General features: G+C 36.3%; 1 protein-coding gene across 1 annotated transcript; it reads right to left on the bottom strand.

Moving 5' to 3' along the window:
• Nucleotides 1–2,330: 2,330 nt before the first annotated feature.
• STXBP4 (syntaxin binding protein 4) lies at nt 2,331–53,667 on the bottom strand. The gene is given in 26 exon segments (XM_030461848.1): nt 2,331–2,926; nt 14,688–14,745; nt 28,201–28,334; nt 29,455–29,504; nt 29,995–30,111; nt 32,232–32,408; nt 36,424–36,489; nt 36,896–36,982; nt 37,221–37,333; nt 38,678–38,774; nt 39,275–39,357; nt 41,595–41,661; nt 42,443–42,623; nt 42,993–43,099; nt 45,185–45,263; nt 45,265–45,306; nt 45,436–45,544; nt 45,547–45,564; nt 46,109–46,159; nt 46,162–46,179; nt 46,182–46,189; nt 48,820–48,894; nt 49,166–49,235; nt 49,911–50,006; nt 50,197–50,270; nt 53,600–53,667. Coding segments are annotated over 26 exon segments (2,157 nt in total). The 3' UTR covers nt 2,331–2,814.
• Between the last annotated feature and the right edge of the window lie 4,658 nt (nt 53,668–58,325).

Here is a 58,325-nt window from a genome sequence, read left to right as displayed (position 1 = left end):
GAATGTGATGTTTTACACTTACTGAAATATTTGCAGGATTTGAAGGACAGAGTGGTTTAAGTATTCAGGTAAAGATTAACACCAGTGTGTATCAAAACAGCATTTCTCACAATGTCAGCTTTACATGCAAAATAAATCAAGGTACAGGGATCATTTATGGCCCCACGGCCATTCCCTTATAAAACTGCATTGCATTATTTTAAAGGATATAAAATGCATTTTCATTTCTTTTGCACTATTTCTTTTATTCTGGAATAAAAATGAAATATTGCTTACAGCTCTTTACAAATGATTTTAAGTTATTCTAGAACCACTTTCTCAATTTACACAGTTCAGCTTAATCAAAATAATTTCACAAACTTAAACAGAAAGGAAGAGACGAGATAGAGAGAAATAACCAAGGAAACAAGTATGCAAGTGTACAAAAATAGATTAGAACATTTGGAGATTATAGGTACAAAAATGTAGGCTCAATAATGGAGACTTTGAATGAGTGGATTATCTGAAGAGGTAAGAAAAAGCTAGATAGAAGCAGAGAGCTATTTCTAACATCTTTCATTTCTAGGCAAATGTATAAGAGAGAGGGAGAAACAGTCTCCAAGTTTCTGAAATGCTCTCAGCTGTGGGTGGAGGCAGTAAGCAGAGCAGGAAGAAGGCCAACATTTTGTCTCCAGCTCTTCCCTTCCCATGGGCATCCCCTGCTCAGAGCCCCAGATCCCCACCCTCTCCCCAGCCCTTTGTGCAGAGCTGTGCCCCTCCAGCTGAGCCAACAGGACAGCTTTAAACTGCTCTTAGGTCTCTGGAAATTCTCTGCTCCTGCAGCCTGCCTGATCCAGAGTCTCTGTCCCTAAATAGCTTCTCCTGTTTGAAGCACCCAGCTTGGTGTCACCGAGACATAAATCAAGACTGCAAGGGTCAAGTGGAGATTCAAACCTCTCTTGAAGAGAATTGGAAATCTGGAATCTCTGTGCAGTCTGGATAGCATGGAAGTATGAACTGAAAGCTCCTGTTGTGAAACATCCAAATGACTACGAGGGCTACAGGAAATACTGCAAGGGATTCAGAACATCCTCTACATCTATGCCATTTTCAGAAAAGGGATTTAAATAAAACTGTGTCTGACCCTGAAACTGAAGCACATGCTCTGTCCTTTCAGATGGTGTTCTCAAAGAACATAAAGGAAGCTGTGAAACATGTAGGAGCCATAGGAGCAAAATATGGCTAAAGCATTTGTGTGCTATTGCTATGAGAACTTTTCTTAGAAAGTTACAGTGGGTCTGCTGAGAAAGCTCTTCTTCCTAATCCACATCACCTGTGTAGATTCATGGATAATTTGGTTCTGACCTAGTTAAAACTACAAACCAATTTTTTTCCTATTTGCTTATTCAATACATCCTGACATCTACTCCCAGGCAAAGCCTGCAGAAAACTCTTTTGTGAGCTGCACTTTGTTTCTCCAGGAAGAACACTTAGTGAAGTACTCTGCAGCTGACAGTCCAAATGCAGCAGACTGCTCAGACTGCTGCAGGGCTATTCAAAGAGACCTGGATTAAAAAAAAAAAAAAGAAAAAAGAATTAAAAAAAAAAAAAAAAAAAAAAAAAAAAATATATATTATTTTTGATCCAAAAGGATCAAGAGCTACAGTGTGCCTGACCTTCCTCACACTGTTACAATCCTGCTCTCCTCCCTGAGCTGAAGGACAGAGAAAGGGTTTTCCTTTAATATATTCATCAGTGCTTCTGCAGAATTTCAGGTCTTTCATTATTTCATTCACTAGGCAACATCTACTCTGTGTATTCTACACATAGACACACATATGAAGACTCTCCAGAAAAAAATAAATCATAGAATCCTGTATTTGACACAGCTGAATCATGCTGTGCTGTGAATAATGAGATTGAAAATATCCTGAGCTACTGAGGTACAGTGAAACCTGTTCATAGCTTCCACTGGCACTCTCCATCATATTCTTTATCCTCTTTAAATCATCACAAAAATGAATTTGTTCTACTTAAAGACCGACTATGAGGAGGTGACTGATTTCTGCTGATCCTGGAGGTGGTTTCACAGGTTTCATTGTACTTGAAACTTCACAGCTTCCACTGAAATATTTGATGCTTATACATATCAGTTTAGTAAAAAAGTAGAATTATTTTCATTCTTGCCTCATATTGTTGGCTGAATATGTTGTCCTCTATAAAAACTGTTTCTTTTTACTTGACAACAGACTCATTTTTCTCAAAGCCCAATCACAACTCTTAAGAAGCATTTTTTAAAAAAAGTCATCAGGGTTCTAATACTCGTAATAAATTGTTACATTTCTGTTAGCAAAACTTATTTGCAAATTTCTTCCACAAAAAATAAAAATTTTCAGTTGTTAAAGAAAAGATATCTACATTATACTCACCAGCACTGGTTAAAAGAAGGAAAAGCCTCACCTTGCATTCTTCCATCAACAACTACCTGGAATCTACCATGGGAAATGACAAACAATGGCCCAATCTTAGCTCTCATGGTGGTCAAAGCTGTGAAAAATTCACTCCAGGTCAGTGAAGTTATGCCAGTAGAGAAGTCAGGATAGGTCTGATCCCTGCACTGAAACAGAGTAAGAACTGAAGGGAGCCTTGTGCAACACCTGCATCTTTTGCAGCATCTATAAACCTACCTAAGACTGGCAGAACTTCCTCAGACCTGAAGGGGAGAAACATCATCAGGTACTATGACATGGACTAGAAAGTCTATAGATTTAAAAGGGTGCATCTTCTCACTACTGTACAGAAACTGGGCAAAATACTTTCTGCCAACAAATATCCTCAGCTCTTGGACCCAGGAAGATCTCTGATTCCATCTTCTTCATCCTCAGAGCAAAGCAAGCTGAGTGCACTTGTTACAGGGTGGATCCATGATGTTGTCTGTGTCACGTGGCTAAAAAGAAACAAAAAATGCTATTAGGAGCCCAAAAGAAGTTTGGCAACCTCAAAACAAGAAATAGCAGATGGAGGCTGGAGCTGCAATATAATTACACCACTTTTCAAATACAGAAATATTATAGCTAACTATTGAGATGTTGGAAACAAAATGTGGAGTCTTCTGGGAGATAAAACCTGGACTGAAGGTTTCAAGAGGCTCCTGATACAAACTGGTGACATCTCCTGTTAATGGAGCTGCAGACTACCAACCCAGCAGTGGTGTACATCCCAGACTAGCAAAATCTTACAAAACTCCATCAAGCTAATGAGGAATTAACATTTCCATCACACCAGTTAAAAGCTGAGGCAGTGGTCAAGAGGAGTCACAGAATAGAAATATGGTCAGTTTGTTAGAACATGAACTAATAGTCTAGCATCATCAAGCCATTCCTCTTCTTCCAGTAAAAGGCTGGTGAATAAATCAAAAAATGATCTTGACATGTTCTCAAGACCAAATTCTAGATGCACTTCCATGGCTGTTAAACATGCAATAAAAGGGAATGGGTACTATTTTTTAAGGCTTAAACCTTAGATTTGAATTGCAGCCTAAGCTGCTTTATAATTTTTTATAAGATTCTATATGAATGGAAAGAACCTGATCAAGGCTTGGTAAGGACAGGTACATGGAATAAATTTCCTGTTTGTGGGTGAGAATGCTGCACAGCTCCTGAATGGTGGCACACATGCTGGCCATACTGTGTGTGGGCAAGACACAGCCTCTTCTGCCTTCTGGGATAATGTGTTCTTGGTAAAGGAAACAGCTTCTTTTCACTTAAAAAAAAATCTTGCTAATAAATTCACAGTTTTTACAGTCAAGTCAGTGCAAAGATGAGTTTTGAAATGTAAGTTCATTGCAAGAACTAGTTGGAAAATACTGTACATCTAATATACACCATAAAAGACAAAGAGCTCTTCTCACAGCTCCTAACATGCAGTGTGCATACAGGCCATGCCTCAACTCACCTTTCAGGTCCACTGCTTTAATTAAATTAAAACCCCCACATTTTGTCCTTCTGTCTTTAAGAATGTTCTCTTGAACACCTGATAATGGAAACTGCTGTGTTTCTGTAGGAATATAAATCTGTGTTCCAGTGCACTCAGTTATGGGCATGGGGATCATGTTTCAAGTCAGCTCTATGCCAGGATCCTGCCTTCTGTTCACACCTTTCATTTGAATGCACTGAACTCAGAACAGGTTGGATACGATGACAACAACACCACAGTTCATCAAGAGAGAAATATGAAGGCCAATGCAAATCACATCTTGATCTTAACTAGATTAACCTCTCTCTGAACAGGTAGTTTGTGAATTTAGCTACCACTTCACTGGACCTGAAGTGCCTGGGTAAGGACCAATGAACTGGATTCCATCCATTCCAGCCCTGCCAGTCAAAATAGTATTGTAGGCAATAAATCTTGAAGTGTTTATGTTGCCTGTTCTTATCAAATCATTACTGATTTTAAATAAGAACAAAATTAATTTAAAATTTCCTTTTTTCCCATTTGACTTGCCCATGCCTTGACCTGCTGGGTACCTGAATTCTCAGCTCTGTTTTCTCATGAGCATGCAGGATCAATCCTGTGAAATGGGAGAAACTGCACAGGAGTAGAAGAGTTATGTGGCAAAGCATCCATGGGTCTTTGATGTAACCAATTAAAAAAATTCTTTGTTAAGTGTTTATTCTTTAGAAGATTTTCCTCCTACATAACTTTAGGAGGAGGCAAATGAAGCATGTCCATCTTTGTGCTAACTGCTGCAAGAACTTCTGACCTTTAATTGTGAAGAACTGTGACACTGAAATCAGGATTACAATTTTCTGTATTCAATGGCATAATATTGCTTAACCACCAGTGGAAAAGGAGAGAATTTGTTTTCATCCATTTTCAAAATATATGGAGCCAAATTTTCTCTGCTGTAAATGCTTCTGATTTCAACTCAGTTCTTTTAAACCTTTCAGACTTAAACCCACAAACACTTCCAGTAAGACAGCTTTTTAAAAACTCTTTGCCAAAATCCTTACTTGGAAAAGGACTTTTAAAAATAAACATTAGGTTCAGATACCAGGTCTCCCATTGGAGACAGCCTCACACAATATGCACAGATTATTTAGGCACAGAACAAATGTATAAACCCCTCTCCTATTTATTTTTAGCTCTCCAAAAGTGGTGTGGCTAAAGAGCTTTGACATAATCAGTCCGAAGAGATAATCCCAGATTTACTGGTCTGCAGAACATTCTTGTATTAGAGATACATCCTCTCTGATTTGTGTGCCAGCAATAAAAGTGAGAGGGAATTCAAATCTACCTCTAGGTTTTATTTAACTGGTGAAACTGTTTAGAATATTAAAAGCATGTTTGGAAAGCCAGAATTACAAATTCTAAATGTAAAACATTTTCCATTCACAAGTGTTCCTGTTGAAAAGATTAATTTCACATTTTCAGAGCAATTAGCAATATTTAAAGATTTTTAGATTTTCAAACAAGTCACTGCCATCCGAGGGTAGCCAAAGTTATTGTTAGAAAACTGAAACATTTGATATGGAAATATGTCAGTAGCTTATTCTGTTTAACATTAGTAAATTGCTGAACAAATTTTGGAAATTGGAAAAATAAAACGTGAACACAGGGGTTTTTTTGGCAAGAAATAGTAGCATTTTATTTAAAATACCATTATAATTACCCTCCTTATGGGTCTTACTTCCTGGCATGGAAAATCATCTCTTTTAAAACGAGAATTTAATACAATCTTTTAAGAAAAGAGTAATTCAAAGAAAAACTAATGGAAAAAATTTGTGCTTTGTTAGATTTTGAGCAGTATCAAGACATGCTTTTCACCTTGAATTCTCCAGCTAGGGCTGAATTCAGGACCATACCAGGGAATCATGCAGAGTCTCATAGACAATCCAGCTGCTGTGGGTCACTATGCAGGATGCTGAGCTACAAAGTAGTCATGTGTCTTCTTTGAAGTAGGTTTTTTTTTTTTTTTTCCCCATTTTGACATGGGATGCCATTCACAACACCTACTGAATTCTTCCAGTGCACCAGGGTTACTTAGCTTTAAAAGGAGCAGCCTTGTGCAAGACCCATTGTTAGAGATCTATTCAGCAGACAAGATGCAGCCTTAAAAATGAATCAGCCAAACACTCCTAGTGCCCATTATTCATGGCCAAATAGATGTATCTGAACTGGAAAGACAAATTCTGGCCTTGTGTGAACCCTGTGCTGCTCCACCAAATAGAGCAGTAGTGAAGATGAACATGAAAGCAGAACTCAGTTCACATGGAATTACACAAAACTGAAGTTTTATTTTCCTCCATAAATGAGCTTAGGATCTTAGGATGGTTTTGTTTGAGTCCAAACATTATCCAAAGTCCAATGTTAACCCAGCACTGCCACGTCCACCACTAAACCATGTCCCTCAGCAGCACATCTCCAGGGCTTTTAAGTCCTTCTGGGGATGCTGATTCCACTGCTGCCCCAGGCAGCTTGTGCCAGGGCCTGACAACCCTTTGGGTGAGGAAACCTAAGCCTCGCTTAAGCAAACCCAGTAGCCTAATCCATTTAATCCAAAGCAGCAATTTAGCTAAACTTTTAACCTTTCTTATCTTACATTTTGATTCCCAAAACTTCACTAGCCCTTTAGAATTCACTAATGCTCAGCTACAGAGTCCACTGCTCCATGGAGCTTTTATCTATGTGTGGATGACTGATAATTTTTGCAAACCAGTGTAGCACTGCTGACAACCAGGCAGCTGCACACTCTGAAAGCTTTAACCTTTAGTACTTTCACTGGTGTTATTGAAAACGTTAAAAAAGAAGAAGAAGAAGAAGAAAAAAGTGCCCTGCTAGCTGTAGATGCAATGAGTTGGAAGGAGACACACTCTATACTACCCAGAAACACTCTGTAGTGTGCTTTTTAAGTTTTCAGCCTTACATGCATATCCCAGTGGGAAGTTCTGGAGTCACTGAGGAAAGAGTCCTCTATGCCATCTGCCAGATGAGTGGCTCTATGGGGGACTTTGCCTTCCTTTGTTTCACACGAGTATGCAGCCCCCATGCAGTGGTGGTTTGGAGGCTAATGAGGGCCAGAGCAACAGGAAAATGGAGAACAATACCACTGAATGAGGATCCTGAAACTTAATCCTTCATCTAGAGGTTATATCATCTTCCTTGCTTGCTACTTCACAGAATCTGTCTCTGTAGCTCTCTGCTGGACTACACACAGCTTTGCAAAATTTGTTTTAATTACTGCCTTTGTCTTTTGTTCCTGGGCCTTTCTGTTCCCTTTGTACTTGGAACAGCCTTTTGCTTTGCAAGGATCCTTTTTCTCTTTAAAATCCACTGTCCTAAATCTTGCACCTTTGAGAAGGTTCCCAGCTCTTCCACCTCTTATCTCACTCATACTTCTTGAACTTGTGTTCCTGGGCCATGATCAACGTTTCTTAAGCAACTTCAGAAACACTGGATAAGAAAACACACCATCAGAAAGAGACCCTGAACAAAAATGGAGCTGTCCTAGTTTGCACCAAGCACCTTGGAGATCCTATCTTGGTAGGGTCACACAAAATTACCCTTCCTCATGCCAGCAGGTGGCAATGGAGCATCTCAGGGAACACCAGAGAGCTCTTCCTCCTGAAGCCATTTAACAACTTGTGATCATAAGGTGATGATAATCACAAAGCTTTCAGTTCCAGTCTGCTCCCATGATTGTGGCATTGAGAGAAATACTGTACAATGAGACTTCGTACACAGAATGGTCTAAATCCTGGAAATAACCTCATTCTGTTGCACACAAACCATTTGTAAATCACTTTACAGCCTGCTCAAGCAGAGCAAATATCATGTGCAGTTACTGGTGCTGCACCTGACATGTTTTGTGATGCATTCCTGATTTTATTTAGGACTGCATGATTCTGGGGAGCAGAACTGTTTCTCAGCTTTCAACAGCCAGTGCTTTTGACAACACTTTGCTGGGGTCCCTTACGAATTTAAACTTGTTCCTAATTCTTTGTTATTTCAACACCAATGCTATAACTATGTTATGCTATTTGGAAGAGGAAAAGCTGGTAGGATGTGCAGGGAATAACTTATTCCTAACTGTGACTAAAGCATTTTAATTTTGTGGACAACCAGACCCTTTTTTCAAGGCAACATTTCAAAAGCAACACAGAGGAGACACTGGGCAGGTCTTGGGAGATGGCACTGACCTTGACTTTTACCAGCCCCGCTAAATTGAGAGCACTTGTTACCTCATGGAACTGTGTCCTAAGGCAACATAAATGATTCTTGTGTTTCTCTCAGGGATTGCAGATTTTGCTTAAGTATTAATTAAAAGGTTGAGAGATAAAAAGTGAAACCCCAGAAGAGAGTCTTGCTATTTATTCCTTGATTAAACTGATTAAACACTTGTCTACCAAGACAAATCTATGAGCAGTTCCAGAAAGCATTTATCACTAGGAAGATTGATATAGCCAAATAGTGTGCAACATAATTAAGAATTGTCAGCAATAAACAAATGGCCCACTATAAGATGAAAACAATGGTATGATCTGAGGCCAGGCTGAATAAGACCAAAGGTTTGATTGACAGGTTATGCAAACTTTTCACAGTTTTTAAGCACTACCTGAGGTGTGTCTCACCTCAGCATCAGCCAACTGCTATTACTCTAGAAGTGCTGAGTTAATATGCACAGTTACTCAGAATCCTGTCTCTGCAAGCAAACATCATAAAAATTCTTGTGCAGTTTACTTGCAAATTCATCAGAACATCAGCATCAGCAGGTTTAGTTTTGTGCAGGACTGCACAGCCTGGTTGCTCACTAAGCCAAGATCACACTTTTTTTCAGCTGCAGCCCAGGGTATGCTACTGGCTTCTGTTTAAACTAAGTGTGCACTACAATAAATCCAAGCCTAAATGAAGGCTTGGGCTGCAGATGAAACACTTACTAAAAAAACTCCTCACTGTGCATAGTTCTGCTTCTGATGGCTCTCCTAAACCCCAGAGAGATTTCAGGAGAACTGATGGTGTAGAGCGGTGCACGTGGCTTATTCCACGGATACCAAATCCTGCCCTAACAAAGGGAAATTTAGCTGGAGTCTAAAACACTTCCAGTCCTACCTATAGAAGTAACTAGAAAGGTGAGAATTAGATGTTTGATCACTTTGGTGTAAGAGTCAAATCACTGAGCAGGGGTAACAAAAATCACCACACTGATTCCAGTGGGATTTGTAGGTCTTGAGAAAAAAAAATTATTTCAGCTTAATGTAATTTCTCATAGAAGTGATTTTAACAGCTGCCTTATGTGAACATGGACAGTATCTGTGGAGGCTGAAAGACTGTTTCTCCATTTTGCTTCTTGATATTAAAAAACAACCTCTCAGGAAAAAAACTTGCCCAACCAAAAGCAGCTTAAGATCTTAACATTCTTGTATTACAAGCTCATGTTATAAAATCCAGTTCCAACTTTGTTAGTTTTACATCTGAGGTCATTTTCCTCATAGTCATGCAAATGTTTTCAGTGAAAAATCAGAGAAACTAAATTCCCTTCGTTTAAAATATCTGGCAATAAAACATTTCTAATCCTTAGAAATTACCTTGTGTTTTCACCTTAGACCAGCTACCTGTAAGTCTTCATGAATTTTTAAGTTAGCAAAATGTCTTGCACTAAATCATTGCTTTCTCCATTCAGCAGTGACTGTTAGGAGAGAACAACCAGGGAGCAGAGTTTTCAGGAGCCTGTTCCTTCAGGATGTATTTATTCCTAGGGACCTACCTGAGACACAGCAGATTGTGTTAAAGGGATTAACACTTTGAAAATCAAAGTTCTCTGCAATGTTTTAAGTTGGCTATCCAGAAATCAAAAAGGAAAGGGTTAGGATTACCCAAATCTATAAAGTTACACTTGGAGGTGTTTGAACTGGTGCTGAGCAGTAGGATGCAGGAAGCTTTGGATCATTATATATTAGAAAGTAGTAATAACAGCACTTGGCTAGTGCTGAGCATGTTTTATTTAATTATCTCCAACTGCTTGTAACTATGCAACTATTCTTTCCTCTATTTAGAGCCAGAAGGACTTGAGGATGACAGTAGAAGAAACATTTTCAAAAGAAACCTCTATTTTTGAGTGACATGTAAAATAGGAAAGGTCCAGTTTGAAGACCTGTAAAGTAACTGCATCTTTGCTTGAGCTCAAGGAAAACAGAGAGCACTCCATGCCTCAAAATACCCACTCCTACTCACAAAACATCAAAGTTATTAAGATGGGGACACCTACAATGATATTTTTGATAACTGGTGATTTTAGTGCAGCTAACTTGCCTTCCTACTGCTATGCAGGGACTTGGGACCAGAGGTGGATTCAGTCTGGGGGGTATTTCAGCTGCATGTTCAGTACAGCAGATCACACTTTTAATTAGTTTGTGCCTATGGGCTCACTGATACAAACATAATAATTTCCAGATAAGCTATGATTTTAATTTTGTTGAACTTGATTTCTTCTAGAAAAGGACATTCCAACCACTACTCAGAAAGCCTGCAGATAACCAGTATATTGCTATGTCCTAGAACATACTGGAATGGACACCTTGGTACACTGGGTTTTGGGTCTTCCCTTCATAATGCAGAAGAAACACAGAGAGTAAACTTACCAAAGGAACAGCTTCATTTTTTCAGCTTTGCATGCACTAAGTAAAATCAAAAGTGATTTATTATCTGTTTATGATGATACCTTTAGCTGTAGTGCTATAAGCCACTGATCTTTATACTACAGAAGTTCATCTAGCACACATGCTTTGCTATTCTTAAATCAGTCATAAAATCATAAAGAGTTTCTGTGAATGCCCAGCTTTCAGTAAAATTAATGATGGCTCCTTCCCAAACAAAACCAAACAGAACAGTCATATAAAATATATAAGTATATATACAAAAAGACCCAAAATATTAAAATATTTGGGATGTTTTAAATTAATTTTTATGAAAGAAATGTAAGATAAATGTTCTTGAGGACAATAAGTTAGTGTGCAATAGTTGGAACCTAATCTTGTTAAAAAGCTACAAGCACAGTGTTTGCAGGGAAAATTTGCAGCTGGTCCTTACAAACCATATACATATGCAAGGAGTGGGCAGAAGTGGGAGGGAGAATAGCAAGGCCATACCTAAATTTAGGTGGCAGTCTCATGATACAGAGCTGCCATATGTTAAAGGTGAACACAGTAGGAGGATGGAAGAGATTAACTATAATGAGTTTTCTGGGGAAAAAAAAAAAAAGTGTCTCAGCTACACATTTTTATACTGTTCCTGTGTGATTCTTAACCACCAGTGCACATTCATTTATTTCCATCTAGGATAATTCACTGGGAGAGTAAAGTTATGCATAGACTCTTCCACTTCTTTAAAAATCAAACCCAGAAGATCCTAATTCACAAAACCCATTCAATTATAGAAGAAAATATCTTCCTCTTTGCAGTGCTGTGACCTCTGTGAGGACTTTAATGAGACAGTGTCACAGTGGTTGTAACACTTTGTAAATTCCTTCAGTGCTATACTGAACTACACTGATGGACAAATAGCCACACCAAGCTGTAAAAGTGAACAAGAGGAACCTTCTCTTCCCTACAAAACTTTTCCCATCATAATTTCTCCCAGCTAAGCAGTAAGTTCATAGCTACACACCTGGATATACATGATACGTTATGAGGACTCATTATCCCCTTTGTAGTTTGGGGATTTAGAGGTAAAATTTCTATTTTTGGACAGGATTTTCTATTAGAAAATCAGCAATTGAATTTCTTATGAGACAAGAACAGCCTTAATCATCTGATAAATAAAGTTAATATCTAACTTCTTTGCCTAGTTATGTGGGATCTTTTCAGTACACTGGCCCTTCAAGTTGAAGACAGACAATGGAAAAATTGGAGAGGATCCACTGGGGGGTCACCAGGATGATTAGAGGGTTGGAGAACTTGGCACATAAAGAAATGTTGAAGGAATTGGGTTTGTGCGTTCTAGAGAAGAGAAAACTTGAGGGGGAGGTGGATATCTAAGTCAAAGTCTACTTAAAAGGCAGTTATAAAGAAAATGGAGGTTCTCTTCTCACCCATGTATGCAACAGACAGGAAGCAATGGGAACAAAGTCTACAGAGACTGAAATGATTTCCTGAATAAAAGAGGTGATTTCCAAAATTGTCTTAAGGTGAGGATTCATGGACAAAATACAACTTTCCCTGGTAGGTAGAACGAGCTGCTCAGCCCTTTAGCAATAAAGCCATGTAAATGTTTTATTCATGTTAGTTATTCACATAAGTGGGTTTCACTTTAGTGGGTAACACAAGCCAGCTGGTTTTCTTCTTTTAAACTCTGATTTCTCATGCATTTCATATTGCTACACCCCCTTCAGAGATATTTATGGAAATTTCACAGCAAGCTGTCTCAAGCTTATGTGCTATTAAGATTCCATTCTGGGGTGTTTACTGCATTAGATTTATAACTTAGAGATTTATGGACAGCTAATTGATGGCCCAATAAAGCACACTGGAACTGAAGGGAACTACTAATTAAAATAATAGTTTGATTGTCCTTGGCATATTGTAAAACTGCTGTGGATTTAAAGAGAGCCATTGCAGCTTCAATAGAGCCTCAGAGCCTAACTGCACAATAAAAAACCTGACAATTCACATAAAAAATAAGTTTAGTTGTGTTACACTGCAGGAATTTTGTTTTTCTATCAGTTTGGATACCTGTAAGCAGGCTAGCATTGAAATACTCAAGCTGCTCATGACTTTAGCTCTTCCAAACACCAGAGAATGAAAGGATTCAAATTCACAGCCAAAGGGAACAAGAAGGTTACAGTATTAATACCAGGGCTGTAAAGTATCAACTATTCTGCTAATCCCCATTTAAACAATTAGATTAAATCCTACCGAAAAGGATCATCTGATAAGATGCACCTCAAACTAAGTTCCTCTTAGAAAAGGATATTTTCTGTGTTGGGTAGAATTTTCATCTTGAAACCTCTACTGTGAAATCTACAAAGTAGATTTGCTCCTTGTTCTAAATAGTTAACTTTCTCAGACTGATTTCATACACATTACAAAGTGTAGAAAGAGGTTTGACTTTTCAAGCCTGCAAAAAGCCTGGCTTATGCTCTGCAATGGCACTTGGAAACAGTAATGAAAAATAATTAAGGAAATAGTCAAAATTAAATATGAATTATCACAATGTCTTGCTGCAATGCTCAGTGAATTTTATTCTAATGAACTGCATGAAGAGCTCTTAGCACCATTTCAGTGTGGTGGCTCCATTCAGAAGAGCAGAAGTTTTTTAGTCGTGGTCATGAGGGGTGATTTCATACCTTTATCTGAATGGAAAGGGACAGATTCTCCTTTTCTGCCACAAAGTCTGACATGCAGAACTCCGTAGGACACCTTACAGAAGGCACCAGTGATGGAAAACCTGGGGCACTAACACTGCAATGCTAGGAGCTCTTTAAGAAGAGGAAAGAACATTAATGAATCTTTATCAATCAAAGATGACATATGCAAAAGTTCCTGAAAAAGCTTGTTCATGTGAACTCCTCAGTTCAAATCTGCTGTCTCAGCAAGTGGAGATAACATGTAAAACATCTGATGTTTTCTGCAAATTAGGCTTCTACCACCCAGAGTAGCTGACATTCTGCTGCTGGTAATATGCATCTTACTGTCACATCTGCAGTAGTTCAGCATACAAGTGTAGGACTTAAAAGAGATTGCACATAGTCAGCAAATCTGGCTCTCTGCTGAGTCATCAAGACAAGCACTTGTAGGAGAAGCACAGTAAGGAAGCCAGAAAAAAAAATAGGAGGGGAGGGGTTGAAGTATGAGGGATTTCTTCTGCAGGTAATTTTTATTTGCTATTATTGCTAGATAATACTATCTTCGAGTCAGTTTCCAATTCTGCTGGTATAAACCTAGAGTATTGCAAGGTTTTACCCAGAAGAGAACCCAGCATCTCCCTTACACCTTTCCAGCTGTCCCAAAATGGTTCCCTCTATCAACTGATGGAGACAAGGGAACAGGGCTCTGTTTTAATAGTTGCTCTTGCATTATATAAATAAAATGTACATTATTTTATGAAAGTGGCTTTTAATTCACTTTCATTTCCTAGGTTATTTTTCTACATTTTAAAAAAATTAAATACAACTTACATAGTAAACTACAGCTGTTTGAAAAGAAAGCTGTTCTTACTAGATCTGGAATTCAGGATCACCTACAGTGTGTTTGGAAATGTCTGCAGAAAAAACACAACATATTTGCTTTAATACATCTGGCTCAAGGCACCAAGGGAATCAAGGAAAAAAAAGAAAAAAAAAAGTCCTGCTTTTTGTTGCTAGCTAATGCATAACCTTCACTGTTATGTACCTGACTTTCTAATAAGTATTTGGGATAAAAGTAATTTTCTCTCACTGCAAAGATTTATTCCTGTCTTTTAGGAGACTGTGGAAGTTCACCTGCAAAACAGCATCTTCCTGGCACCTATAAGAATTAAACATTATGCAAATTTCAGGAGGGAGAAGAATGAGCTATTAATTAAACAATGATTCATGACATATATGGGATACAGATGGATCACCTGTTTTCATCAGTTGTCTCAGTCATTTAGAGGAATAATAATATACCTATTATATGAACTAATTTGCACTATATAAACAAATATCTGACCTATTTTCATCCAGAACTACTTACTTGATAAAGTATTTGATCCCATCTGCTGTATAAGCTTCTTCCCATCCATAAGGCAGACCTAAGATAAAACAAAGAAATAAGATGTCTCTCAAGGCTTAGGTGACACTAAGAACATACACTCCATACACCATTCATACAGTTTTGAACAGTGTAAGTTAGAATGCTGTAACTTCAAATAATGCCACAAAAAGATTATAAATGAATTCTTGCTATTTTTTGCAATAGATAATAACATAAACAATACAATTTATAAATACTTGATGTGCTACAAAGCTACAGACCATTTGATGATACTTCTATTACTGACATGTGTGTTATTTTACTTTTTTTTTTTTCAAACGAAATGTGCTTAGAACTTGAGAAGTGTTGGAGAAAGAACCATCAGTCACTGTGCAAAAATGCTCCAGGTGTATGCTTTTCTGCTACTGTACTGTAATGTAGTAAAGGCAAGCACAAGGTCCTTCCTTTTTTGGGACTAAATACATACAAAATTAAAATTGTATTAACAATTGCACTGCAAGTGCTCTAGCTTGAAAGTCATCTTGAAATGCTAGCATCTTAGGAGTTAAATTAAGTTTGTTGAAGTCACAGTATAACTCAAAAGCCCAGCTCATTAGAACCATCTGTGAGCCTGCTTTAGATCTAAAATTTTTATATGAGAAATGTGCTGGACTGCACGCACCACATGTCCTTTGAAAGCTGCTTCATCCCAAGGCATGCCCTAAGCACACACACATACTTTTTTTTTAGTATTTCTCTCTTAAATTTCTCACTTTTTTTTCTCACATCATCACACCTTTATCTTCAGTGTGGTTCTTAAAAATCTGGAAAGGAGTAACTTTAATTCTCAAAGATAAACTGAGTTTATTACAGCCACCAAATTATGACTTGGCACAGTGAAGCAGAGACAAACCTTGGGGAAGGAATTATGGAATTATGGAATTAGAGCTGCAGGCACCAAGTGAAGAGCAACATGTGAGTCTACTGACACTCCAGAATCCAGGAGCTTGGAAACTCCTCACTGCAGGCCAGCACCACTACTGCTGGGTACAGCTTGACAAGCAAAAACACACTGGAATTATTATTATTTTTTTTTTTTTCACTTTTACCCTGTATTAATCACTTAGCTGAGGCTTCTTCCATTTTCAGTTCAGCACAGATCAATCTGTTCCTACAGATGCCACCTACTACCTTTGAGAGAGAATAACCCACAACTACTTCCCTTTAAATACCAGGGAGTTGCCTTGTAGGCAAATAGGTTTTCAGGCTGACTCCTCTGGAGGAAGGAAGAAAGGAATGTTTTTAGTTACAAATGTTAGATGTGATCTTCCTTCCTCTCCCATAAATGATGGGAGCTTTACTCAACAAAAATATTTTCTAATGATTTAAATCTGGCCTGGACTTTCCCCATTCCTGCATGTAACTTGCACACCTAAAATGTGACAATGGATTTACTTAATTATGAATTAAATCCTCAGCATCTGCCCTTGTCCATCCCTTACATCACCTGGTACATTCAGCAGTGATAATTACACTTTTTTTCACTAGTCATTTGACTACATTTTTTTTTCTTTTTTCCATCTAAATTAAGAATGGCACATCAGTTGCAATTAAAAAATGATGCTCTGTATTGGTTTTTTTTAACCAGGAAAGACTATGGTTTCTAAAAAGCACTAAAAAAAGTTGTCACCTATAAATGAGACTCTGGAGATGTTTCCACAACGTTGTTTTCCTTTTTTGACTTTATATGCATTAAGTTGTATATCCCATCCAGTCTTTATATGTTCCTGTAGGTTTTTAAATGCCTTTATTTTCCACATTTTTACTCTTTCTCCACTAGGTTTTTGCTGCTGTTCCCTTTACTCCTTTCCTTCACTGCTGGATTTGTACTTCTATTTCTTAGTATTTCCCAGGGTAGCCAGGAGGCTCTCATGTTCTGCATCACATTTCCCTAGACACCTCCTTCACTCTTTCAAGCTGACTTTCTCCATGAATCATTCATAGGTTGATCTACTTCCTAGTGCTCTATTTTTTCACACCCTCCAGGGTTGGATTTGGTGCCTCTTCAAGGAGTTGCTTTGAAAGGCTGCTAAGCTTTCACCTGGAGTAAATGAGAGGTGAAGGAGCTCAGTCAGTCAGAAACACAGGCTGAAAGATAGAGGATTTACCCTCTATAAAATCCTGCAGTCTTTCTTTCCTACATATTTATAATTTATTCTGTGAATTGCTATGGACTTTGATGAAATTCATAAATAATATATCCTGTCTGCAGCTGTCTGCCTATACCATCTTAAAAAAATTAGTTTTACAATATTTGAAAACTATTTCTTTGCAGTAGAAACTACAGGGCTTCTTCCTATTCAAATATTTGCTATTATTTATAGGTAAAACTGCAAAAGCAATTATACGTGCAAAAGAAATTGATAGAGTTCAAAGGGGCCTTTGCCCAAATGGAATAAATAATCTCCTGAGAGTGTGCGTGTTAGCCAAAACACATCAATATTTTGTTCTGAGTACATGCATTCCATTAGGGTTAATGCAAAGGAGATTCCTCTGCAAGTTTGGCAATTTGACACAGTAAAACCAAAAATTTCTGGTGAAATATCCAGTCTTGTTGAGTTCAGTGGGATGCAGGCATAAAATGGTCCTCTGGTTTTATACCGTGTTAGTAATAATCACTGTATTTTACTACTTATTTGTGAATTAACTATAAAAACTCGGGTTTTACAACAGCTTTCAGACATGATTACCACTCCTGGCATTTGCTGTGTGCCACTTTATTCTTTAAACCATTTCAAGTGCTCTTCCCACAAACAAATGTGTTCCATTTAATAAATAATCTGCTAAGGGGACGTTCCATTCCTTTCTTTCACATACCAAATTCCATCAAAAAAACCCAAACTGTTCTTTTTCTTTTGTTGTTGATGCTTTAATAGAACAAAGCTGGAGCAAATAGTTTTCAAGTGGAGACATCTTGGAAATACTAGCAACTGAAATTCATGCTAATTTGGAGTATTGTTGGCAGACTTGTTTGTCTCCCTTCAGTCTTGTTCCTAGAAACCATGCTTCAGGAGAAAGACTTTTCTTCCTTTGTGCATTCAGGACATGGTACAAGATGATTGTGTTTTCCTGTTTCCTGTTAATTGTAAGATAGTGACCCATCTATGCTGGCAAACTCATTAATCTCTTCTGAAAACAATTCAGCTGTATGAATTTACAATTTAGAATGAGAGTTCTAAATCAATTTGCTTCTCAGACTGAAGGGCTGTGTCATCAACTTGAAGATCTTTTTGGTAATTTTGAAGTGACAAATTGTTATAAATATTTTTCCTCTGATACTTGTCAGTGAATCACTTGGTACAGTTAATTAGAAACAGTATGAATACAACAGAAATTGTAACATATGAACAGTGACCAATCAACTGACTAATTTCAGGAAGTAAGAATGACTTCCAAGCAGTACAAGTGATCAGATATTACTGCAGATCTATTGCTCTCCTCCCTAACAAATAAAAAAATCCAAATTTAGAACAAACTCTATCCAGCATGTTGACTTCAGATCTTCAGAACTTGAGAGCTACAGTAACCCCAGCAATGAGGTTGCTGCTGTCTTCAAAATGGATAAACTTCCTGAAACGTGGCTTGCACAATTTACCTATTCAGAAACTGAATTTTGGAAGTACCAAATAAAAAAAAAATAAAACTACATATTTTTCAAATAAAGACTGATGTTCTCCTTTCCAATACAGTCATCCAGTACTAAAGGACGCAAGCAATTAAAAATGAGAAGCAGAGTGTAGCTGATGATCATGTCTATCCATGCAGGAGGTTAGCAGTGGAAGTACAATGTAGGCACAGCACACATAGCAAGGGTGACCAAATACTTCTGTTTAAGTGATGGCAATTGAATGTATACAATCAATTATAGAGAAAAGGCACCAGAGCCTGCTGTACATACTTCATAATATTATTACTGTAAAACATCCTTATTTTTAAAGGGAATGGAAAGAGTACAGCAAAACAAGCCCTGAGCTGTCTGCTTTACCAAACAGAAGCTGTTCTTTCTAAGGCACACTGGAGAAAATACAGGTTTTTGTAAGACCAGGGAAACATATTTAGTTTATGCCTATGAACCTCAAACTGCTGAAGACAGGAAATGCATTATTTACTATAAAATCAGAGAAACGGTCTGAAGGTAGAGAATTTTGTACAAATGTAGGCTAAAAAAAGTTCAATTCATAGAAGTAAGTACACTTGAGAACATTCTTGTTTTGAATTGGTATAATCCACTGCCAGCTGGTACCTGGAATAACAACCTTGTTCCAGAAATACCACCCTCTGCACACAGAGGACCAGGACCAGGTAATTAGAAACAGACTGGAATAGTTCACTCTATGGCCCAGCTCCAAACTATTTATCTTTGCCTCTTCTTCCTCACTCTCTTGCTCTCCTGTAACTCTCTGTTCTGGATCTAATCTGTCTCCTCCTTTCCTTACTGGATCAACCCCTCTTGTCACCATCTATTGTGCTATCCACCTACTTCCATCACTGTCATCTCACATTGCTCACTGCTGCATGTGACTGTTAAATATAAATTTAATGAGAAAGCAACCATTGGTAACAAATTGAAATGACTGTCTAAAATTAGAATTGATCAGAAATTGCCTAAGATTTAAAAAGCAGTAATATTGCATGATATGCCTTGCTTGCTAAGGAATATCTTACTTTTGTGCACTGATGAGGAAATTAAACTGTGCAGGGGGATGGAATGAACCACCTACAATTGAGAGACACAGAGCTGCTCTCTGCTGAGCTCATTTCACAGTAAGTACAGACCAAAGTCAGTCTTTTCCCTTTTGAAGCAAGAATTGCAACAGTACATGAAGATAAGATACCCTTTTAACCTGTTACAAAACCCAGTGTAGTTACACATGAATAAAATAAGGGTTATATTTACAGGAAGACATGACTGTAATGCTAGCATATTTTAAAAATAATGTCAAAAGTTCTTAGAAATTAGGATAGATACCTTTCCTTTCTTATTATAGATCTGAAGGGGGAAAAATAGTCACCGTGTGCCTACATTAGCATACATTATCTTAACTGTAAAGCTAAGAGTCCTTTATTGAAACATAATACTTGTAGCAATTAATAATGCAAGGCAAAATCTTCATCCTCAGCTCCCAGCTAATGATATATATGCTTTATGGCACGAGGTAGTAGATCTATTGTGAAACATATGCACATTTGGTACCTCACTTAGGGCTCCTTCATAGGCACCAAGCAATTATTTTTCCTCTTTCAAATTCCCCTTAAAATATACTTCTGAAAAGCTTCCTGTATCATTCTTGGCAATCAACTTTCTCTGTACTTTTTATCCATTTAAATTATCACACTTGTGCACCATCCATGTCTAAGTAACTCTGCTAGCCCTCAGCTTCTCACTCCTACCTACTGAAAAAAACTGAAAAAATGTGACAAGTGAAGGAATTGACAGAAAAGCACACACCAAGCCTCTTAGACAAGATGAACACTGATAGCTTGTGCATCCACTCACATCTGAAACAAAGGTCTGCTTAGCCAGCTTTAATCCAGCTCTCTCAGGATGCTCACAGATACATCCAGCTCCTTTGTAAGAGTTTCAGCTCCCCGTTGTAAGAGTTTATTTATCAGTACCTGAAATAATGAGACAGTTGCTCCCTGACTGACTTGGAGTGTTTCCTCAGACTGTGAGCAATTTGCATCTCATGCTACAAAATTCAGAATGTGGGTTTTCTTCTGCCTCTCTTATGTCAAAACATCCCACTAGCATGAAGGATTAAATACTGCAATTCTGCACAGTGTGTTAACAGAAATCAACAGAGGGACAATTCAGGAAGTATTTACCATCCAGGAAAATTATTGATTCTGGAGAGTTTTGGCTTCAGTCTCCAGAGTGACCAAAAGCAAGTACAGCTTCTCCAGGGAGAGCCACAAAGTCAAGGGATTTTTCATAGTGAGGTCACAGTATGAACTGAACTTGTTCACAGACTTTCAAAGGACTGGTCTGAAATTCAGTCTTCCTCCAGAGGTGCTGGAAATTAACCTAAGGAGCCTGCACTGATCTTGTTAGCTCCTCTGCACTTTAAAATACAATAATATCACTAACTTGTTTTTCATTATTAAAATGCTTTGATTGAAAGTCAGTACAGGCAGTGCCTATTCAAAAGCTGACTCATCTCTTCTCATTAAATGTAAGTGAATGGAAAAGGAATAAATTGCTTTTCTAGCAGCAACAACGGAGTTCTGAAATCTAGGTCACATTAAAGAATTGTCTCAAGCACAGGCTATAGACATTGAATTGTCTTTTTCTTTTCTGTGAAACATTGGAAATACCCTATGATTGCCAACCTGGTCATAAGTGGTATTTTAAATATTTTTATCTGTATATAAATATACCACCCTAATTATGTCACTTTTATCTAGCTTCTCTGCTCTTTAATAATTGCTCTAGTTCTGATTTTCAGAAATCAAATTAAACAGTGGTGTCTGATTTCTAGTCCTGTAACAATAGCCACAGGTAAGACCAGTTAAGTGAAAATAATGTCATTCCTCACTCACCTTCAATAAAATGTGGTTTTAGACCAAGTAAGGAGAGTTTGGGGATAATTAAGGATTTAAAACCTATTTGTAAGTGGACATTTTCTTGAAATGTCACTGGAAAATAGGATTAGAATTTTGCAAAATGCTAAGACACTGTAAATCAGTTTTAAGAAATTTTTTAGCTCAGTGGCTGCTGACAAACTACATCTTGGAAATTAGAGCTATAATTCTAAATTACTTCAAAACACGGGGTTAAGGATGGACTAAAAAATTCATTTGGATCAAGCACACAGCACTGAAACACAGCACCAAAGTATAGAAATTGCAATTTAAAAAGTAAATAAACTTAAAACCAGTAATAGTTTTTCAGAAAGCTTCAGTGGAGCCTATGCTGGCTGCCTCTATTCTGAAGTGTGTGCTTCCTCATTAGTAATTCTCCTCTTCTAATGAAGCCTTAAAGTGGGTAAGAGAGTGCAAAGGAGCTGCTTGACACTGCTTCACAGTCAGGACAACAACTGATATTTTTGTTCAATGACAAAGCACTGCATAAATGTAACATATGGTAATGATAAACCAGAAAGAAGGTATTTTATAAATCACTAACAAACTTTACAATTATCTAAGAATGCAGAAAAATCTTCTCTATATCGTAATAGATTCTACTAATAATAGGTTACTATCCAGTAAGGAAAAAAAAAAGCTGCTTTCAGGACTCTATTTCTAGTCAGAAAAAATATATCTAATTCAGGAAACTTCTGTTAAATACTTGCCTTTCTACTCCCTGCAATCAATGACTGAGTCTGCTCATGCCTCCTTAAAATGAGGATAACAATTTTAATCAAGGTGTCCAAATGATGGAAATAAAGCAGATCATCTCAAATCTACAGACTTGTCTCACAAGTCTAGTGCTTTATGTTTAATTTAATATCATAGCACTCACTTTAATTTAATTTAAATTGGAAATATTTTTAAAATTGTGCACTACTACAGTTTCCTGTTGCAATGAAACTTTTAAAAATTACTGCATAAATTTTCCTTATGGAATTTGACAGTTCACTGTCAAAATTATAACTCTTCATTCTTATTTACCATGAAGGCAAAATGGGAAATTTAAATGATCTGCAGAAAATTCAATGTCTTGCTGCTGTAAACAGTTAAGTAGAATAAGCTTTTAAATTCTAGACTGTGTCCCAGTAGAATTCTATTAAATATGCTCGGATTTTTTCCCCGAGGATTACAGAAACCATTTTGCTTATTACACAATTTTGAATTTTAATTTTTCTGAAAGTACCTAAGTTATTCACCTTTGGCCTTCTCATTGTAATCTGATTTGCAGTGTATCTAAAGAGTTGCTGACAAGCTATTGATATTTCAATGACACATTCCCATTTCCTGAATGAAACAAAAGATTTAGCACTGTTTATATTACAGGACCAAAGAGATCCACTTCTCATCTTATATGCATTTGATGTTATATATTGGAACAATTAAAATTAGGTTATTCTCAGTTTATATCACTCAAGATGTAAAGGGAAGATTATCAAGCTTTACTTTTATTCCCAAACTATACTCCTGTGTTGCATTAGAAAAGTTTTCAGAGCAGTAAAGAAATTTAGGTCTTAAATTTAATTTATGGATAAACCATTGGTTTCAGCAGTAGCTGCTGTCTCTGCATAGTGTCCCTCACTGCCTGTGTGTGGTTCATAGAAGGAATCTGCAGTGCAGAGCACGCATTGAACTGGAAGGCAACTGCTCCAAGTGCCTATAAAGTTTTTTGTTGAGCCAAGCTGGAAACCAGAAAACCACTGCCCCACAGAGACCGAATCAAGTGATGCACTCAGCAGCAGGAGGGTCCTGTCTTGCTCTGTCTTGTCTTGCCTTGTGTTGTCTTTACCAAATGAAACTGAGAGACAAAAAAAAAAAAAAGTAAATTCTGAATTCAAGACAAACCAGGAGATGGTTCTGCTACTTAAGGAAGAGGTTTTATATCTCCTGTTGCCTTCGGAACTCCGTGGAGGCCTGCAGGAGGAAGACCTGCTACAGGCACACCTCTTGCTTGCTCTTGTGTGAGGAAAGTTGGATTTTGTAGCATTGTTCTTAAGAAGTTGACAGCATTTGGTGCATTTGGTGCAATGCCATGAGGATACAGTGCCAATATTATGTGGCAAAATAGAGCACTCCACGTGATCTCGAAATTCATCATGGTTCTGTACCACAGCTACACATCTTTTAAATACCAGTGAAAGTTTCAAAGCAATAATGCACTTTAATCTCACCAAATTACTATTTTCTAATGGAAATGCTGTCTCAGGAAATGTTTCATTGACAAACACAACCTCTTTAACCATACAACACTGATTTTCATATTTATTTCCTTTATGGGTCAAAAGCTATTAAAAAGGGGAGTTATCCAGATGCATTCAGGATATAAATTGTATAATTTAATAGGCCTGTTCTAATATCTGATTTAAGGAATTCACTGAAATATTTATGGCCTTGCCAGGACAATGAATACACAGTTATCTCTTCAGGTATCATTATGCTGTTTCCCAAGCAGCTCTTCTAGTAAGGAAGAAAATGTACATTCCTTGCTCATTAGCTGAATGAATATTAAAGGTATGCAATCCTTCCAATGCAGGATTGTTCCACAAAGATTACCTTGCAGGAAATAATTTTCTCTTTCTACTAAAAATATAAAAAGACAGAACACCATGAGTTTCAGGAAGCACTAGAAAACAGACAAAATTTTTAGGGTCAAAAGAGTATTCGTAATTTTGGTATTAAGTCTCTGCAAAGGTATCTTTAATATCATTAGTCTAATTACCAAAAGCCAAGTTAGCCAAGGTTTGCCTGTCTCACAATGATATATGTATTTTTATGAACTGACATGAATCAAAAAGGGGGAGCAGAGTTGGAGGGGAACAGCCTACACTTGCATGGCAGCTTCTTCAGAGCTGTCCTGATGAACTACAGCCATCTGTGCAAAATTACAGAACTACTGTATCTTTAATTTCAAGAATAAAATAGTAATAATGCAAATGACATTAATTCTGTTGCAATAAAAAAAAACACGTTAGGGCCACAACAACTAAATATGAGTATAACTAAATAATATGAGTACTTAACATGATTAAATCTTCTCAAAGTACCAAAATTGTTATTTGTGATGACATTCAACTTTGTTCCACTCACACTGTCAAAAGAATGGGAAATAACATTTTGCTGAACAGGGAATGGTTTTGGTGACTGATCATAATAAGGTCTAACAGTCTTGTATTTACAGGCAGTCAGCAGACAAGGAAAATTAAACAAAAAGTGGGCAACTAAACTTCCACCTGTAGGATCTTCATCAGCCAATGACTACTGTGACTGGGAAGCTCAGTATCAGCAAGGTAATTAGCATTTCTGTGAGGGATGTTAATTCAGAGACTGTTATCACATCAGCTTGATTGCCACGTGTCAGATCCCAGGACAGGATTTGACATTTTTCCCATCCTAAAGAAACACGATGGGAAAAAATAGTTCAAGATGCACTGCTTGAGTTCCTGTCAATCAGAGACACAGGCTGCAGAGCACTTAATGGATACTGATAACTGGGATTCTTTCAACAAAAGGAAGACTATTTGTGGATAGCAATTTCAGAGGCAGAGTAATGAAATCAGCAGTCAAAATACTTGAAGGCTGCATTGTGCCAGTGCAGATTTCAAAATGCCAATTGCCTGCTACTTTATGAAGAGATAAGTATGTTCCAGGGTTAATCAGATTTTGGCCATTACCAGTACCAAGCGTATTTCCTTTCTCATTTTGTAATAGAAAAGAAGAAAATGCTTTCTCAATTCTTATTCAGCATGATTTGCACCATGTGGACTACTAAGTGCAGCCAGCAACTACTTTTAAATGCTACAGTCCTTTCACTGAGGCATTATTACCCTTTGTATGATGAAAGTAATTTTCTTTATGTCTTCAGGAGATACTTGTATTCTACAAAGCAGAAGGGCCTCTCAAAAATAAATTTCTAAAAATAGCTTGCAGTATTTTCAGGAAGACGAAGGATGAGTCTTTCAGGGGACGAGTTTGATTATTCTGTTTATTACTTTCTTATTTGCATTTCTGGATCTTGAGGATCCTGTATGGATCTGGAAAACGAGATTTTATCTATATAGCTTTTTAAATTGAATCCTTACTTGTGAAGAATTACCAACCTGACCTCACGTTGCTGACATTCAACCTGCAAAAGCTGAAAACTGATCTGCAGCATTCTGGCAAGGCAAGAAATACTTGGAGATTTTCAGGAATAGTCCAAACTTCTTTGAGCCACTGCCTGCAGGAAAACTGTCATGCTACTATAGAGGAAGAGGAGAATTTGTGTGGCTAATTCATAAATACATCATTTTGACCTGGTTGTCAAGGATGATTTTTAACAAGTGAAGCAGTTTTCCTTTGGAAGAACACTCCTCCACCTTGTCTTTGCACCTAGACTTTGTTTCACGTGGGAATGAATCATGAAGTTATTTTGGTTAGGGCTCCTTTACTTCATGTTGTACAAAATGAAGCAAATACTGAAAGAGATCTATTTATAATGTAAAATATATCATGGTGGTTGCCCAGCTATACATTTTTATCCTCTTAGAAATCTCAAATATTTCTCTCCAATTCTCGAAGAATTCATTAGCAAATTATTAAATTGTGGACATCTTTCTGGAAAAACAGGAGAACCCTCAGTCTGTAATGTAAAATCTATTATATGTTTATCTTTGATATGGCAGTCATGAAATGCCACACATGATAGCCCCAGTTTTATGACAGCTCATCTGCAAGAAAACTGAGGATTTACATGGGAAATTTGGTGAGAATGTGGAATAGAGGACTGCAGACAGCATGCTATTAAATAGTTATTTTGACTTAACTACTTTTTTTTGAGGAAGAGAATGAGCTTTAAAGCTTTAATCTCATACACAAGCTCGTCAGAGCCCAAATCTATCTGTAATACTCTCCAAATCAGAATGAACTCAGGATGACGTTCAGTCTAAGTCCTTCTCTGCAGTGCTATTTTTAACTCTTGGGTTCATAAAATGGATCCCTGCTATGGCTTCAGAGGTTTCTAACATGTATCCTACCTACTGTGTTTGACATAACCACATGTTAGAACTCACTTGCATTTAGAATTAAAAGTTTTCCTTGCACCAGTTCCTGTGTAGTGTGATAGAAACAATTCAATGTGACAGAACTCTACCACAATCACTGGTGGAAAACCAATTCTCCTTTCCTTACCTATGTTATTCTTTTCACCTTCACCAGTCCCTCTAATTCTAATATTCTGGACACTTTTGAACACTTTTAAAATCTTCTTATTTTGCTTTCTTCTTCATAAATTGATGTAATAAATGTATTGCATAAATAATGTCAAATAAGACAGTTTTAATGCTTGAAATATCTCCTCAACAAATATATTTATTCAGCCCCTTTCTAAATTAATTCCCTAACAACAAAAAAAGGATGTTAAAAATTCTGACATGATGATTACTGTCAATCATAATTCACCAGCATTCCAAAACCTCCTGCATTTTGTCAGGCCCTTAGTTTTATTTCCACAAATCAACCTGACCAAACTGGAGTAGAACTGATCTATAGGTAAATATGATCAAAATATGCAATCTTTTAGATAATGTGAACCAGGTAGTGTACAATAAGGGACAATTGTTCCTTAGATTTCCAAACTGCATGCAGTTTATTAAAGGAACTGGTCATGAACTGGGATAATTTTTAGCATTTCTGTTCATGACCTGAGGCTATGCATGTATCTCTAAATGAAGCTGCAGGTTACAGTCACTCCCTACAGCAAGGAAATCTTCATTAAGACACATTTGATACATGTTCATGCATATTCAGCAGAATAACATTTTGTAAATATTCTGGTATGAAAACAAAGTACTACAGTCAGGAAATTCTGCTAGTTTTACATGATTTCGGAAATCTTCAGATTCCTTATTTTGGCATTAATTTTCTGCTTTAAGTTTTCTAGGAAAATATGTACCCTACTCTAATCTTGAATTCTAATTATGCCTTGATAAAGGTGCACACTGAACTGACTGACCCCTACTGCACTACTGAACCTTCACTGTCCTCCAGTGCTATGAGTGATTTATTCTGCCAGTTCACACACAATTTTAAACAAAACATCTCTCTTCTTGCTGATAAATTGATATTAAAAAGATGTTAAAGCTCTGGATTTGGATTCTAAGGGCATTCCCTGACTTCAAAACTCACATTTAAAAATCCTTAACAATAATGCTCTTATTGTTTTAAGATTTGGAGAATTCTTTTCATTCTGATGCATCCTTTGCATCTTGGAAGAAGGATCTCTGTGTGGTTTAAGATACTAATTTATTAAAGCTTATATTCCAAAATCCTGTTTACTTAGACTGCATTCATTGCTTCTGTTCAAAGCCCATCAAGGGCAATTGAAATATTCTCACCAATAAGATTCAATGGATTTCAGGTGATGTCTCTTGAGACAAAGAAGCCCAAGTCTCTAGAGTCCCATGTGATCCTTACTTCTGACTTCTTCCTCCTCGTGTTTAGATCAAGATAATTTGAACTACAGAGAACTGTCAGTATATTGGTTTTGGAAGAGTGATGAATGCTGCTAACAGAACCAAAATACCTGGATCAGCAAGAGCCTTTTTCCTGCATTTGTAGGTCTTCCACTACCCTGAAAGACTCTGAGCCTCTGACCTATACTACAGCCCTAACCCAACCCAAACAGAACTCCTGCTCAGGATCCTTCTTTTACATTTGGACAAACCCAAACATGTTGACTGCTGAATCACACTGCCCTCAATCAGCAAACAAGATGCTAAAGCCACAACATTTGATGCAAGAAGGGGATACCTGTAAGTGTGTACACACACAGACACACACACGGACTCACAATCCACTTCCAAAATGGCACGGACAGACTTGGCAAGGTCTCTGGCTTCTGCTGCAAGGGCTGTGGTGGCTTTAGGTTCAATCCTTCTCAACCGTGCAAGAAGTGCTTTAGTAGACAATGCTGGTCTTCTGTCACTAAGAGAGCAAAAAGTGTTTATTTGTAAAATTATAACAGAAATCAAGTTAATTTATTAAAGTATCTTGTGTTTATAGATAGGTTTTGGTCTAACTGTATAAACAAAAAAGAATAATGCTATCAAAAAGCAGTTCTGACTGTACAATAAGTGTATTGGGAAAGTTCAGTTCAAACAACATCCAAATCTCAAAATCTAGTGCCAAAAACTCAGTGAGTATCAGGAAAGTGATTTACTTAAAATTAATTTAATGGTAGCATTTCAGAAGGGGCACTGCTTTAAGGGACCTGATTCTTATCTTCTAGGCTGTTAGTGAGTCAGTTTATCACTTTAGCTTTGTGTCTTACACTTCAATTCAGATACTAACAGAAAGCCTACAAACTCTGTAAACCATACATCACTCTTGTGCACTGCCAATGGGAACTGCATTTAATTAATTAGGATTAGCATATTAGAACACAGACATCTACAATCTAATAGTTGATTTGATCCTGCAGATTTTTATTAAATAAAGTTCTAGCTAACTTTACTTAAACAGATTTGATTAGATAGCTTTACTAAAACTTGTCAGGTCAGAGATTAAACAACTTAAGTGTTAAATAAATATTACGGAACACTACCCAGGATGCAGGCAGAATCATGCTGGTATTCTGAAGGGCCAATGGCTGCTCTACATCTTTTTGAATATTCCTAGATACTTTTTCAACAAAAAAAGCAGTAAAACTTGAAGTGGATATACATATTATTAATTTATTTATATGCTACTGGATTAATTATGATGCAAAATTGCATCAAAAAATGATAGCCCACTGTTAAAGTTCTTTGCAATTATAACTAATCCTTGGCACATTATAATTACTTTATGGAAACATCCAGTCAACCATAGCTCTTTAATTACTAAGTGTTTTAATTTAATTCTGAGGTTTTTAATGAAGCTGTATCCTGAATGCCTAATTCATAATTCATGCCATCTCCCCTCCTCCATTAAAATGAAATTCAGAAACATACAGCAAAAAAAAATGGGAAAAATAGCTACCAGGCAGTTTTTGGATACAATGAAACAAGAGTTGAGTTTTTCAGTATTAATATTGCCAATTCAATATTAATAACACTGCCATTACCTTAGTACTGTTGAGGAAGCAGAGTTATCTGAAAGGATTTCATGCACAACCTGTTGGCAACAGTCAAGAATTTAACAGTTTATAAGTTGACACGGTCAGAAAGTTATCACTTTATAATTCAATGTTCTATTGGAGTATGGGGGGTTCAGTTTGTAACTAAAGAGTTTAGTCTCTCCCAACTACAAATGTCAAAGTAAAACCTAAATTATTATAGCCCCTTTACATGAAATAAGTAATATATATTTTTTTAAATTTCACATTTCAAAATATTATTTTAATGCCTTTTTTCTTCAGGGAATTATATGAGCTTGTGAAAAACTAGGTAAAAAAATTATCTGATCAGTTTAATTTCTTCAGTGTATAGCAAAAGACAAAAACTAAGTAAATTCCTACAAGGATCTGTACCCTTATACACTGTATTTCTAACAGTGAAAAGATCTCTGCAAACTAGTTTATAGTCAGTTTGCTACATTTATTCTTCAGGAATATCAACACAAAACTTCCTAATACAATGGTGCTAGAAATGAAAAGCAAAGTTACCTCTACAAATTGTAGCAATTTTTCAGTAGCCACCTCAAAGGTCTTCCTGGAGGATTCTGATTTCCTCAGCTGGCAGTCGAGCACTGTAACTCTCTTTCTCAAGTCTTGGATGTTATCCTGGGAAAGATATTTTAAGGCTTTTATGCTAATAATTTTCTGCCATGGCTCACAAAGATATAGTGAGTGAATTGAAATAGCTGTCTGATTTGCTTAACAAAGAGAGTTTTCTACACTTCTGTAAAATGTGGTTGCTCCTGAGGCAGCTGTGCCTGAGCTGGGAGGGAATCAGCTCCCAAACTGCAACAGGTTCTGGCAAGTGATTAAAGGTAAAGTGAAACTGGCAGCTAACAGCAGTGATAGGGCTGAAACTTGGGACAGCTTGAACTCGTTCCTGAATGAATCAAAAGATCAACGTGATGGTGACAGCATCTGTCAGCAAGGTGCCAGGAACAGCCAGGATGTGAACAAGCTCAGCTGGCACCTCTACACCCTTTGGACAAGAGAGTCATTCTGGCTTGTCTTGGAGAAAATTACCCCTAGGAGTTCTCTACATGCACTTGTGTAAAGTGTTATGCATTCCTTCTGTACTTTAGCTACAGAGAGAGCTATGGAGGCTCAAGCTTTCAGCTTGAGTCCCTCTCACTGTTCATGTGAGAGATCACAAGTCAACTCTTCCCAGGCACATGGGCATGTTTGTCAAGCTGGGCTGTCTGCTGAACAGAACACCCAGACAAAAAATACTCCTCAAAATTAAGAATAGCACTATCATTAAAAATAAGTTTTTACATCACTGTAAAAAAATTTAAAAAAGAAGTTATTTAAAAAGTTTTTTAATAAATAAAAAAATAAGTTTTACATTGCTTTTCTGAAAGCCCATTATCTACTAGAAAATACTTATTAAAAGCCCACCAACCCCCCCCTCATTATCTTTCTCTGAAGCCAATGAGCACACACATTTGTTTGTACAAACTGTACAAAGCAGCAGAATCATGATCACTCTGAATGTCAAAGAATCTGGTGATTAAAACACCTTTCTTTGGTAATCTTACTGTCCACTCCTGGCACAGGAGCTGGTAAGCCTCAGAGGTACCTCTCTTTTTTATACTAAAAAACACCCAGTGTACCATAGTGTTGGCACCTGCTGCTTCTTTTGAGTAAGAAATGCAGAGACTCAAATATGAACTCTGATTTTCAAGAGCTCACTCAGAATTTTAGGAATTCAGGCTGGCATCCCAGAGCCCAGTCTCTAAGAAAGCAACCCACAGGCTTTGAAATTCTTAAAATTTTGGTATTCATTCAAGTCCTAGAAAAAAACCCAACACAACAATGCTGCAAAAATACCAGAAAGAAAAGATGGGCCATCTAACCCAGATGTTCAGAAAGAACGTGTAGGGTGTGAGCCATCTTATCACACACAGTCACAATTAGATGAGAGGAATCCCCTGGGAGCTTCATGTACTTGCTCTGTTGCTTTTTTGCAACCTTGTATACAATAGATTTTAGCTTTTAATAGCTTGTAATACTGAATTAATTCTCACAATGTAATAAGATAATATTTCGGTAGGTTTTCTTCATCAATCCATTCTTGTTTTCGTGGGAAAACCAAGGTAAACACACAAATGCCAACCAGCTTGCACTTGGATCTGCAATCATGGGGAAAAATCCAAAAGTGCCTCAATGATTTTATTCTTTCTCCTGTTTTGAAATGCCTCACTGGAGATAAAGTGATTTTAAACTACGAGACTCAATTAAAAAAAATAAAATTAATAATTTTGGGCAGTATACTGCTAGTAGCATTTAAATTATCATTTTGATTAGGCCTATATTTACTTATGAACAGTACTGGATTTATACTTTTTATTATTTTCTTAATAGAAACATAAATATGAAAGCCATTTTTCCATAAACACAAAAGTACACAAGTATCCATATGATTTTTGAACTGAATGTATCTGCAGTCCTGAAACCAGTCCCTGCTTCAATACCTGAGATGTGCCATTTTCACCTCTAACCCACATGTGCTTCTAGCTCCTATTTTTCCATCCCAAAGAAATCTGGATAAAGGAAGATTCATACACTTCCCATTACCCCCTTCACTCTGCATCACCCCAGTTATTGAATAACAGAAGACAAACGGTGACCTACTTTAGAAAAGCAGATGAAAAGAAAATGAAAACAAGATACATGACAACAGCAAGGAAACCATGGTAACTACAACAGGCAGCTGCTTTGCTTACTTTATTTTGGCCAGAATGATCTGTGAGCTGAGCCTTCAGCTCTACAATTTCAGCTTCCAAGAGGCGAATTACTTCTTCATAGTCCATCTCCATCCCACGAGCCTGTCTCTGGGCAGCTTCTGCAAGATGAATTCTGCTCCTCAGGGCTCTGGTCTCTTCTACAGCTGCCTTGGCTTCCTAAAGATGACAGAGTGTAATTGAAAAGTTACAACTCCAGCTAGTAAAGTTGTACAAATTTAGCTCAAGAGCACTGCAGTTGGCTTTAGAGCTACCTTCTAGTGTTCCTGGCTAGATGATTCCGTTGCTAATTTTAAAGTGTATGATGTTGAAACAAAGAAGAGTCACTTGCAAGAGAGAGAATTTTCCTAATAACTGAATCACAAATTCTATGAATATTGTAAATCTAACTGAATAAAAGGTTCCATAGAAACCTATCTAGTACTGTTAATCTGCCCCATCACTTCCATATGAAAAAAAATTATTCATGAGAAGTTATTTCATTTTTCAATTCAGTTGATGTTCTCAAAGTAGGTGCTTGGTTCTATTTTTCTGCTTAGGTAGTTATCCTGTATTATCACTGAAGAGTATTCTATGAAATTTATATGCAAATAATATATGCAAAACAGGAAAATAGACACTGTTAGGTTTTGATTCAGCTAAGGTAATCTTAAATGTTGTAAAATCTGCTTCAGGAAAGGACATTGCTCAGTTAATTTTACTACAAAATACTGATTCAAGTTAACTTTGATTTGTGTATTTCAAAAGTCAAACTAAATGTCTGGACAACAGACATGAAACAAAAACTACAGACTACAAAACAAACTGTTCCTCAAAGGCAGAGAAACAGGGTCTCTGGCACCAAAAGCAGTAAATCATAATTTTCCTTAGCTTTTTCATAATCTCTAAAAAATCCCATTTATACAAATTTTCTGACTCATTAAAGGTATAAGCTTTAAATAAAAAATTTGCAGAGCTAGAAATTCTTGGTACAGCTTCCCCAGCTAAGGATAAGTAGCTGAATATCCTGTTCCTAGTTGTCTTGTTTTATCTTATATCCATTTCCTTGCTGGGAATAGGACTAGAGGGGAAACAGTTATGGGTAGAGACACAGAGAATCCATAGTAAGCAGAAAAGAATCTTCTAGAAACTAGAGTTGAAATCACTTTCTAAAAAACCAAAATGACCAAATTTTTTTTTTTCTGGAAGAAACATCATATAGTATTAACAGGTGTCATTATATAAATGCCTAGAGAGGTTAAGCTTACAAAGGCAGATTTAATTCTACTATTTCCCAACTTAGAACTATTTGTTCTGTGTAATTAATATTCTTCAAGTCAGCTTTTCCTATACTTTGTCATAAGTACTTTAATTTTTACTTTTTGTAAAATGATCTACCAGTCTCAGTTTCATATGACTTTTAACCTGTACATAATTAGTCTTTATAAACAATATATATTTATTTTGGGCCATAAATTAACTCATGTCAATGACATACATAGGGAATAATCTTCCTCATATTTACAATGGGTTTGCAATACAATACCAATTTGGATGATTGCCAAGGACATTCTGGTCTTCTATAAAACAAAGCATTAGAAGAAGTAATCACACATGTAGCAAGCAGCAAATTCATTAGTGAATACAGATGACACTGTTATATATTTCAGAGGTTTGTGTTATTGGAACACAAGAGATAGATTTAAATAACCTTTAACCTGACAGCAAGTACAATGATTTTTTATTTTTTTTTTATTCTTTTGGAAGCACAAAGCATTAGATGACCCTATTCTAGAAGCTGCCAGAAAGCTTATTTTGCGTGGCTTTATGTCACTTGCCTGGTTTGTTTCACAGCTCTCTGCCAAAGCAGAAGAGAAAAGAGCACCAGAAAAAGACCTCCAGAGCAATCCACCCCTTCTGCAGGATGCTCATGGCAGTGCTTTTTCCTAGAAACAATTCAGAGAAGACTGAGGCAGGCTTCTAAGAAGTTATGAATCTATAGAAGTAGAGGTCAAACTCACTGCCTCTGTAGAGGACATTTTCTTGCCACTGTAAGAAACTGCATGACTCACTGGCAAGAAAAGCTGGCCCTCCTGATACAAAGGATGATTTGAAAGTCTTCAGCAGCAAAGGTTTTCTTCAGTAAGAAGCTGGAGGTGGAAAAAGAGTCACGGAGACAGAAGAGAAAAGATGCTCTAGCATTAAGTTTGACTAAAATAATGGAACACAGAGGCCTTGACATGCACACACAGGAATTACTGAAATAAACTGACACCAGAAAGTCATGGGAAAATTGCTGTAATGAAAAGGGAGGTTTTCATGTTGAAATAAGACCTCCGTAGCATAAAGGTTTAATCTCTCATAATCCAGAATTGCCTTTACTCCTTCATTGTTTTTTCAGAAACCTAATTGTTGAATATTAATTTCTCTGTAATAGCAGGCTAAGTATGACCAGATTTCAACAGTGAAAGACCTAAAGGAATAATTAATGAACAATGGATTCTTACATTACAATGAAACAATTATCCACACTACAAACGAATTAGCAAAATTTTCTGACAAACCAGAGATGTTTGTAAGAGCAGAGAGGCACAAAGGGAAGGATCCCACCAGGTTTCCCAGTTCTACAGTTCCTGAAGCTGGCCCTGTGGTTCTCCTGCTCATGTAGGAAAGGGACCCCCACCAGTGTCAACAAGATTTCAGGTACATAAGAGTTCCTTTCTGTGTTTTATGCCAATTTTGGCTTCCATGTGATTTCAAATAAGACCTAAAGATAGTGCTATAAAAAAAAATCTCAAAGAAAGAATGTATCAATTAATATATTCCAATTGCCATAGACCAATATTAGAAATTAATTACTTCCTCATTTCAAATTTAGAAATATTTCTAATTTTAAGAGTTTGTTTATCCTGCTAGCTACTGATTCCAACATCACTTAATGAATGGGTACTAACAAAACACATCCATTAAATAGAGTATTTGTACTACTGTCCTAATTAAGCTGTAATCTTTGCAATTCACAATTAGGAAACAGTAGAAATACCACAAAAGCTTCTCCTGTATCTCCCTGCTACCCAGAATCCTGATCAAAAACTTTTTTTTTTTTACCCAGAAAAAATGTGTTGGTTTTTCTAACATATATTATTTTTGTTTGTTTGTTTTAGTTTAAATTTTACTGAACTCAAAAGGCTTTCAGTACATACTTAAATTGCTTTGTTTACTGTTAATCAGGCCATTAAGGCTCCATAATGTACTCATTAACTCATATCACTAATTTCAGTTCAAGCAAGAATGCATCATCCTGAGCTAAATGGCAATTTGTCCTGTCAGGAGCCACTTTTCAATTTTTTTTAAAACCTCCTATCCTGATATACCTCAGCATCAACACTGGTTCTGAACTACAGAAATATATATAAACCCCTTGAAAATAGGGTGAAAACTGAATTTATGATGTCACTTTCATTTCACTGTGTGGAACCTTTTCTCATCAATTATTTAAAACGTTTCCTATGAAATCAGAGTATTTATCCCCAGGCTGATAGCACTGCAGATCTGCCAACCACTGCCCTACGACCGCACTGAGCAGAAAAATAAAGGTACGAGGGCCTCGCATGGCAGAAAATGGTCATTGCTGCCACTTCAAACCTTGGTCCAAAGTCCGGCTTCCTTACTTAAACTTGGAAATTTCCATTAAGAGACACAAGGCTAAATTTTGTAAGCGATTCTTTCATAGTTAGAGATTTATATGGAGACAGAACCAAGCCATTCCTCACAAAACTTTTCCCAATATTTTTTTCCCTGATAAATATCAGGTAGAAGTACAGTTATTTTTTCCTACCCAAGACTCTGGATGCCAGACCAAGTAGCTGAAGTTAGGGCTGCAGATGCAGCATCAGAGCAACAAAATCACTTCAGGAACACTTCACAACCAGAGAGGTATTACTGCATTATTATCCAGTTCAGCCTGGCTTAGGGTTCCTCCTGTCCTTAGGGTTCCTACCTCAATTCAACAGCAGAGAAATATTACTGATCTAAAAAGCTAAGGATCAATATTCCCCAATTCTAACCAAAAGCTTTGTAATAACAAGAACCACTTTGTGCTGAAATCAGTGTCATTTCCCTTGTCCCCTCCACAAAAAAAAAAAAAAAAATAAAAAATTAAGAGTAATTATATTTTTAAGAAACTTCAACATACTTGCTTGACTATCTGTAGCTCCTCTGTTAACTGTTTCTGTAAACTCACAGATTCAGACAATTTTTCCTATTCAAAACAAACAAAAATAAGGGTAGAAATAATTAATATTATTATTTTATTATTATTATATTAATAATTTGTTTCTGAAAGTGCTTTATTCCTAAACCCCACCTCTCTCAAAACTACAGGTAGCAATACTTAACTTATACAATGTATAAATACTTAACAATGTATAACTTAATATTCATGTAATGTTATTTTCAACATTGACTATTCTTCCACCTACTTATAACAGAAGTTGTAGGTACACTATTTTCAAAAGGTTAGATTTCAAAAGTCCTAACAAAATTAAAAGGCAAACAAAAATGCTACAAAAATTACACATAAAATTCAAAAGAAAACCAGCAAATTACTATATGCACTCAAAAAGAAATTAGCCTCTTGAATAAAGCAAATAAAAATTAAGCATTACCTTTAATTTGCTAATTTCCTTTAAAGCTTCATTTTTTTCTTTCTTAAGATTTTCCATGTCATCCTCCAGAGAATCACAGGTTACAAACTGTGTATTTAAATACATGTTAGAACATATTGATAACTGCATCTTGCATGACCTTTAGTATCTTCTCTTAAAAGGTCTTGTTAATAAAACGAGGAGGTAATTTTAATTTAAAAATAATAATAACAAAATTATTTAAAAATAAGTAAGTCATAAAGCTCTAAAAATACTAAAAATGTTTTAAAATTTCTCTGCCACTTATCTTCCCAACAGTTGAACACTGTACAGGCACATATTTTACCTGTGATTCCAGTAAGTCAGTGATTTCATTGACACCAAATGTTACAGATTTTTGGTCATCATCTGCTTCATTCAACTGGACAGAAAACAGATGCTTTGAAACCTCAAGGAAATCTAAAAAAAAACCAGTTTATATTTTGTTGCTGTAGTCCCCAAGTTCAGTTTAGTAGCAGTTTCCCTAAATGCAACACACCTATAGTATCACAACGTATGGTTATCTTTTATAAATGCAGCATCTGCCCTCCAGAAGCTTTTAAAGGAAAATATCAAAGTCAGCACATCTTTCTGAAGAGGAATATTTGGTAAAGCTGGTGAGAGTAAGAGCAAAAATGCTCAAAACATATTTGGGGGATGAAATATCCCTGAACTGAGCTGTGAAGGAGAAAAGAAAACAAAAGCTGGTTTTCAGCTTCGAAGTCCCTGCTTAGAGATGCTCCACATTTGGCATCTGAAAATGTAAAATGTAAAAACTTCTGAACACCTGCTGTGCACCTGCCCTCCCAACAAGCTGACCTTATCAACAAACATGGTATCTCTGCAGGGAAAAGAGAAAATTTTGTGCTAGCTCACAGCTCAGTTTCCTTTGCAGGTTCTTTTAAACCCCTGATAAAGACCTGGTAAAATTGATGTTGACCAAGCAGAAAGTTCTAAATACAAACACTGAGCCTACCCATTCATTTTGAAAGTATAAAAAGAATTTCTACTATATTAAATACAACAGAACAGTGGAAATAGAACAGTCAGTTTGCTTCCACCCCATAAAATCTGAAGGAAGAATCAGTATCTTTCTTGATGAGGTACTTGAAAATCCAGTGTCTTTTTGGATGGCTATGCAGAAAAAAATATTTTTGATGTAGTAATCTTTGATGCTGGTTTTCACAAACTTCAGATGAGAAATTTTCATCAGTTTTAGCATCATATGTCTCACAGTTTACAAAAAATATTCTTACATTGTTAGTGTCACCTACTGAAATTGTCACAACCACCAGAAGTAACTCATTCTCATCAGAAGGGGTTTAGACAGAAGCAGCAGCATGGTTGTCTCCATGCAGATCTCTTTCTCTGGGCAATAACTGAAATGTTATTACTTCTCATCAACTGAACAAGATAGTGATCTGCCATTTCAGTTTGAGAAGCCTAATCATAAATACTTCCTTAAGTAAATCTTGGAACAATTGCAGTACCTGATTGCTAAGGCAAAAATTTAGGAATCTGGGAGCATAAAAATCAAAACTTTCTCAAGGCTGCACTTAATAGATAAATTTGAGATTTGCCTTCCAATTACTTAGTTTCAGAATGCCAATTATATTTTTTGTATGGTAGAATAAGTTTCTTGCCTCAAAGTATCACTTTATTTGCAGTAACAACCCAATACCTACAGAAAACATATTAACACTTTTCTATTATTTCTATATTCCTACATTTCATTATTTTCCATGATAATTAACAAATCAGTACCTCCAAAAGAGACTGTTCCTTTAGAATCTTTCTGAAGTTGCTGCCTTAGGGCTTGCTGCTGTTCATCTGTGAGCTGAATCCCAAGATAATTCAATGCCTGGAAGGAGAAAACTTATTTTGGAGACACAAAAGAAAAAAAAAAAAAAAGAAAGAAAGGACTAGGGCTAATGACTGCAGGGACATGGGGTGTAATTAAAGAGCTATACTTCAAAGAGCCTTTGTATCATAGTACACACTAATAACACTTTTATTCCAGAGACACTGTGACTTTTCCTTCTAACTGAGAGATGTTCAGATATTGTTTAACCTTGAATACAGATGAATGCAATAAGAAACCCCTTTGTCCTTAACAATTGTCTTAAAAATCCTAAGGGATATTTAGAGTCCCAGAAGAGTTACTCACTAATTTGGAAAAAAACCCAGTAATTTGCCCAATACATAAATTGAAACATTGCCCTGCAACCTGAATAAATTACCCAAACAGGAAATTCAGTGTCCGGTTTATACCTTAAAGTTTGTCAGCCTAGAAAAATTCTCCAGATGTTTTAGATACATCATGAAGGGGAGAAAGCAAAACTCAAAAGATTCAGTATTTACCCTCTCCAGCTTTTCTGTTTTCAGACGAACAGTGGAGTTCTTTCCTTGCAGCTCATAATACTCATTCTGGCTGGAGGCAATAACTAAGAAAAAGAAGAAAAAAAAAAAACACCACAGTAATGATGATCCAGCTGTAACTATTGCTTTGAAAAAATTGTTCTGAAGCTCTGCTCATCAAATGGATGCCAGCTAAATACTCACTTGCCACAAATATGTGTTAATATTAGGCTGACTTTTTTTTAAAATGGCTTAATTGTAATAACTAAAAATTAACAAAACAAAATAATCAAATATAAACTATTTTTCACATCACAAAGTGACAAGTAGCAAATTACCAGAAAGAAATTAGGAAAAATGGAGCAATTCCCCAAGCCTATAGCTTCTACTTGTGGCATTTTCTTAGAGATACACAGTTACTTTGGAAACAGAATAGGAAACACACTTATGAATCCCAAGAAAGACCTTCCAGACATACTCTCAGCATAACCAACAGCTCCCCAAAGCATGCCATGTGAGCTAGAAAACACTGTGGGAAGCAAGGGAATGACCTGTTACCAACTAAGGGATGTGTGAAGTAGCTTTGATTGGGTTCCAGCAGCCTCCTCTTTTTTTTCCTGGGAAGGAACTCCTCCAAGATCTACCATCCACTAAGCCATCATCCGCTGCTCTCCAGTCATTATCATCAGAAATTCAAATTTCCACAGTTTTAGCTAGTTGCATTAATAACTTATGGTTCATCTATTTTATGTCCAGCATGAGCAAATGATTAAGCCAAGGAAAGGAAAAGAAGCTTCCAGTTCTAACCAGTCCATATTCAATATTTCAGAATAATTGGGGTTTTATTTGGTGGATGTGCTTAGTTTTAATGGAACTCAAGAAATGCAGCCACAGCTTTGTCATGTGTCACATACAACTGTGGATACAACACAAGCAGCAGCAACCTTTGGAAGCCTTTGATTACTGTGGGGAAAAGGAGCAGTTAACTAAAAGTTACTTTGGATTTTAGATGTCTGTAAACAGAACAAATTCATTGGCTTGTTTTGTGTTCATTATTTATAAATACAATTTAGGTTTCAATTCATTATCTCATTAATGGATTAGAGAGCTACAGAAACCAAAACTAGCATTTGAATACTAAAGGACCTTGCAGTTTATGATTCTCTCTAAGGGAACAGAAAGAATTGCCCAGAATTATTTTTTTTTTTTTTTTTTTAAGTTTCACAGCGTATCTGTTGCCAAGTTCAAAGTAATTTACATTCTCTTTACATGCCAAAAGCATAAACCAAAACATCTTGAAAATCTCTGACACTTAACACTTCTCACATGCTATACTAAATTCTGAAGACAGTGGGCTAGAAACTCATCTGAATTGGCAAACTTCCTTCCAGCTCAGAATGGAGAAGCCTTTGTGTTTTATCTTGTGCAAGGATTTATCAAAATTATGCTGATTTTTCTTACAACACTAAAAGTAATAATCTAAGAGCTACTTTATTTTTCTAAGGTTATCCTTGAAAAAGGGCAGCATGAAAGAAGCAGCAGCTTTGCTAAGAATATGCTATTAAATAAAATGAAAAATGCCTAGAAACAGTCCATTACTACATTACACTCTACACTACTCAGATATATTAAGAAACTGTGGCCTTCTTGATGTCTTTGAGCAACAATGAAGCTCCTCTGTATTTCATTATATTAACCAAGAGTCTTATAATCTGGATATATTAAAAAATAGCTTTTTGTCTTGTTCTTCTGATTTAGTTATGGTAATCTAGATGAAAAAAAAACTTGTGTGATCATTAAACTGCAGGTGTATTCAACACTACAAATTTCCAGATTCGACACTTCACATTCAGCCAGATCACCCTTCAAGGAAGTCAGCCAACCACTCAGACTGGCAAAGAGGTCTGGGTGTTATTTCTATCCTCCCAATATGCTGTCCAGATTAAAAAAAAAAAAAAAAAATGCAAGTAGCATACATCCACAGAAAGTCATCAATCAAGAAAGCAGTTTCCAAGGCAACCTAATCTTGATCTATATGTGAGTCTTCATTATCTGGTTTCTGCTGAGTCTGTTATCACTACTGCTGTATAGCAAATGTTGTGACCACTCATTTCTGTTTGGTTTCAGCTGTTTGTTAAAAGCCAATGTACATGATATTCAACAGAAGCTACTAAACAATTCATTGATCTCAGTCCTCTATTAGTACTATAAATACAGTGCAATATTCCTTTCCATAAAGACTATCAGGTCTCACTAGGTACTACTTTCTGTATGACAGTTATTGAAGAAAAAAAGCATGGCAGGGAATTTAATCAGCATTTACCAGTGGCAGATGCATCAGTGAGACTGCGGTCTGGAGATTGCTCTCCCACCTTGACTCCTGTTTCCATCTAGGAAAGAAATTGAAAAGTCATTTCTAAAAACTAAATCATATGCCAAACCAGAAATAATGTGTGTTATTGCAAAACACATTTTATGTGTAAAAGAGAGGGAGAGGATGGAAGATCAGGAGGAGAAATAGTGCTGGTTGGATCAAAACAACCAAGGAAAAAATGGAAGGTGTGGTGGTGAGGAATGGCATCCAAAGAGCTTATGAAAAAGGGTCTTATGAAACCTTAGTTGTGTTTTGAATATCTTCACAGATTAAGACAGCACAGTATCTCTAGATAACCTCTTTCAATATCTTTATCTCTAACTGGAAAGAATATGGGCAGGAGCTTTTAGTAGAAATCTAAAAATAGAGAATTGCTCGTTTTGACATTGTGTTTGACATGAAACTTTTTATTCTCTCTTGTTAAAAAAATATTTAGTTCTAAAAATGAAATATTTTTTTTAATAATAGAAAGAGGTTTAAATAATAGAATATATTTAAACCATTCTTCCTTATTATCAACTTTACTTCTTTGCACTATGGTGAGCTGCAACAGTATTTGCTTTGCTGAAGAGGGGGGAAAACATTCTTCTAGGAATCTGATTCTACTGTTACACAGTCTGTCCTCCAAAAATGTTTTTCTATTTGACAGAATTATTATTGTGCATGAAAAAGGAGCAAGCCATTTTCTTACTAGAATAGAAACTGAATTAAATAACCCTATTCTGAAATTCCAATACAACTAAGAAAAAAAACACACCACTTTTTCACTTTATACTAAGAGCAGTAATATAACTCACAGCATTTGGAGTGGCCATGGATCCAAGTTTCCCACTAGGAGATGTAACAGGACTAAGTGCAGGCTGCTGCTGTCCATATGCTACAGAAGACCTCATGAGGCTGGAAGGACGTTGCAGATTCTCTGAATAACTGGGAATATTTTTTTGTCTAATGAAAGCTATCTCCCAAAAACTTTCAAACCTAAAATTAAAAGAATTTCAACATATATATAGTATACTGTTCTTAAGATTATACTTTGTTCTTGCAAAAATTACATTTTCCCAAACCCTCTGTGATTTTATTTATTTTTCTGAAGGGAGTTTCTATCCCCTAGCATTATAGAAAGAAAAAAATGTGTGGTTTGGTTTTTATTATTTTTATTTTTCAAAGGCACAGAAAGAATTGTAATTTTACACACCTGGAAGGTGTATTTCAGGCTTTTTTTTTTTTTAAAAAATAATATTCTGGAATTTAGTATTTTAAGAAAATAAATATGTCTTTCATTTCCTCTATGTACAAAAGACACAAGAAACCAGTTTGGAGGGTTGGTGGTTTGAGAGGAACAGATACCTCACTGTTGTTCTGTTGATTATACTTTTTGCCTCTTCATAGGAAACACCAATCATTGACTCCTTGTTTATGGACACAAGTTGATCTCCAGGCTTCAGTCGTCCATCCTAACATAACAAATAAAAAACCAAAACCCATGAGTTTTATATTAATTGCTAACATTACAGAAACAACTGTATAATCACACACTTTTCCATCTTCCTCAGGATCTGTTAAGGTAAGAAACACGAAGATGGGTTACATATTTTGCTTGATGATCTTTCAGAAATGAACAGGAGAGAAAACAATTATTTTCATCACCATGACAGCAGTCATTAGAGACCAAATGGATCTCAGGTGTTGTGTAAAAGAAGACATTTGGACCCAGATATATTTTTGTATTAAAGAAACTCCAAATAATAGCCAACCACACATAGTGATTTTTCCAGCAAGAAGTCTGACTTCTGACCATCTGACCCATCTGACTACAGGAGGCTTCTTTGTAATTAATTCACTTCTGAGCTGGATAAATTTGTATTTCCAAACCAATGTTCTTGGGCCTCTTGAGGCACTTAGTAGCCAACTAATCTGAATCACAAAACCAGATCATTCCATTAGGAATTCACCAGTGAAAGATAGAAGTAATTTTCTCAATTGTCATTCATTGTCATTAATTATAAACTTTACACCAACACAGGAACATACCACATTTCTGCCTCAGATACTGTAAAACAAGACTTAAAACATGCTAGGCTAGATTTCCCACTAAGATAAAGCTTTCTTTACTCACATTTTAAAGAGGCCTTCAACAATTTACCTTGAAAATTCATGTAATTCACCTAATAGTTATGAATTTGTGTAAATGAATACACACAAAATTACACCTAACATTGTCTGTGTTCTTCAGCTTTCAAGAAATTAATCACAGAATCAATGTGAACCACGTGAAACACACTGTATACAGGAAGAAGAAATAAGTAAAATGTTTGCAAGAACAGTATAATTTTAAATATTTAATACCCATACAACCCATTTTATCAGTGTTATTTCAAACCTATGAACCTATAGGGACTTCACCATATTTTTTTGGCACTTACTGTTTTGGTTTTGATTAAACAAAAAATTATAGATGTTACACTTCACTTGAATGCAGCTGTCACAATATAACCATTTCAATGCTGCCCTCGTGTGGCAGAAATTTATAATATATTTGCAACAGATTTCCTTAACAGGACAAGCAAGATGGGGAAATTACCTCTAATATTGCTAATATTAAACCTACTGCAAATTAATGACTCAGTCAATCGATTATGTTGACAGGCTTTGAAGTATATTGTTTACAATGAGAGAAAGCTTTGGAAGACAGAGCAAAATAGAAGAAAACAAAAGAAGAATTTATTCCTATTTATCTACTTAAAAAATGCCTTGAAGAAATGTTGCTTTTTTTTCTTCCATCCTGGCATTCTGGGATTAACTTCAATCTACAAAATTCAGTCACAAATAGGTACTGACTGTTCTGGGACAAAACTCATTGCTTTGGAATTAACTCATATCCTTGGCAACAGGCACTAACTGGTTATCCACACAGCAGAACAATCAGTAACTCAGGATGCAAAAGGAGAGATTGATTAACAGGTTGAGGCACTTGAACCAGGACAGTTCTGATATTTACCTTTTAAAACTGGCAAACCCTCCTGTTCTCCATATTGGGTTTGTCATAAGTTTAAACAACAATCACTACTGATTCACACATCTTTTTAGCCTGCACTACCAGATACTACCACTATCATTTGCCTACACAATGCTTTCCAACTGCAAGGATCCACTAAATTAAGTTGAAGGGAAAAAACATTTTTTGAATGTCCAAGGAAAAAAAAAAAGAGATGCAACCTGTAGCTCTGTCCTATCCATGCTGATTGACCTTTTATCATGCAACTTCTTAAGCAGCTCATTTCTTACTTTCATGTATGTAAACTGGGGAATAAGATCCTTATTTATCTTAAAAGAACACATGACTGATTCTCATTACCATGTAACTGTGCTATGATGCAATCAGACAATTCTCTTTAAAGAGAGAGCACTAAGCTTGTACAAACAATATTTGTATTTAAAATGTAACTGTATACATAAATGCTGAAGTAGGTACTAACTGAAGAAAAAAAACCTAGATGACTGCAAGAGGGAGGGAGAGAAAAAGGTCTTTACCTTATGACATCACCACCAGGGATAATTTCTTGAATATACACCAAGGGCCCTTCATTTCTATTAATTCCTCCTACAATATTCAAACCAGGTTGTTCCTTTGCAGACAGAGGATGATCTGAACGCACTATCCCTAAAAAGAGGAAAAGAGAAAAGTATAATCACTTCATAGAGCTAGATAAATAAAGACTGAAGTGATACAGTACATTTATCTCAGTGACTTCCCAAAAGTATACAGTTAGAGTCAAGTTTCAGAAATTACTTTGCCAGCTTTGAAGATGGTGCTGGGACAGAAACTGTTTCTGCTCATGGCCCATGATATATCCTTGGATGCAACTGAGGACTCTGTGACCTCGAGGATGAGCCAGAGAAATGCTGTCTGTAGATTTTGCTTAAAGAAAGAACAATGAAAAAAGAAATAAAAACACAGATTTGGGGAAAAGCACCAAGTTTCAACCTATGTAAGTTCAATTTTCAAGTTAGAAAACAAACTACAAGCAATCAAATAACCAAAAGAAACTCACAGGGTTATAGGAATTAATCTTTAAAACATAGAAAGCAGGTTTTGGTTTTTTTTTTCAAACTGTGTGCAAGAGATCCAGAAAGATTAGAATTTTATGTTTTAATAAAATAAAAAAATATTAATACTTGAAATCATTAGATTAATCTACAAATACCTCTCACATTACTTATTGATTTAAATTGCTCCAAGTAGGTAATAATATATTTAAGAGCTGGGGAAATTACACATAGACCAGGCCAAGTTACATGTTAGGATTACAAATTAAATAGTAAACTGCAGGTAAAGATGTGTGTTCTGCCTGACATTCAGCCAGTTCCTACAGTATGTTCCCCCCAAAATAAGAAGACTTCTGCTCCACTGAAATATGACAATTGCCTACAGGATTGTGTCATGCTTGGAAGCAACCTCTCACCATCCAGGAGTTGTGTTGGAGAACTTGCAGAGCTGGTACCACTGTGAGAGCATACTTATCCATCAGGTCGTGAATTCTTTCCTGTGGTAACACAAAGATCTTTTCCATCAGCATTTGAATCATAGAATTGGCTGGGTTGGAAGGGACCTCAGAGATCATCAAGTCCAACCCTTGATCCACTCCTGCTGCAGTTCCCAGCCCATGGCCACTGAGTGCCACATCCAGTCTCTTTCTAAATATCTCCAGGGATGGAGAATCCACTACTTCCCTGGGCAGCCCATTCCAATGGCTGATCACCCTCTCCAGAAAGAAATTCTTCTAATCTCCAACCTGAACTTCCCCTGGCACAACTTGAGACCCTGCCCTCTGTCTTTGCTGAGAGTTGCCTGGAAAAGAGACCAACCCCCCCTGCTCCAACCTCCTTTCAGGGAGTTGTAGAGAGTGATGAGGTCTCCCCTCAGCCTCCTCTTCTCCAGGTGAACAGCCCAAACAGCCCTTGGCAGAAGTTTGAATGCATGCTTTGCAGCTGCTGCTGTTTCTACCGCAGAGAAGGGAGCTCAGCCTCAGCTGAAGGAGGAAAGCTCTGACAGTGTTCAGAAGGGACAAGGAAGTGAATGTAATGCAGAGGATGTGGATGGAACTGCAGTAGACTATGAATGGAGTATCAGGAGAAAGCTGAATTATCACCTCTCTCTACCCTGGATTTCAAAACTTTAAAAACCTCATAATTTGAATCAGATAAAAAGACATTGGTGTTACTTATGTCCAGAACAAGTTATTTATATTCAGGAGGAAACACACCATACACCTATCACTTCTCATATTGTTAAGGAATGGTTTTAGTTCAACTGTGCTGAGAAAGAAGCCAGAAGAGACTGGCAAACAAGCTGTGGCACCCACAAAAGCAGAAAGAGAAATATTTATTAATTGCTTTAAGAATGAGTAAGAGGAGTAAGAGAGTTGCAAATTTTTAACTGCTACTTAGTTTCTCAAGAAATGTGCAGTTTATTTCACTGTATATGTAATTTCTATTAATTATATGAATTAATTAATTATGTTACATATAATAAATTAATTATTATATTAATTATATGTTATATATATTAATTATATATTAAATATTGTATGGGCTTGGGTTGTGCTTATATTTTCATTACAATAATGTTTTTTCAAGCACGACAGATGAAATAAAGAGCAATTCCTGGTCAGGTACAATGTTGAAAAAAACCCCAATAATAAAACATAAAGCAGAATCCTTTTCATAAGCAATTATAATTGGATGAACTGACAAAACCAAAACAATTTTAAAAGTGGCAAAGATGTCCATCCCTCACCATGTGTATGAGAAAACAAAACTCTTAATCTATATTGAATGCAGCCAAATTGACATAAAAAATGTTTATATGAGTATGAGTGTCTCAGTGGTCATAGATCAAAAAAATATAAATAATCTACAATTATGTAACCAAAACCATCAGCAATTAATATTACAGAATTAGAGAAAACAGAAATTTAAGTCATTGGTGGGAACCATAATTCCAGGAGTAATGCCAGTGACTGCAGAGAAATCTGCCTGGCATGCATAGTTTCTTTAAAAGATGCAATTTTTTTTTTAATTAATGCCAGACTGCGGGAACACAACGAACACAGCTGAGTGTGTATCATATAATCTTTTAGCAAGGGAAATTAACAGCCCTGAGACATAATCCACAGGCAGTCTGAGTGAGGGGCTGGTCATAGTGGAAAACTGTGTGCTGGCCATTGGGCATCCCACCAGGACAGTGAAAGGACTGATGGCTTTTAATTATTGAAGGAGTAAAGAGGAACTAGGTCACGGTGCTTTAGATAAAGGCAGATTAAGGAGTGGACCTCACATTTATGTAGGCAGCCTGAAAAAAGGGAGATCAGAGGCTACAGAGAGATTTAAATGTCTGTTAAATAAAAAAAATTAAAAAAAAAAAAAAAAGGAAGCTTAAACTGGACGAAAAGGCTAAAGGAAATTAGAGAGGATTCCTTTATGGAGAGATTACTCTGCAAGTGGAAAATCCCAGGAAATGCAAATAACAGAAAATACTCTTGGAATTATGACCAAATGTAGTTACATAACAGGCATTTCCCCTTGGAGATTTCAGAGAAAAGGGGATACAGACCAAGATCTCAGAATTTTCTGATGATCCTCTGACAATATTGGTTTAGATGCTTAACTTCAGAGAGCAAAGTTAGAGCAATATTTAATATAAATGTCCTTATAATGGAATCATTTTGGGCTATCTGCTGCAGCGAACAGTTTAACCAATTTATCCAAACTAATTCAAAGCTCATTAAAGACTGAAAAGCAAACTTCTGAGGGGAAACAGCAATTATATCTGCATTTTGTCAGCTTAAATTCTACAGTTTTTTACTATTTTAAAATGTGACAAGTATAAAAAAATTATCACAAAATAGTTTTTACTGGTATTAGCTGGTAAGATAACAACTCACTCTCCTCATTATAGTGAAACTGGCCTGAGCTTGCTACTCTGATATAAACAATCTCACAATATGTAATCTCACAAAAATAGCTTCAGAAAAATAGAAAAATGTGACCTCTGATGCAATTTTGTGATTAAAGCTAATCTAAAACTCAAATATATGCAAACTTGCCCACCTAACCTTAGCTAAAGTGTTTTTCTTAGTTTTGAGGATACAACAATGTTTTAATTTTCTCTTACTTTGCTTCTTCATCTCTGGCAACAAGCAGAGACATGTGATTAGATGCTGATGCTGTTCTCAAGATGTCAACAGCCCTGCAAGGGGAGAAGAAGAGTCAAATAAATGTATCAGGGTGCTGCCAAGGAGCACACAGTGCTAAAAGAGCAGGAAGAAGAACAAATTCTTAATGTAATTAATAACTTTGAATGCCACATACAGAGAAAAAAAAAGTTTGCTAGCAGAACAGCACAAATTATAATGATATTGTAATATTCTATATATTATAACATTATTTAAAATATTATGATATATATAATATATATTATTGAAGCATTAATAAACATTCAGTAATCAGTACAAACATACTTTTCATTGGTTACTCCAATTAAGTTTTCTCCATTGACATCCAAAATGAGGTCACCAGTGAGCAAACGGCCTGGTAACAAAATCAACAGGAAAATGGTGAACATGTTTGTATCACAGTAATAAAACAGTGTTTTTTCTTTCAACTTTGTATGATCTAATGCAACGAAAAAACCTTACAATTCTTAGCAAATTAGGTTCTGATCCTTATTAAGCCAGGCTGTTGTCAAAAGACTAGAAACTATCAGAATTATTAATGACAGAATAGCTCAGAAAACTGCATATACAGACCTAGGAGAGACTTAGATTCTGTAACTTTATTACTGCAAACTCTACTCAGTATAATTTCTTTCCAAACTGAACATCTAAACCACTACTTACAAAAAATTAAAAAATTGGAACTCACTAGAAATTAGGGTTCTGTGAAGGCAACACCACTCTTACACCTTACAAATTAAAAGATGTTTATCTTCTCAACACTTACCTAGCAGTGCTGAAAGACTACCAGTTGCTTTCACACCAGCCATATCTAGATTTGAATACAATATCAAGAACTGAGTATTCAAATTTTTTGCCATGAAGGGTCCAAACTTCATTTCTCTACTTTAAGGTAAGCCACAACACCATGAATCCTGACTAAACCTTCCTATTTTAAATATCCTTATCTACAAGGTAAAATAAAGGAGAATTCTTTTGACAGCTTTTTCTATGCAGCGTGTTAGTAAGAAGAAAATTTAAAATTACTTACTGTCTACAGCAGCAACCCCTCCAGGCAGAATTCTCTTTATGAAAATCCCATAATCTTCTGCTGTTTGTGCCCGATAACCTCCAATAATTTTAACTCCTGCAGAACAAACAAAAGAAACAAGCAAGAAATTGGTTATCCCACCTACTGTGCTAAATGGATTTACAGTCAAATCAATAAAAAACCAGATAAATTAAACTTCTAGTGATGACAATGTGAATTGGAAAAGCTCACCAGGTGCTTTTAGATTTGGTTTACTCTGAATCAACTGAAAGTGCAACCAAATTACCTAATCCATTTTGACAATCAGAAAAAGAAATGCGGTGAACAGCTCGATTGATTCCATGTGGGCCCATAATAGTCCTAGGGAATAAAATAAAAGTCATTAAATCCCTAATTACAGAAAAGTATGCAGACCTGTGTTAGCACAGAAGAAATGACACAGATGTTTTTAACTCTAATACAAAGCAAAACAAGATTTCTGTAACAGACAGCCTTATATTGTCCTGTACCTCTGATACCACCCTTTCCCCTCAGTGAAGAATCAATCTCTCCAAAGGAAATATACAACAGTAAGATAAAACACTCTGTACATAGAATGAAATAATAACAAAATCCCAGTTTAGCATTCAGGCAAGATAATACATCATGTCTTAGATCAGGTAATAAATATTAAAATAAAACCACAGCTAAGACAATGTGTTCAAAAATATTTCCTAGGATATCTAATGTATATTATGAACATAGTATGGCTATTTATGAGCATAATCTCTTCCTTTTAGCCTCTCATTTCTTCACTCAACATTGTTTTCTTGCTCTGTTTTAAAAGAAGGCTTATTTCCCAACTCTATTGCTGGCTCCTTAGGGAACCCTCCTAGCCCAAGACAAGATACCAGGAATGCTCTTGAAATTGTCTAGAGGCAGATAAGTCTTTTGCAGGCAGCTGATAATGGTAAATAATTAAGGAAGAATACAAATTAAAATTGAACTTTTGAAACCTAAACTTATAGTTCCATTGGAAATATGGCCAGCATACTGCTCTGAGAATGCAAAGCATTGAGAATTCCTGTAAACCAAAACACCCTTTATCATTTTTAATTTTCATTTAGATGAATTGTTATTAAAAATACAAATTGTATCACTGCTCCTTTGTCCTCTCATTGTACCTTTTTGGAGACAAGTCACCAGATCTATTGAAAAAAACAAAAAAGCAGGAGCACCACTAAGGATTTTCTGTTTTGACCTACATATTGTTCCCTATTAGATAGTGAATTGCATTTTCTAGAGCATGATGTTGAACTGAAATGGAACAACCAGAATTCATTAGCAGGGAAGAAAAGAGGATCAAACTGCAGGACATAGTGACCCAATTCCTCCCATGCAATCAAATCCAGCACACAGCCTACACTCCATACCTGAAACTGGGTATTCCTGCAAAAGCCAGAGGACATGTCATTAAAAGGTGCCACATCAGAGGGAAAAGAGAAATCCAGACAGACTACTTGTTCCTAAATCCTAGCACCAGGCAAGAGATCCAGTTCTAAAAAACATCCCCACTTCTTCTGGTTTTGTAGAAGAATGCTGGATGAGTTGGTTATTTTTCAAGGCTCTGAAAAGCAACAATTTGTTCCACAACCTCACATCCCCAAGTATTTACAATATTAGCTTTGACTTTAGAAAGGGTCCATAAGAGGTGATTTAATAATTCATCTCTGAGAAACTAACAGGAAGCCTATGCTTTACTATGCTTCAATCATTGTATCCAAACAATTCTCACTTTAGTATTTCTTGCAGAATTGGGTTCATAGGTAAAAAGAAATTATCATTAAGCCTAATTAGTGTATCTGGCCACTGACAAGACCACGTGTGACCTTGCTACAACATGACTAAGCATAAGGCACCCTTTGGAGGGCTACAAGTGAGCCCAGATGCTTTTACGTACTCACAGTCTGAAAGAAAAAGTTTTTAAGCTTGAAATTTCTCTATCAATTTTTTCTTTTTTTTATAAACCATTTTTGCATTTCTACACTCCAGCAGCATGTATTTTGCATTACTGCCTAGTATTGTTACTTCAATTATTTCCTAAATTTAATTTTTTTTTAAGCTGAAAGGCAACATACCAGTTGTGTTCTTTTCAGGTTTGCCCTGACTTGTATCCAGCTTTGAAAACTTTGAGGTGGAACAGTGATCTTTAAAATAAGGGAACACTATTTTACTTCTCTCTTGCCTTTTGCTGCTACTGCTCTGCTTTTTGCTCTAGCATTCCGTCAGCAGCTTACACAAAGCAATTTTCTTGAAATGCAATAAAGCAAGAACAGATGCTGTTTCAACCTTGCATATAATTTCACTTTCATGAAGTCTTAAAGGATCAAATCTCAGATGTTAAATCCATAGTTCATAGCTCAGCAGAGACAGTAGAACCTATTTAGATACTACCATATAAAATGATCAAATTTAGGCACACAACACCCAAGAGGAAAGGATCTACATTTCTAGAAGTAACAGGCAATTCCTTAAAGAGAAAGAGATCCTAACATAAAGCATATTCTGGTAACGATGGTACAGAGAATATACAAACTAATAATTGAAATGGGGAGGAATCAGGTATCCCCGAAACAGTGGAACTGTCACAGTGTTACCACCTCCAGTTGGAAAGGGCTGACTCTTTGAACTGACATCCTTACAGGGCATTCAGTCCTGTTTATGCTCTAAAGATCAGTCCTCTCCAATACATGAGGTTTAAAATTCCTTTGTTACATAAACAGTAAAGACAAGGATCTGCAAATGCCCCAAATTTGTTCAGCACATCACATCTTGCTGGCTTTCTGTGTAAGTTATCCTCCCACAAACTACTTGTCACAGTTTTAATAACATAAACAGGGCTTTAACAGTTTCACTATAAAAACACTTGGATATAGCATCAATCCACGAAATCATGTTATCATTATTTAATATTCATTAAATATTAGAATACTGCCCCCAAAACATTTGCAACATGTTCAACAGTATAAACAAGGAAATAGCCTTCTAAACCAATTGGGACTCGTACCAAAAATTGTCAACTGTAGAAAAATACAGAAATTAAATCATCAGAGGTTGCTGCTCATTTCTACAGAAGTCATGCACAAATACTCCTATGCCAGCTCTTAGCACACAGAGAAGATGTAAAGCAACAGATGGAATAAGGAAGCAAGCCTCTATAAAATGCACACTATAATTTTGTTAGGCTATAAAATATTAAACTCAACAGTCCAACTGAAGTCCTGGAATGTTAATAGACTCTGTGTAATTTTGTGTAGGTGTTCTAGCAAAGACAATTAGAAGTAAATATTTTTTTTTCTATTACATTTTACTAGCAAACAGAAGGGAGTTCAACAGCTGTACGCTTTATAACTTCTGGAGGCTTACCAGAACATAGAGCTCTGGATGTGCTCCTGATATTATTCCTGAGAAATGATCATTAGTCATTTAAGTCCACATATAAAATATTTTTCAATATTTATCTACAGAAGAATAATGCCTTTATCTCACAAAACAGGTATCACTTGACTTTTAAACAACAACCTAAACTGTAAGCTTTGGCTGCTTATGAAAAGAAACTGAATCTGGCTACAGCTTTTTAATTCTCTGTACTGTACTCCTCACAATTACAGACTAGAAAAATGCTGTCAGAACCTAATGGTTAAGCATACCAGTATAAGAGAGAAAGACCATCAAAACGCTCTGGTTCATCTTCATCCCCTGGTGTCAGTAAGGACATTCTTCAGTACAGCAGCAAAGACAAGGACAAAGCAACCCAAATGCACTGGAGGTTTCCAATTCAGCCAGAAAATGGTTATGCGCAGGACAATTTCTGCTACTAACTAAAAAAAAAAAAAAAACCAAACCCAAACCAAACAGCTCGAGACGAGTGTCTCTGCCTGCTTAATCTCCTCTGAAACCCTCTGCGTCACATGGACTAATTCACCTAGCAAGGTAATGTCAACTTTTTCTCTGTTGATAATGGCAATTCATAGCAACTTTTAAGCTGAGAAATGCAAAAGAGAGAAAATTTACTTGCATTTAACACAGCTGTGATTATGCAATCTGTACCTGCCAAATGAAATAATCCAAATGAAATAAACCTATTTTCTCATCTTCTTTCAATAATTTATTTAGATGCACCCTCCTAACAAAGTCAAAAGCAGTAACTCATGACCTTTTAAAGCAATCTTCTGAGCAGACTGGATTATGTATGTAACCCAGACAAAAAGGGAAAGCCAACATAGCAGACAGACTGGAAGCATTAATGAAGCAAATGTCATTATGCTATTACTTTGCATTCTCAATCAAGGCATTGACTTGAGTCATGCTTTAGCTTGGTTTTTAGTCTCTCAATATACAACAGCCAGATTTTCAGAAGTTCTGAGTTTCTGACCTCAGTTTGGTCAACTATTTTCTTCCAGGCTTGCCTCAGAAGATGCACTTCTATCACTCCCTCTCTTTCTAGAAGATCTTAAAAACATTACAGTTTGAAATGAATAGTAAATATTCCGTGTTCACTAATGGGTTTAAGTGGAAAGGTGAATCCCCTCCAGCAAGGAGTAACCCTGTGATGAGACAGCATCTGTCAGTGTCTAAAGCTGCACAGCAGGACAGCTCAGCTATGCCAGGAATGCATATGCTGATCTCATGCAGGTTTTTTTAAAGTTGTAGTGCTGACTGTGCTTTCATTAGCAGATCACTGCTCTGTGGAAAGGATCTCTTTTGCATATAGGCAAAACACTCTGGAGTGTCCATGCATGCTGAGCTCAGTTCCTAGGGTCCAGCAGGGTAAAGTGACCACATGCTAAGGAGCAGATCAGTGATGGAAGTGGAAACATAAAGCAGCCTTCCCAACTCCCACAATGGGAAGAGCTCCACTGGCATAATTTGGATTGCTCACATCCATTCAGTGATGGAAACGTGGCACTTTGTAGGCTTTTTTTCAATAAGTTTAACTCTGCTGGTGTTAGTGGTGTTACAGCCTGATAAGAGACATTAATATTTTAAGCATTGTATCAATTGGATTTGCTCTAGACAAGGATATAGAAGAGAAAATACAAACAGCATTTTTGCAACAGAATTGTCATTGTTCTTTACACCAGCAGAATTAAACTTGAGGTATCAGTATCAGGAGTTGCCTAAACAAGTCACTCAGTGCAATATGGTTTGTTTCCCATGTTATAATTTCTGCAACAAACACCCCTCCTCCTCACCCCCACACCTCCAATTAAAAGTATGACTTGAGGCTGGGCATTCCATTATGAAAAGCAAAAAATGATTTTTATTAAACAAGGCATGACAAGCTTCCAACAATTATATTATATATCTATATACATATATATATGCATATATATACAGATACAGATATAAAGTAGTTTTAAGTTTCTTACTGCTCCCACCTTTTTCATTAGTCATTACCAATAATATATGTTCAAACAGTTGCTCCTCCATGTCTTCTTCAAAGTAAACAATGCATTGTTCAGGTTCCTGAACACATCTTCTCTTAACCTTAAATTTTTGCTTCTGTGTTACTTTTAATGTTTCTAAAGAACTCATATAGAAAAGTGGTATTTTTGCTTCTTTTCCAAATTCTCTGCCTTTCAAGAACATACTCGGTGGAACACAAGGAAGATCTAGGAATAGATTTTACTTTCAATATTCTAGGAATATTGGAGCACCTGAAAACCCCATAAAGCCTAATATCAATAAATAAGATTAGATTTTCAAGAGACATAATTAGTTATTTTCCGCTGCAAACAAACAAAGATCCCTTTCCCCACAGTTACTAAACTATTCTATTCTGCTCTGGCAACATGACTCACATTTCCCAAAGGAAGTTTTATAATGCTTTAGCAACTGAGATGGATCACAGGATAATTTTGCAGATGACAAAAAGATCTGCAGAATCTTCAAAAGCAAGATTCACAAGATCTTCTGTTATAAATAAAACAATAATATTTTACAAAAACCCTATAAAAATCCATTAGCCAACTCCAGCCTTTCAGGTTTGCTAACCCTAAAAGGTGGAAGTTCACTCTGCCATAAAAACCAGAGCCAAGGGGGTGCTGCATCATACAGCATGAACAAACACTTCTGAGCTACCCAAACCTGCCAATTATTCAAAATACATTTTGTTGATTAGGTCATAAAGATTAAAAGAAAACATATATCATTACATGGTTACTGTTAAACATGAATAAAAGCCTTAAGCAACACTATAGTTGTGGAGAAACATGAATGGCTTGAGGCTAACCCCTTGTGTAGAGAAGAAAGGTATTATTTAAAGTTTAGGTAAACCTCAATTAACATCTAAACAAGTACATTCTTGAAGCATTGTGCATAGATACTGTCTCAGAAAAAAAAAAAAAAAAAAAGAAAAAGATTACAGTCTTCCATCATCATCTAGCTGAAGTGCAGTTCTGTGCACCTTTCATGTTCATCTCCTGTGTGAAAAAATGCCTTTGGAATACAGTGCTCTAGCAACTATTTATCTAATATACCTTCCATATGAATCTAGCAAGCAGTTCTAAAGATGTCTCTTTGCATTACATACCTTGTATTTCCTCTGGACAAGCAGAGTGCTTGTTTCTTCAGATCCCAGTAAAATTAAGTTAATTTTTTAAAGGTTTTGTTAATTTATCAAAAAAAAAGCAAGTTATTTACCAAGTAGCATAATTCAAAATCTAGGCAAAATTGTTTGTCAGAACTTTTAAAACACAATTTGCTGAATGCTATTGCACAAACACAACAAAAATAATGCTCCAGCAAGAACTGTCTGTGCCTAATTTTAATCATGGTTTTGATGACAGCATTGGCATCATGACTTAGAAGTCAGGGAAGGGTTTGGAGTTAGGATTTTCAACCACGAGTGAAGTTTGCCACAGAGGATAATGTTACCGTTTATAGAATGAATATAATTGCCATCATAAATCCCATTGGTAAAAAATAAGATGGTCCCAAAGCACTACATGTAAAACATTAACAGCATGCAGCCATAGCAGTCCGAAAAAGTAATGTATTCTAATTCATAATCTCCATGCAGTATCTTCTGTTACTGAAGTTCCCCTATACATACAAGGTAGGAATTGCTATGTACCTCCCAAGTATGTTTCCACAGCTGCAAATCCATTAAGAAATTTCTATGAGTTTTCTATGTACAGAACCAGTCCAAACCAACTGCTGATTAACGTAATGAAAAGCTTAAGAATGATTTCTTCCCTTTATATGCAAATTCACAACTGTTGGCATTAGCTTTTCTAAGACATTGTGTCAGACTGTTTCAATATCAGTTTTTTTTTCTTTAAAACTTTATAAATGAGAGCCTACTAATGAAACTTGAAATAATTTTCATCCTAAAATCCAGTAATTGTTGTATTTCTGGGGGAGGAAAAATACTTACTTTTTATCTGTGTTTGTTAAGGAATCAGGACTGGACATCATCTTAGGTGAACTATTTTAATAAAAGTTCAAAATGAAGAATTCTGGCTTGTAAACCAGGATAATAGCTGCTGTAAAAAAGAAGAAACCACTTTTTGAAATCCCCCTGACTGTTTATTTTCAGACACTGACAACAATTCCTATTATTGACTACCCCAAATCAAGTGGGAAAAGGCAGCTTTCCTGATAAAGCAGATACACTACTTCATCGCTGAAAACAGCAATCAGTTAACAACTCGGACTACAATCCACATTGTACCAAAACATCTAATTCTTCTTTACTGACGAGTTAGGAATTACCCTCTAAACCCAAATAATATTACAGTTCCAGGATAAAGTAATGTATCTGCCACACAAACTTATATTTCTTCTGTGAAGGTTACTTTCTAAGAAATGTTTTGAACATGATAAGGTGTTTTCTGTCTTTGTTTTCTCACTTTTTTTTTTTAATTTATTTTCTTAATTTACTGTCTAGTATTCAATGGCTATAGAATGTTCACGAAAAGCCAAAATGCACAGGATATTGGGTTATGTACCCCTAATGTAGTAAAAACACCTGTAAGACCCATAGTATTTTTGTTAGCCCTTATGACAGACAAGAAATGAAATCCTGAAATGCAATAATAATTTAAAAAAATTGCTGCAAAAGCACTAATGCAAAAATAGCCAATTGTATCAGCAAAGAGCTGTATGGCTAAACCCTCATGAGGCCACAAAACAGAAAACCTGTTAGTTGTAAGCCATGGTACAGTGGGGATGAGGAGCTCTCCAAAGAACGAACAACAAAAGATGGCAGCAGGTGCTGGTGGCACCAGTGACACCCTGGTGTGCAGTGTCAGCCTCCACAAAACCCACACTGATCCACCCACCGGGTTAGGAATTTCTGCATGAGAAAACTCACTGAATTCCCTTTGGAATGTCACAAATTTTCCTGCAGTGACCATTTTCACATCACTC

Source organism: Calypte anna, chromosome 18 (assembly GCF_003957555.1).
Source record: "Calypte anna isolate BGI_N300 chromosome 18, bCalAnn1_v1.p, whole genome shotgun sequence".
Classification (NCBI taxonomy): domain Eukaryota; kingdom Metazoa; phylum Chordata; class Aves; order Apodiformes; family Trochilidae; genus Calypte; species Calypte anna.
The sequence above is the reverse complement of the archived record's forward strand: the minus strand, read 5'-3'. Positions and strand labels throughout refer to the sequence as shown.